Source organism: Podarcis erhardii (genome assembly GCF_964252035.2).
Source record: "Podarcis erhardii genome assembly, chromosome: 2".
Classification (NCBI taxonomy): Eukaryota; Metazoa; Chordata; class Lepidosauria; order Squamata; family Lacertidae; genus Podarcis; species Podarcis erhardii.
In genome coordinates, this window is record NC_138498.1 from 60,238,130 (window position 1) to 60,310,218 (window position 72,089).

At 42.6% G+C, this 72,089-nt stretch overlaps 1 protein-coding gene across 1 annotated transcript; it reads left to right on the forward strand.

Moving 5' to 3' along the window:
• The first annotated feature begins 9,637 nt into the window (after positions 1–9,637).
• Positions 9,638–50,214, forward strand: TGFBI (transforming growth factor beta induced). The gene is made up of 17 exons (XM_081850368.1): positions 9,638–9,831; positions 13,597–13,695; positions 27,108–27,172; positions 29,424–29,581; positions 31,471–31,635; positions 32,157–32,303; positions 32,453–32,594; positions 34,525–34,737; positions 35,754–35,891; positions 37,480–37,616; positions 38,203–38,339; positions 40,883–41,013; positions 44,293–44,417; positions 45,649–45,751; positions 46,968–47,047; positions 48,125–48,149; positions 49,970–50,214. Exons 1-17 carry the CDS (start codon positions 9,710–9,712, stop codon positions 50,008–50,010), a joined length of 2,028 nt encoding a protein of 675 aa, XP_081706494.1. The 5' UTR covers positions 9,638–9,709; the 3' UTR covers positions 50,011–50,214.
• Positions 50,215–72,089: the final 21,875 nt, after the last annotated feature.

Here is a 72,089-nt window from a genome sequence, read left to right on the forward strand (position 1 = left end):
CTCTGGTTCACCAGAAGCGGCTTAGTCATGCTGGCCACATGACCCGGAAGCTATACGCCGGTTCCCTTGGCCAATAAAGCGAGATGAGCACCGCAACCCCAGACTCGGTCATGACTGGACCTAATGGTCAGGGGTCCCTTTACCTTTACCTTTAACTCCCAGATGCCCCCAGCAGCAGATGCTGAAAGGCAATGGTGGCAATCCTTAGCCATTCTTCCTTAGCTCTCCAGCCATTCTCTTCAGTAGCCTTTGTTCGGGTTTAGCAAAGGGTGCTATCTCATCACTAGGGTGGAAATAAGACTGTCCAGTCAGGCTGTGAGGCACCATCATGCTCTTTGCCTCAGGCTTCAAAATGCCTTAGGCCAGCCCATGAAAGCATCATTACATAAAGAAAGAGAGACTCAATATTACTACCTGGTTAACCATTAAACCATTAAACAATGGATTGGTTACGAAAAATGTAGCACATTTTATAAAAACACAGCTGATTAAGAGAGCAGTGAAGGAATAGTTCTAATATTCTTTGTCTTCCCAGTTCTTTTATAAGGAACTTTTACAAACCTCCTAAACGGGCTTCTCTGTGATTTCTCTTCCTTATGAGCAGCATCTTTCCCCAATTATCTGCTTAACCATAATCTACAAAATCAGTCTTGTTAAATTAAACCATATGTTTTCTGAATTCAAAGATAGGACTTAGACTGCATGTGTCGACTGTACACACACACACACACACACACACACACACACACACACACAGGGTTCCTGTGGCTAGCTGAAGTTGTTCTCAATGTAAGGCCCAAGGGTGAAGAGAAGGAGATGGCTGGCTGCCATTTTTCCACTCTTGGAGCCTGGACCAACCTTAGAAAGTCTAACATGATGATGTAATGGAGCAAAGGAAAGAGCTCTGCATTAAACATCTCAGTGTCCAAAAAAATAATTAAATAAATAGACACTTGGCACCCCAAAGCTCAAACACATTGAGGTTAAAAAGGATCCAGACTTACACTATAAACACACCGTGAAGGAAGGTTGCTTGGAAATTAGTGCAATTTTTTCCTAACATATAGGTGCCAGAGACATGGCACTTGAGACAGTATGGGTGGGCCCCCAAAATCAAAATGGCACTGTTAAATGACACACACCCATTGCTAAGAACAGGGCAGGTGTCACCCCCTGGCATCCATGAGTCATTGGCAGGGTCAATCCTAATGCCTGTCCTCAGTCCCTAAGTAATAATAATAATAATAATAATAATAATAATAATAATAATAAGACCTAGCATTTTAAGTAGTGCTGGATAGACAGCTAGCTGGGTCGAGCTGACATTTTTAATTTTACATAGTGCTCCTGGTGTAGCATCACTCTGAGGCATTGTGGAATATGAGAATGGTAGCCAGGTCCAGCCATCCAGTGCTGCTTGGATAACTGCTACTGCCACCAGAAAATCCTGCTGGGACCCACTGATAGAGAGGAGCTAAAACCATAAAGCACTTTGCCCAGGAGCCTTGCAATCCGGATCCAGGCATGGCTCAGTGACAAAACGAGTGCCTCCTCCAAATTGTCATTATTTTGCAGGAGGGATTCAAGCCCATACCAGAACATTAAAGCGATCAAAATGTTCTGTCGCCCTAGTGTAACATATACACTTAAAAACAAAGTCTTTTGGTGGGTTTAGAAAAGGCATAGGCAAACTCGGCCGTCCAGATGTTTTGGGACTACAGTTCCCATAATCCCTGACCACTGGACCCGTTAGCTAGGGATCATGGGAGTTGTAGTCCCAAAACATCTGGACGGCCGAGTTTGCCTATTCCTGGTTTAGAAAGTGATGGGGGAATGCACTGAAAAGTGTAGAATGGCCAAATGGCCAATGAGAATATGTGCAGGTACCCTGTAAGGAAAGTAGTACAGATGCAGGATGAATTCTGAACTGCCCCAGAATCCAGTCAGAAGGAAAGCTTGATAAAGGCTGGACCACTGCATGAGTGTTGTGCAAGCAAATGGGGGCACATGCTGAACAAAAGGTTGTCTGGAAGACCCCTATGTCTTTCATTGCCAGATGGTGAGAGCAAACATCTAAAACAGTTGACAGCAAAGCAGTACTTTAAGACAGAAGTCCAGGGCCTGCTCAGCTGAATGAACAGGAGTTGGGAAGAGGGAATGCAACAGGGCTGGCTTACAGCATTAAATGAAGTAATGCATGCTATCATCTAACTCCTTCTACATCATACATTTAAAGCACATGACCAAAGAATCATGGGAACCGTAGCTTGTTAAGGGTGTTGAGAATTGTAGCTTCTTTGGGGGAAGCTATGACCTTTAAATGTGCTTTAAATGTGTGGTGTAGGGTGTGACCATTAAGACCATTATTAAATCCAGAATCTCGATTTACCTCACCGCACCACTGCATGTACATTGAAGAATAAATAATAGTTTAAAATGCATTGAGGACCTCTAAACCTTATGGAGGAGCAGGCATTTACAGCTGCAGCCCCACTCTTCTGCAACATCCAGTTCCAGCCTGAGGTAAGAAAAACTGTAGCCGAGGTCTGGGATGACAGACTCTGTAGAGACTCCAGAATGCTTGAATATGTGGACAGCTCTGTAGTGCATCTCTGCTGTAATGTAAAATTGTTCAGATGGTCTCCATAAAATCATTCTTGTCCAAGCTGTGATGAATATCATTTACTTCCCCCACTCCGGCCATCCATGCTAGTGAAAAAAATGAATTCAAATTTGAAAGCAAACCCTCCTAAAAGCGAGAGGCAAAATAGTGCAACACCGGGAAGCAGCCTTTTTTTGCTATACGTATTACAAAATGGCTAACAGCCAAACACCGTGGCCGATTACCGCATTAACATTAGGCACCCATAAAACATTGACATCAGTGGACGCAAAGCAGAAACATGTTATCTGTTTCAAACGTTGCCTGATCAGCTCCAGATATGGCTTCTTTCCAGGGCTGACCTAGAATGTTTCATAGCTAGTGCTGGAGATTATTATCATCTGGCGGCAGCTGAGGGTATCCATGTTGCCTTCCCCCGTCCCCCTTAAAATTTAGAAAGGTATATTAAAGAAGGGGGGGAATAGAAGAAAGCCACCAGTACTCTGAATTTGACATTTTTATGGTACATGACACCAGTCAAGCTTGCAAAAATCTATCATTTGCCGGATAATAAATGTTGGAAATGTAAAGAGACTGAAGGTACAGTCTTTCACCTTTGGTGGACGTGCCCAAGGATTAAGGCTTTTTGGGAGATGATTTATAATGAAATGAAAAAGGTATTTAAGTATACCTTCTTGAAGAAACCAGAGGCCTTTCTCCTGGGCATGGTCGCCCAATTGGTGCCAAAGAAGGATAGAACTTTCCTTATGTATGCTACAGCAGCAGCAAGAATACTCATCGCAAAGTATTGGAAGACACAAGATCTACCCACTCTGGAAGAATAGCAGATGAAAGTAATGGACTATATGGAACTGGCGGAAATGACTGGCAGAATCCGAGACCAGGGAGAAGAGTTGGTGGAGGAAGATTGGAAGAAATTTAAAGACTATTTACAGAAACACTGTAAAATTATTGAATGTTAATGATGTTGGAATGAAATGAAGTGGTCTTAGCAATAAGATAAAATAGGGATATGTAAAAAATGGATTGATATTAAATGAAAATTTGAAGTTATAAGATGGGAAGATAAAGACTTAAGAGTAAATAAAGAGGGTATGGATTTGCTGAACCAATTATTAACTGGAATACAAAAAAGGGAGGTGTGAGGAAGTCATGAAAATAAGTAAAAGAGTGGTAAGATAATAGAAAGAGGGATGTATTTTTAACTGTTTTTATTTTTTCTTTTCTTTTCTGGTTTTGCATCTTTTTGTATTTTTTTCACTATTTTTGTAACTTTTTCTGTGTTGAAAAGTTAATAAATATTACTTTAAAAAAAATGAATTTGACATTTTTACAGTGCTCATAGTAAGCTAGCTGCCTTGCAGAACTCAGAGGTGACAGGTCCACACCCATACAAAGACTAAGGACAGGGCCCAACGATGAGCATTCAGATAGTAAGTTACAATGCTCAGAGCACTACAGTCCCTCAGTAACCCTCACAACAATCCTCTTAGGCAAGGTTGAGGAGCTCATGGCTCTCCAGATGTTGTTGGGTTCCAGCTCCCATCACCTCTGGCTGCTGGCCATACTGGTTGGGACTGATGGGGCCACAGGGCCCTATCTTTGCTGTAAGATATGCCATATTGCAGGTAGGAGACTGAAGCTGGGAGGCAATGGGTTGTATCCAATGCTGTTGCTAGAGACATTCATTTACACAATGGACCTTCCCGCCTCCTCTCCTCTCCCCTGCAGTGCTGGGCTGGGGGTCCTCCCAGAACAGATTGTGGAGCACACAGGGAGAGCAAAGGAAGGGGAAGTCTTGTTGAGGCTGCCTTCAGTATTCTACCTCAGGACTTCCGGACCTCCATGATGACCATGGGGCTGTCTCAACACACAGGGCAGGGCAGGTTCTTGCTCTAGGTCAAAGAAGGGTTGTCTGGAAATAGGTGTGATGGATATCACAATGAATTTATGACACTGATCCCCCACTTGCAGGAGTAGTGGACCAATCTGGAAGGTCCACCACAGAGACAAATGGAATCCGATGGTTTCTTGAACTACCTAGGGGTACTTTTCAAATGGATAGAGCAGAGAACTCTGTTGAAGCATGTGTTGCAATGAGGAATAGTTAGGTATGGTAATCCCTGAGCATCTTGACATGTTACTTCCCTGAGCATCTTCTCCAGAGCCTATTCTGCACCTTGGTGTGCCACAGTTCTATATTCCCCAGGCTCATTGCCTGGATCATACAAGTGCCCATGTGACTCTCCTTTTGTATTGCTAAATCCTGTGCTGGTTGATTTGTGCCTACTTTCAATGTGCCCTTTTGAAATAAAGGGAGCAGGGAAGGAGGAGAGGAGCATGGAGAAAGTATGTGCTCACTCTCACAATTTACTGAACGTTCTTTAGCACTGACCGGTAACAAGCAACCAAAACCATACCTGTCTCATCACAACAGACCAGTCAGCCTTCACATCTAGGTAGATCTTCAGCTTCTGCCAGAACTTTGCCACCAGTTATTGTTTGGCCAGATAGTACACACACACATACACACACACAATCTTTTTGGGAGCTACGACCACCCACGTTGAAGCTGACATGCTAAGGAAACCTGCCCATGAATCATCTTAAACTAGCAACAGCTGCTCTTTCTTTCTTTTCACAATAAAAAGTTCAGCTTGAAAAGTCTAGCTGCATCTTTCCAGCTCATATGAGCCTGGCAGAACAGTCTTACCAAACTGTGTTCTCTATGGCATTGTAAGCGGTAAAGAAGAACTACCTGACTACGTCTAGCAGCACAACACACATCTCATCAGTGATGCAGGCTAAGGAGAAGTGAACATGCAGATGGAGCTACTTTAAACATTTTTAATGCAGGCGCTCCCTCAACTGAAGTTTTCAAGGGAAACAGTTTCAATGGAAAAGCCAATTATTCAGTGGGATAGAGAGAGCTGTTTTCTCCTTGGATTCAGCTGGGTGATCAGCTGTCACAACCCCACACCCAACAACACATAGACTTCCAGAAGTGCACTCTTCTTCCCCATCAGAATTATGACATTTTTGAATTGCAGCTGAAGAGATTGAGTCTACACTCCTTTGTGTGCTTGCTAGGAAGCAAGCCCTGTTGATCTGTGTCCAATTGCCATCAGCAGCTGGCAAGCGTGAAAGAGCCTTTTCTGGTGGCTTAACTTCCAAGGGCTTGATTGTGAACACACTTAAAAGCCTACCTGGTATGAGGAACCTGTGTTATTAGGGTTCCTGATTAAATAAATGTGTTTTGAAGGTCCCTTGAGATCTTTGATGTCAGACAGGAAGCTACCAAGGTAGCACATCAGCATCTGCCTTTGGAACTCCCTGACTGGAGAAGGTAGACTATCTCCCTTCTTGTCCTTTTGCCAGCAGGTGAAGACCTGCTTGGGGAGGACTGACTGCTTTTAATGAAAGGGCTGGTGCCATGGTGTTTTTACTGTAATCATCTGTATCTTTTTAATAGATCTTGGAGGGAAAGAGAAAGAGAGATTTTAAAATCTAATAGTAATAATAATAATAATAATAATAATAATAATAATAATAATAATAATTTATTTATACCCTGCCCATCTGGCTGGGCTTCCTCAGCCATTCTGGGCAGCTTCCCAAAAAATATTAAAATACTGTAATACATCAAACATTAAAAGCTTCCCTAAACAGGGCTGCCTTCAGATGTCTTCTATTAATGTTTAAGTGTTTTTAATGACTCCTCCTCCCTATGTTTTTAGCTGTTCTTATTTTTTCTGTAAACCATCCTGAGTCCCTCTCATGGGAAAAGGTAGGATATAAATAAATGAAAAGTTTTAGTATGGTCACTAATTTATGTTGGGTGGGATTTAGCTAAGTTGTTGCATGCGTGGCATGAGGTCCACTCACTCACCTTCCCTCCCTCTCCTCCCCCCCCCCACATGTCCCTGCATTGCTGCCTAAACCTGCTCCGGAAGGTTGAGGGGAAACCCCAGAACAGGTTTAGGAGCTGTAAGGTGCTATTTACATGGAATTTTTACTTGATGGGATAATCGCTTGTTGCTTTCTTACACTTGCTGGTGGTGGATTGTTGTTACATCAAAGGCATCGCACATGAAATCTGATTCTGAAGATTAGAATCCAAGTTCTCTATGTAGCTCATGGTTAAGAGATATCACATCAGAATTATCTGGTGCCCATGATGGAGAACACTTGGACGTGGTAACCCAGAGGCCAAAAATGTCTAAGAAAGCTCCATGATCCTGAAATGGGCAAGGTGTTACAAAACCTGGGTAAGCCCTAAGGACCATGCAGGTGTACCTCATCTGATGGCCAGAAATCACAGGGAGAAAACTTTCTTACCAGAAGTGAAAACTGAAACAAAAATAAGCATACTTTGTGGAGGATAAAAATAGAAGATAAAAATACTTTGTGGAAATCACTGTGATTGGACATACTTCATTACTCCTGGACACTCTTTATATGCATTCATGTTTTCTACTTTATTTTAGTGTTGTTTATTTCAAATTCAGTGGTGACTACTGCTCTGCTCTCCCCACTTGGAGAAACCCATGAAAAAGGTCCTAGTTATTCTCCCTAAATGGCTACCAACTGTGAGGCTGTCCTACGCAGTTCACATAACAAGAACAGCAGTATGCCTGAGCAAAATGTTCAGTCATTTGCTCTTCATATTTTGCTTACGAAAGGAAAAAAGAGGGAGTGCTTTCCAAATAATAAAGCTTTGTCATCACTAAAGGCTTCTTCTGTTTGGCCCCGTGATACCTTTGGGAGAAATTAGCTTCCTGACTTGTACTGGAACAGCTGCTATTTCTTGGCTGCTTCTTGGTTTGAAAATGTGTATAAAAGCATTTTTGTGTCTGCATGTGAATAGTCATTATTTCCAGCATATTCAAGAACTTGGGACAACGAAAAAGGTATTCCCAAATGATCATGCAGAAAACAATTGTTTGGTTTCATACTCCTAGAGACCAATTGCCAATTGCAACAGAAAATTTTTAAATGTTCGTCAATATTGCTCACCCACATTTCATTTACCTTCCCTTTGTCTTGAGGCAGGAATGGCCACTCCTCTTGAGATCTAGTATATCTACTGCTGCCTATGTTGAATTCCTCACTACCAAATATAAGTGGAGGCAGTAGAGGTGAATGTTCAGGAGCATAGCTCAGTCAGTAGAGCATGAGACTCTTAATCTCATGGTTGTGTGTTCGAGGCCCATGTTGGGCAAAGGGGTCTAGAGTAGATGACCCTCTACAATTCTAAATCAAGCTGCTTCGACAAGTAGGAAGCTGAACACTGCTTGACTAAAGTCTACTACTGAGGCTTTGGTGAAGTCAAAAACTGTTTGTAAGTTGTGTGTGTGTGTGTGTGTGTGTGTGTGTGTGTGTGTAGAATACCAGATCACCCTTATTGACATGCAGATGTACTGTTAGGCACAAAGCAAGCACTACAGAAATTATGAATGGTGCATGTGACTGTATCTTTTGCAAACTGTTTTCCAGTCTTTTATTGTGCTGATGGTCCCACAAGAACTTCATCATGAGACAGGTCTCACTCTCACTCTCACCTCCCATAGATGGAGAACTTAAGACTGAATTGCCCAAAAGAATGCCTGGTTCACAGGACAAGCCTAGCCTTGGTTTAGTGAGACTGCACAATTGTATAGACTCAGGACAAGGAAGCCAAAGCCTTGATTACACCTTGTGATTAGTGAAGAGAGAGCTGAACCATGAGTTCCTGTTTGCAAGAGTTGCAAGAGTTCAGCAGGACATTATGGGGCAAGCGCAGACTGGAAATGAAGCAGATGTCTACCTAAAAACTTTTGCAAGCACACAGCATTGAAGGTGGTATTGCATGGAGCCACTCAGATATCATCCTGAGCAGAAGTCATCATTAATAAATAGGACATGGGGAGGGAGGAGGGGCTCCCTGTCCTACTCTGGCTTCAAAAGCACCGTGGATTAGTAAACGGACCCCAACAATTTTTTTTTAAAAAAACCATTTGTTTGCTTTCTCAGATTAAAATTTTAGTCATAGATGGAATATAACATAAAAACAAGATTCCAAAGAATCTCTTGGACTTCCCTCCTCCCCTTTCTGGGTCCTAACGTTAATCATTTCCTCCTGCATCTTTTATGATAATCCATATTTTTTACATCTCCATTGTGTCCACAGTTCACCATTCAGCTACAAGTGATATTCCAAACCTACTAACGATGTTAACTGTTTACAATGGTTTTTAAGATAGGTTATAAATTTTCCCCATTCCCTTATTAAAATTTTGGTCTTCCTGATTTCTGTCTCTTCCGGTCATTTTAGCCATTTTGGCATAATCCATCAACTTGATCTGCCATTCTTCTCTGGTAGGGACTTTACCTTCTTTCCATCTCTGGGTCAATAACATCCGCGGTCCCATACAGAGTCTTTTCTGCTCCCTTGGGGTTTCGGAACCTAGAATTCTTAAAAGGAAGACTTCGGTTTTGTTTGTTTTAGGGGGACGGGACACCTTTTAAAGCACACACACACTCTTCAGACTGCCCCTAGTGTTCCCGCACAAGCCCTTGGCTGAATGGGAAGGGTCTCCTCCGTCTTTCATCCCAGGGGGACAAACGACGGCGCGGTTCCGACGCCTCCTCCCTGTGGAGGGCTTCCCGTGGGGCAGTCATTCCAAAGCCCCAAAGCAAAGCAAAAGTGTTCAGGGTCCGCTTCTTATCCGCAAACGGGTGCCGTTAACCCGAAGTGGAACAAATGGTGGCGGCAGGTAGCGGGTGTGCAAGGGAGGTAGCAAGGGACCGGAGATTTCTACCAGACCCCGGCAGGCCGAGCGGAAAACTTGCTCTGGAGCTTGAAGGAAGGCGGGAGGGGCCGGCCGAGAGAGCCGCGAGAGCAACTTCAGGTGACCCCACCCGCCTTTCCGCGCCCTGGCCTGCCGCCGCCCCACCCCCGAGCGCCGTCCCGCCGGAGGGGCCTGTCTCCGCCCCCTCGCTCCTCACGCCCTTATTTAACTCCGCCGCGCAAGAGGGGGAGCGGCTCACTTCGCCGTCCCGCCGCTCGCCTCCTCGCGCCGCAGCGGGTCTTCCCCCTCCGTCACGATGCGCTCGGGACTGCTGCTGCCTTTGGCCCTGGCTCTGTGGGCCAGCGTCTCTTGGGCTGCCACTCGGACCCCTTACCAGCAGATCTTGCATCACAGCCGGCTCCGGGGCAGGCATCAAGGGTAAGTCTCTGAGCTTAAATTTGGGGGGGGGGGAGGGAGCGATCTGGGGATCCACCCAACCCGCGGGACCCGGTGCCTCTTGCAGACTGGCGGCGACGCGCGTGTGCCTGGCTCGTGCGAAAGGCGGGAGACGGTTTCCACACGTTCGCCTCAGAACGGATGTGCGATGGTTTGGGGAACGCGAAGCAGCGGCCACATGATGTTGGGCCGAAGGTGTTTCGCTGCCGCCCTGCTGCCTCTCGAGTTTAGATTAATTTTTTAGATTTCAGTTTAGATTTTGGGTTCCACAGAAATGTCTCTTGGTCCAAAAACGCGCCTCCGGTTCCGGTGTAATTCCTTTAAGGGATGGTCGGAGGGGCAAGCATTTGGAAAAGGAAGAGAAAATCCCAATCCATGGATTAAAAAGCAAGTTTTAAACAGCTGGGGGACCCACTTAAATTATGGTCAATGGGGATCAAATGGCTTGTGGAGATGAGCTGTGTTTCCCAAAAGAGTGAGGCTCTTTCTCCTGCCAGTTATTTATTCTCTATTAGGTAGGTCTGAAAGAATAGGAGGCAAGATTGTATCTTTTTGTTTTTCCATTTACTGCACGGGATGGTTCAGGTAGTCTGTTTTCAAGTTACATAGAACTCTTCCTGCTTAGAGAAGAGTGCTGTAGGAATTGAAGGTTGGCTACCCTTGAGGCACAGCATACTGGCACTAACCCTACACCCACCTTTTATGGACTGGCTGCACATCTCACTCTCTCTCTCTTTAAGGAATGCATCCAATATTGTGTTCAGATGACTGAAAGTCAATCCAGTTCTTGCCAACATTTGCCTTACATTTAAATGGACAAAGGTTCAGTTAGCCAAGTGTTTGTCAAACTGTTCATTTGTGCTCACCTTTCCAAACTTGCCAAGCCAATTCTACAGACAAAGTGAAATAAGGCAGAACCATAAATGTGGTTGCTTCTCTCGTCCCCACCAAAAATAAAATAAAATTAAGGTGCTCAGTATCCAGGCCAGCTATGTTAGTTTGGCACCTGAAGCAGAAAACCCCACTAATTACTCTTTCCCCTTCCTAGCAGTAAAAATGCAAGCAATAATAAATTAAATGACACTCAAAATCAACTACCTGAGGTAGTCATCTCATTCTACTAACAGTAGAGCTGGTTAACATTTCTGTCCTAAATGGCATGAACACGTGTAAGCTCTTTAAGCACAGCTGTTGAAATAGCACATTTTAGGCTCATGCCACTGGTGAATTTAATAAGGCTGATGGCATTAAGGGGAACTTCAGGTGTACTGAAACCAAAGAAATGTGAATCAAGCCAAGCTGATACATGCAGGAATGGAAAACCTCCTGGAAGGCTTTGAGTATGAAGGAAACAAATCACTTTAGTCATTTGGGGGCAAATTCTAAAAGGCCTATTTGGGGACGCGGGTGGCGCTGTGGTCTAAACCACAGAGCCTAGGACTTGCCAATCAGAAGGTTGGCGGTTTGAATCCCCGTGACAGGGTGAGCTCCCGTTGTTCAGTCCCTGCTCCTGTTAACCTAGCAGTTCGAAAGCACGTCAAAGTGCAAGTAGATAAATAGGTACCACTCCAGCGGGAAGGTAAATGGCATTTCCATGCTTTGGTTAGCCAGAAGCGGCTTAGTCATGACCCGGAAGCTGTACGCCGGCTCCCTCGACCAGTAAAGCGAGATGAGCGTCACAACCCCAGAGTCGTCCACGACTGGACCTAACAGTCAGGGGTCCCTTTTAAAGTATTTATATAGCTTTTGCTACACTACAGATCCCATCCTCCATGACGGTTGGCTATGCTAGTTGTGGTTGATGGAGGCTGAAGTTCAAGATGTTTGGAGGGACAGATTGAGAAAGGCAGTACTACAATAGGAGCTGATAAGTCAGAGGGATCCGAGTGTTGATAGAATGCAGTTCTCTAGATGCTCTTTTCATTGGTGTGTAAACAGTCACAAGTGTGGTCTTTTTAGGGGCATTCAATTCGGAGAATTCTGGTGCAAGTTGGGAAGCAACAGGCAAGCACAGGCTTAGCTGTGAATGGGCTCTGGGGTTCCTTCTCTCGGGGACCTTTATATAGATTGTAATACTTATCCTGTCCCTCACACAAGACACTTCACTTACTACAGTAAGACTAAGTCATCTTGACGACTTCTATCTAAGCAGTGTGATTCATTATTAACCCATCAAGGATAATGCCCACTAGCATTTTTTAAAACAACAACAACACCCAGCCACCCACAAATTAACTTAAAAACAAGGAAACAACTGGATGAAATTAAATACACAACTATCAAGGGCAAGTAGTTCTGATAGCCAGAAATGCTCCTTCTATGTCATAGATCAGGTATTTGGAATTGACATTGCTCGTTTCCTGCCTTTCTTCCAAGGAGTTTAGGGGAGCATTTTATCCTCCTAACAGCTTGGTGGTGCAGGCTAGGCTGAGAGATAATGATTGCCCAAAGCCAACAAGTAAGCTTTGTAGCTAAGGGAAGATTTCAATATGGGCTTCCCACATCCTATCCCAGCACTGTATCATTGTTAACACAGGGACTAGATTCTGTATCTTGGTTAGATCCTGTGTTAACCACTGTTTTATCATCACCTTTCCTCACTCATAGTCACCCACACACTTACTCGGTAGTATAAGATTCATTTCACTTTGTTGTTGTCCCATCATGTTGTGGTGTTGTGTGTGAATATCCCAAACAGATGGGTGGAACTGGTCACTTGAATGCCGACTTTTTAATATGAAATACCAATGCAGTCAGCTCAGTCCACATCATTGCTTCATTTTTGCTCTTTCCTTCTTTCTCACACACGTCACTATGAGATTCCTATCACAGGGTGAAGGGGAAAGAAAAGCACTCCTCATGCAAGTAGCTCATCCTTCTATTGTTTTGCCCCCTGTGGTTACTTGAAGGAAAGGCCCTTTTCGCATTACTTGGTGTTTTTCATCGTTGTCATCGGTCAGCTTATTCACAAGCAATGCTAAGCCAAAACCATAGCTTGGTGCAAATGCGTGAGTGTGCAGGATCCCATAGAGAGCTGCTTTGCTCCTCTGGTCCTGCTGATGTAAAGCCATGGTGTGTTATCTGAGCCAAGGTTTATGGTTTGTCGCATTCCCCACAAACCATGGGCTGTTGCCAGGATTTGCCTTTGAGTTTACAATGGCCAAGATCTCCTCTCTGGGAACCTTCACACTTGTGCATTTGTGTCAAGCCGCACAGAAGCCTTCTCCACCCCCAGTCTGTCTCTGTCTCTGTGTGTAAACTGTTCCCCATGAGCGTCCTTCTATCCATGAGTGATGAACTTTGATGCAGGAAGGTAGCAGGCAGGCTCTCTTCCAAGCCCCTGTCAATCAGCTGTCCTCCATATCCTTTTCCTCATCAAAACTGAAGTAGAGTTAATTTAAATTGGATGAAAATTTCTTCCTAAGTTATAACTCACATTCGCTCACACACTCACTCAGGGGATCACTTGCCCTAGTGGAAATATACAAAGTTCGAATGCATTCAAAGGAAGGGTGCAATAGAGGTGGAGGAAATCTAACCTGGCTTAGTGAAGAGAAAGTTCTTTCACATTTCAGCTTCATTTATGATTTATATTCTGATCTCATGGAAATTTAAACTGTGGGGGTAATGATTCCTTCTTTATAAATATAATGCTTCTTTTAGGACTTATTATTTACAAGACGTCTTTCAATGCCAGGGTATGTATAGGGAACTCAATATATATATTTTTCTCTCCTTTACCTGTAGTCCCAATGTGTGTGCTGTGCTGAAGCTCATGGGAACAAACCAGAAATACTTGCCAAACTGCAGAATGTGGTACCATAGGAAAATCTGCGGCAAATCAACGTAAGTACTTGAGTGGTTTGAAGAAAATACAGTGCTGTGAAGCAGATGGATCTCTGTTGGTTTTGGGGTGCTGTGCGGCAGGTGTCCGGTGTTTCTTGTTACCACCAGGCCAAACATAGTTTGCCAGCTTCACAGCTGCCCTGTTTTCATAGTACCAGGCGTGCTGTAAAAGCAAGAGGTCTATCAAGCCCCTGAGAAGCACAAGTCACTTTGGGGTTTCCTTTCTCAGAAATCTGCAGCTAACCATAGTGTGCCATTTCCAACTCAGGTCTACAAACCAGATTTTGACTTTGGTTTGCTATCCTGCTTGCAGGATAAACCAAGATCGGAGGAAGTCAATCGCACGAATGGCAGCACATTATCCTAAATTCTACCTTTCCCCTTGGGAAGGGTCATTGCTCAGTAGTAAAATACATGCTTTGCATACAGGAGGTTCCAGGTTCAAATTCCAACTATCTGCCCCTAAGACTGAGAAAGCCCCCTGTCTAGGGAATTGAAGCCTGTCAATGTATACAGTATTGGATTAGAGTGGCCATGCTTCAAGTAAGTCAGTTTCCTAACACTGGTTTACTTCCAGTGTCATTTCTGATCCACCCTTATATAAGAACATAATCTGGATCAGGCCAGTGTCCCATCTAGTCCAGCATCTTGTTCTCACAGGAGACAACTAGATGCCTCTGAGAAATCCAAAAGCAGGACTTGAGCACAACAGCACTCTTATCTTCCTGTGGTTTCCAGCAACTGGTACTGCCTCTGGTGCCCCTAAATCATTGCTTTGCAAGTTTTAGGGACCTTCTTAAAACCTGCTTTGTGTCTTTAAATTGCTGCTCTGACCTGCATCTTCCTGAAAGATGGTGATTATGTGACTCCTTCTGGCAGAATAACAGAATTCCATATTTGCAAATCAATTTGTACGCCTGGTCATTCATCTCCTAAAATAAACAGTCCTTAGATAATGTTGTCTCAATAATGTTCTGTTGACATAAAAATATTTTCTGGGGAAAACATGCAGCCACATATGAGAAGCCTTTCTCAGAGTGTGGGCATCTACACTACTGAATGTGCAAGGGATCCATTTTTATGAAGTATTTTGAATTCCTGGAGCCTCTTGAGTCTGGAAAGAGCTAGTGAGAATGGGGAATGGATGTGGTTGTTGTCAGAGGCAAGTTAGTGGACTGGATAGATTACTGGGTGACCCAGTCTATTTCCTCTTAACTAAACTTGAGTGTCCTAGTAATTCATAGCACCTCCATGTAAATCAGACACAAGATTTATCATGATAATCCCTTTTCCTGGGATTATCCCTTTTACTGCATAGCACAGTGGTCTCTTCTCTTCTTTTGAATTTATTGATGGTAAACTGAGGGGTGCTTTCTGGGGAGATCATTTCCTTGTAGAGAAAATGATTCACACTGTCATGTATGAAAGATATTGCAAGCCTGTTTTGTCATAATTACATGGGTTTGTGTAGATCAAGCGTATGCAAAACTATCCGGCCTTTGTTTGCAGCCCCTTCAGTCGCACGAGGAAGACTTTCAAATCAGTCCAATGCCTGTCCCTGCAGATGTTAGCATTCAATAGACCTTGCATAAAGCACCCTAGGAAAGTGGCCTCAACACGTCCTCTTGGAAGGGGCAATCTGCACCTAATTATGAATGTGTGCAGTGCTGGCTGGCTGCCAGGTATGAGTTGAAGCCTGCTAGTCTTCCAGGAAAGGTGTAACCTCCACAGGGTCACACTAGCTCCAGGAAAAAATGAAATTTGGGGAGGGTGGGCGGAGGGCGAAATGAAACAGTCTTTTTAAAGTTCAAGGGAGACTCCAGACAGCTAAATTCACTTGAATGACTGTTACGTTTGTCAGCAGTAACAGTAAGTGTAATTTTCTAGATATGCTTAGACAAATGCAGGAATGACAGCAACAATTTTCCAGGGAAACAGAAGTGGGTCAGTGAAAGTTACGTGACCAAGTATCTCCATAGAGGTGGAAAATGACATTGTCTCACAGCATTTTAAAAACTCAGTATCATATGGTGAAAATTAAAGGCACAGAGTATTTCTCAGGGAAAGGGTGAAAACTCTATCCCTCACCCCACCCCACCCACTTTTTTTAACTAGGATTTTTACCCCAATGCAGACTTAGGACCAATTTGAACGTTACCATAACAGTGTGCTTGCTATTTCTGCATAGTTGGAAACAGGGCCAGCCTAAAATGGAGCAGAAAATATGGCTGCTCCCTCCACCAGTCAAGGTGCACAGTACCCAAGTCTGGTAAAATTATTTTGAAATCAAATTATGTTGATACAGGAAACCTCACAAGCACCTCTCTCCTTCCCTGGCAGTAAAAATACAAGAGCAATAAATTAAACTATCTATTTGCTGTCCTTCCATGAAACCTTCAAATCTTCTACTTGAGGTGCTTACCTCACTCTGTCATGTGGTTGGGCCAGTCCCAAAGTTCATTGCTGGTGTGGATATTTAGCTTGCAATCCAGCCAAACTTTGTGGATATTAAATATGCAATTCAGCCAACCACTGTGGAGAGCAGAATCCAGCAACTAGAGTAAGCAAGAAGGAAACATTCTCTGTGAACGGAAGTGGGAAGGCTATACTTTCAACCAATGGCATTAAAATTAAAAACGTAGAGCAATTTCAAGCAGGCCAGCCACCAACCTAGAGCTGGACTGAGGAATAGAAGAACAGTCAAACAGTATGTGAGTAGATACAGTGCTCAATCTAGCATAGCATTAGGTTTTCATAAGCTCTTCTGTTTCAGTGGGCTTAAGCAGACCTAACTTCTTGTTGGGTTTAGGCTGTAGGAAATGATTTCTTGACGGGATTGTCAAGCAGCACAAGGAACCAGATCTTTATGGTGCTCAAATAGAACTATACTGCTTACAAATGGAAAGTTGGAATATGTTTACACTTTTTAAAATTTTCGGGTGATACATAATAGCTCCCCCTCTTGTTCTCCCTACTGTCCTATTATCCATGTCTTGCAGTAATCATGACTATAAGTTGGTGCAACAGCAGATGGCAAAGGAGGTTGGGCAACATGCTGGATGGAGCGACCTGCAGTGGTTCCATCTCCCACTGTATTGAGACAAATGCAAGAACTCAGGGACATGACCTGGCAATGCTTTTCATAGGCCACTATTTCTTATGCAGCTGGGAACTCCCATCAACCCAAGATAGCAGCCGTATTACTGTTTACATGACCACTGATCCCATAATGATGAACATGTGAGTCAGCCATCCCTTATCTTGCCAGGGACTGTTTTGCTTCTCATATGTATAAACAAATCAGAAATTGGAGTGAGTTTGGGAACTTGATTAAAAAGTCCCTCTCTGAACTTTCCTTTGTTGACTGTTGAGTTGGAAATCCAAAAGGCATAATGTTATGCTTTCAGTGCTGTTTCTTGCAGATGGCCTTCAAAACATGAACTCTTTTACTAAGTGAGCTTTAGGAAGTAGCCCTGAAACTATTAATAAAAAAGGGTTATGGAATGCAACAGGTAGAAACAAGACAAAAGAAATCTGTTTTTGTGCAGAGTGTATGTTTTCCTTTCTCCCTCAAGCTTTGCCCTTCCCCAAGTTCCCTGCACCGTCAGTCTATCTTGCATTTTTGGTGTATCCCTGGTCCTTTAGTCAGCACAGTTTGTGGTTTCTCACTTCCTCTATTAAGCCAGATCGCAGATGGGATCATATGTCCATTTACAGCAAGAGCGAAGTGGGAGGGGGGGCTCTAATCTAATGGGTATATATGATATATGCATTATATATATGATATACCCATTAGCATGCAAATAGTCATGTAAACAGAACTTTAATATCAGCTGCCGTGTGTGTGTGTGTGTGTGTGTGTGTGTGTGTGTGAGAGAGAGAGAGAGAGAGAGAGAGAGAGAGAGAGAGAAATAGATAACTTAATTGTTCTTCAGCAGAATAAACTGGAGATTCTATACTGCGCTTCTTTGTTGATGGGAGAAGAGGAGAAAAAAGGATGGCTCTGACATGAGCCCTTTGCTTCCATTCAAATCCATAATGCAATTACTCTTTGATCCGAGAAGAATGTGGCTGTCCATACTGTGCAGCTGGAGGGTGTGTCTCCCATCATGTACATATTTTCCTTCAGCACGGATTAGCCAAACGTATTTGTGATGAGCCATTGGGCTAAAAGGGAATTTTATGATCATTCAGCAAAAATGTTGATACTAGAATCATAGCAGTAATTGTCTGTCTAGCAGGGACTTGTCCAAGCTTTGATGAATTAGTATATTTAGAGGAGAGTGCCACGATACGAGCAAACCATTTTAGGGGACATTGAGCTGGCTGTAATTTGGGGGATCAGTTGAGCATTTCCATTCTCCACAATACTGATATGCAGGGGGGTGCTACAAAGCATGCTAGTCCTGCACTCATCAGGACCAAATTAGGTTGCATACCCCACATAAAGAGGCTTCCTGCATTTATCCATATCCATATAGACCCACAGGATTCAGACCGCATTAGAGCATGCCTGAACAGGAATGTTTTAAAGCACCTTCAATGTGCCAGCAGGCTTGGGCAAATTTCTCAGGGCAGCCTTTCACGCTTTAACTGTGTTCTTTGGTACAGATACATGATCACAAAATGCATATGCTGTGAAGCATTACACATATATAAAGGCAACTGCTTTCTTTTTACAAGATATGGAAGGAGCAACTGAGAAATGACTAGGCTTCTGTTTCTGTGTATTTTTAAGGATTGTGATGATTTGTACATTCTTGTACTCACTCATCTGTACTGACATGCTGTTTACATATTTTGCACTTGGATAGAAAGAATAACCCACCCAACAAAACAAATAATAATACAACCCCAACAACAAAATTACATGGCAGAAAAGACCTTCTTCCTAGGTCCCTGCCAAGCTGATCTCCCTAGCGTAGGGGCCCTCTCCTATATCAGGGCTCATATGGGAAGAGATGCTCTTGAGACATTGCCAGTAGCATGTTGAGAGGTATATAGTGCACCTTCAGCTTGCTGATGTTCTCAGATGTACTTTAAAAGCAAACAAACCCCTGTATCTCATTCTCAGTTATTTGGGCCATCAAGTCAAGAATATCTGGAATAAGACGTAGTTCAACATTATATAGGAAGCTGCCCTATGCCATGTCAGACAAATAGTCCATCTAGGTCAGTATTGCTGACACTGACTGGCAGAGGCTTGCCAGGGTTTTAGACTGGGCATTCCCAGCCCTACCAGGACTTGACAGAAACTGAACCTGGGGCCTTCTGCATGTAAAGCAGATGCCCCACTGCTTAGTTACAGCCCTTCCTGAATATTTGGTTCAACTCTATAAAGAGTTCTGTCTATTGTTGTTGTTTTTTAAAAAATCTGTATTCCACCCTCCCCTTCTATTTTCAGACAAGAAGCTCATTTCAACACTTGTCTACTGTGGAGTCTCAATAGAGTCTAGCGGTTATGAATCACTGGCACAGACACAGCTAATGTAATTAGAAACATTTGCCTCAACAGGGTTGCCCTCTCTGTGTTTCCCTCTGGATGTCCTATTGCAGAATATTAATTTGGAAGACATTTAAAATGTCTGCAAAGAAGAGTTGCTGATGATAGGTGTTCTCTCCTTCATACGTGAGGGTGGGAACATCTGCCAGCCCAGAGAATATTAAGTTAGAGGTATAGAATGTGGGTTCAGATCCCTGCTCAGCCACAAAGCCACTTTGGTTAAGCCTATCTGGAAGAGCTGCCAAGATAAAAAAAACAAGTGGCACATTATGACATGCTGTGTGTGAGGTAGCACACAGCCAATTCTCACTCCTGTCACCAGGTGCTGTGGGGCTCCACCCCACACCAAGCAATGGCACCATGTGGCACTAGGGCTGTTGGTTGGAACTGTGGACGGTTGCAGCTGAGGCATTCACACAACAGAAACTTGGTGGCCCAAAGAGCCAGTCTCCTGCCCTTGCCTGATTGGTACAATTTTCCATGCCTTCTGCATTTATTCAGTGTGGGGAACTTCTCATTGAGGGAGATACCATTTTATCTTTCTGTCCTGCTGACATTAGCCTCCAGCCACTTGCTTGCCGGCCTCAAAGTATTTACCCTCTAGCTTTCATATCTGGTACATATAAAGCTCCCTGAATCATGCCTTGTCCATCAAGGTGAGCAACCAAATATGTTTAATTGCTGTTCCTACAGGTTTCCTGCAAAGCTATTTGATGCTCAACCACCATCTTTCTTTCTCTGGTCAATACCACTGGTCTTATTCTTTTGCACATCTAAAAGCCCACCCCACATCTCACTTGCATGAATTCTCCTACCCTGCCAGCCCATTTGATGATATTCACGATGGTCCGCAAAGCATTATAACCATCTCCATTCCTACCAGCCTTCTTGGATGTTACGTTCTGCAGAGGCGGCTTTCTTAGTAGTTCCACTACCCTTAGAATCCTATTCTAAAATGTATGCATAGTTGTATGTGTTGCGTGGCAAGGTCCCAAACCCTCCCGGGAAATTTAATAAAGACACATGAAACAGTATTTTAGGTTAATGGGTGAAAAAGGCCACAACTTTATTGGTTACAGAATGTGAGTGGTACTTTTTTTCATAACATTTGAAGAACTACAAAGCTAGAGTATTAACTGTGTTTTGATCCATATATTAAACTGGGAAGTGCAAATCAGAAGGGCTTGCTTAAAAACGTGGGCCATAAAATAAAAAAAATCCTTGGGCATCCCCAAAATCAGCTACTTTGAAATATGTAGTAGAAGTGAAGACTTCACCCTGCTGCCTTCATAAGGCGCAGGGCATTCTTTTGGATATTCAGCATTTTGAATGTGCTCTTATGTTGGAAGTAGATCTGATACAGAAGTTGGTTTGTATAATTGTCAGCCTATGTTTGGATAAGTTGTGGATAAATTGGCCTTAGAGCAGAGGCAGCTTATGTGACATCATGGTGTTTTATTAACTGTACAGTGAAAGCAGAGCTCTGTTTGGTTAATTATGTAACTTTCCAGAGTTGGATACTGCAGGGAAAAGGAAGATACCCCCCCTGCCCCCACTGATAGATTTATATGTGCCTTATGTTTTGTTTTGCCCGTTCCATAGCCAACCTGGAATTATTTGACAGCCTGTCCCACAAAAATGTAAACAAAAATAGCTTTGCCACTTGATAATTAGAAATGAGATTTCATAAAACTAGAAGTGGGTGGTTTGTCCCTTCTGTCATTAGGGCTACTTCAGACAAGCACCACTGATTACCTCCCCTTCTACAGCAATGCACTTTGGTTCTTGAACATGTACAAAAAATAATCTGCATAATTTTATTTCTGCTTTAGGCATCTTTATACTGCTGCTGTTTCCTGTAGCTCATGGGGCCACCACTGTGCTCACAGACAAGGCAGGTTCTTGTGTGGACTGCCATGCCTCCACTGGAGGAGTGCGAGAGTGGCTGCCATTATTTACATCCTTGCGGATGTGGCTCCATTGTTCACATCCCAGCCCAGTGGGAGCCCCGTGAGCTTGCAAGGCAACTAATGAACCAGCCCTGCAGCTGCTGCAGCCACAGACATTGTAGCTGCTGTCTCTATGCAAAGCACTTATCGTCATCAGCAAAGCTTCTTTATGTGATCATGTATTCAGGTATGTGGTTGCATGAAGAACACAATGGCTGCTTGTTTGTGTGGGAACCAGCCCTTGGAGTTTCATGATATTAGATCCTTTTTTAAACAAACAAACAAACAAACAAACAAACAAACAAACAAACAATGTGCTTCATTGCTGTTCTCCTGTTACTTTTGAATTTATATTCTTTTTTTAGCCACATGAAAGGATTTTTCCAGCCTTGGGGTGGGTGGCGATGATACTGTTTTTGAAATCAAAATATGTGGATTTTGTTACAACAAACTATTACTCATGGATCTTGACTAGGCCGATACGTTTAAGCTTATTTTTATTATTTCAAAATTTCACTTTAAATTAACTCTGAGATGCTAAGAATAACTGGGAGGGGAAGCAATGGCCAATACAAGCAAGGATTTTCCACACATTTTGAAGTCAGCGTCTGATTTACTAATGGAAAAAGATTTCCCTTAAAACCACCCACCAAATAAGGCAGGAAATGTGTGGTTAGAAGCCATTTGAGTATATAGGACAGACACTCATGGTGTAAGCAGGTACTGATAGGGGAGTTGTTGACTTAGTTATCTCAGTGGAGCCAAACATTCAAATTATCACTCATTGCTAATCAGACATCATAAGCACAGTATATAAATGTATCACTGTTCACAGAATATACTAGTGATTTGTGCAGATTGTTGATTCTGAACACTGGGTCCAGTGGTCCTCTAGGAACTGAATTTGGTGCTTTCATTTCATTTAATTGCTGGGAAAAAATGATGTTTCTATAACCTTAAGAAAGAAAAACCTACCTTTTCTAGCCTCTGTTAGTTTGTATGGAAGCAGAAGAGAGCAAAATCTGTTTAGAATATCCCAGAACAATTGGGTAAATAAAACATAACAATGTTTTTATAGAATGTGAAGAAAAGAGGCAAATAGTGTGCAGTAATTATGGGTAATTATCACCCTTACGTGCATTTTGCTTTGTGTACACACAGAACAATTGTGTGTCCAATCATGGGAGACAATTTGTATTCTTGTATTATTTGAAGTGTTCATTTGAGATGATTTACTTACTTCTGATGTGTATGGGCTTTGGAAGAGTGATGAGTGGCCAAATATGATTGTTATCATGATTGGTTATGTTGAGCGTGCTCCAACTATAGTTATACACTGCAAAACCCGCAAAAGGTGATTGATTTTATGATAAATTGGGGGGAGTGTTACTGTTGCTTAGCCTATGACTGAGAGAGGCAGGCTGACCAATTCAAAATAAATAGGGAGTAGAGAAGATCAAAAATATTGCTTTGTTTTTGTTAATGTTTTATTTAATGGTACATATTTCTGGGAGCCAGAAACCAGAAGGTCAGTGCTCAGTAACCAGCATATCAGGCTGAGAAAGGAGGCAGGAGCTAAACCCAAGGAAGGAGGGAAGGGAGTCAGAGGAGATAAGATTCTGACCCTATTGGTCTGGAAACCATCAAGCTATTACTCAAAAGCAACCTTGCTATGACCCAGGGAACTCAATGCAGCACAGAGTTGGGCTGAGCTGAGAGCACAATATAATCTACAAGAAAGGCTGATTGGAGCCCAAACTCACCACAACTTGAACTGGGAATGTCTGAACAGCTGATCTAAGTGCTTGCCTTGGCTGTGATGATGTGCTGCAGCAGACATAACCAACATCTGTATGGTCACAGGCTGCTCTGTTTGCAGATAAGTGTTTGGAGGCTGGAAGTACCGTATATTTTGCTGCACATACTGGCTTGACCATTGGGTCAGGGAGAAGCTCCTTTAAGAGATGGGCTGGAAGCAGCAAGAAGTGAAGGGGTGTGAGCAGCTGCAGAGAGAGGGAATGAGGTGGGACAGGCTGCAGGATCAACCCAAATGGAAGTCTCCTGCATTAAATCAACAAGGAAATGCTTGTCAACCAGGAGCAACTGAGGGGAGAGGCACCCCCAGAACTCTTGGCAGCAGTGATCAAGATTGGCTGATGAAGCATTGAATGAAACAGATTGGTTATCTGGAAACTCTGTTCCGGCCATATTTGGTGACAGATTATGTATATATCAAACTTTTCAATTTCTGTTCATTTGTATTAGTCTATAAATAGTGTTTAGTGCCATTGTTATTGGCCATTGTTCAGCTTGTCTATATTGCAACACAGGGGTCTGTTTATGGCATATTGCCATGGGGCAGGGTGTCAGCAAGGTTGGGGTGCTGCAGGCACTCCCACCAGTGTACCCAGACCACCCCAAACTCACTACCATCTGGGCCTGCCCTCATAGCATGATGATAAGCTGCTTGCCAGCACAGAGGTGGATCGGGATATGGAGCACACATTCACAGGCACAGCATTACTCAAACAAATATGTACACCTTAACCTTACATACCAGATTCAAAAGAGATGTGACATAACTGTAGCGGCTTATACATTATTGCTCTTAGTTCTTTCAGGCCTCTTGCCAGTTGCTTTGAAGCTGAGGTCACTTCCACCGCTCCCCCTACCCTCTGCAGGGTCTTCCCAAGCAGATCCATCCGCGTTTAGACTGCCCTCCTGAGTTTTGTGTACATTAGGTTCCTGGCCTATTAGCCGCACTTCATTAACCTCCCATCTCTCTATAAATAAGCCTTTGGGAAACGACGTCAGTTCTCGAGAATTCTTTAGGTTAAACTTTGGGTGGACTTGCCTTTAATCATTTCTTTGTGTTTATTCCAGTTTTGAACCAAAGTGCTGTCTAGACTTTGAGAGAATATACAATTGGCTCTTTTGTGTCCAAAAAGAACAATTAAGGAATACAAAGTATGTGTGTGTGGTTTTTTTCTGAAGAGAAAGTAGGGTAGATGAGATTGAAAAGTTGTACCAGTGGGGTGTTGAGATCTCTAGAAGTAAAAAAAAGCAATTTAGCCGTTTCCCACATGGAATATATAATGTCTAGACAATCAGTCTGGATTTTTTGGTGCAATTTTGCTTGGAAACTATGACACATAATTTATTTCCTTCTATAACTTATGTACAGGTATTTGCTACATGCTAAATCTTAATTACCTTGAAGAACTTTGTTTCATTCAATAGTTTCCCCTGTTCGTTTTTATAACATATGAAATAATTTTACCCTTGACCTCCCTCCCCAGAATATATATATAGAGAGAGGGGTGTGTGTGTGTTTTCTTGGGTATACTAACTTTCAACCAATTTTACAACTCTGGTCAGCAGTCAACACACTATTATTCTTTGCATTTTTGTCACTGGAATTAAATTGTCCAGTCTTTTCTAAATGTTGTAAAGCTAGAAATAATACAACCCTGGGGAAATCATGAACCTGCTTTGCTTATGAATATTAAAGCAGGTCTGTTGCTGCCTTTTTAAAAAATTGCATTAATGTAGGAAGCATTTTTTGTAAAGTGAAAAAAAAAAGTTGGTACATAAATTGTAGCTTAATTAAAGTGTGGTCTACTATGGTGACTTCATTTAATAGCATTCAAGAGCAGAGAAAGAGCAAGCCAAGAGCTATTAAATCTATCAGACAGTTCATTAGCGTGTGCAATTGACCAGCTTCTGTTTTTTCTCTAAAGCCTCTGAACACAACTAATTGGCTTAGCTGCTTGGTTTATATTGCAGAAGAGCATTTGCTGCTTTACTTATCTTTCTGCTCACAACATAATTGATGTGTCCCCTGTGCCCATCCAAATAAGTATGGAGGATAAATGAGGCCATCTACATCAAGGGAATAATTAATTCCTAATGTTTAAGGCTGAGAGCTATAATTTGATCCAAGAAAGCAAAAAGTGTGTCTCAAGGAGAGAAGTAGTATTCCAGAACTGGTGGGCCCATGAGAGAAAACACTAGGTTGCTTTGTTAAGATAATAAACATAATGGAATTACAATGTTATCCAAACAATGATTAAATGTGGTGTACAAGGCCAGTGGTTCCCAAAATATCTTAATCTGCTAACAAAACACAGCACTTGCAACTTCATTCCTTTTAAAGTGGACACAAAAGACTGTTACCAAACACTCTGCTTGTTCTTCAAGAGGCTCTGTACACCACAGAGTAATTGAAGTAACTGAAAGCCACAACCCCATACATTGATTCTTAGAAGTAAGCAACACTGAGTTCAGTAGAACGTAGTCACAAGTAAGCAAGTATAGAACTACAGCTTAACACTTTTAAGATTTAAGAAGTAGTAGTGGATTGCTGGAAGCTCCAAGGCATAGGTGAGGCACCTGTGGCCCTCCATATGTTGTTAAACTACAATCCCCATCAGCACCAGTCAGCATGACCAATAGTCAGGAATGGTGGGAATTGTAGTCCAGAGATATCCCTGCCATAAGGTTATCTCCCTCTTGGACTACTGAAATGCACTTATCTATGAGGATAAGACTGATACTATTACACTGGCTGTAGCAAATTTTCTCTTGGAGGGCTAAAGTTCCTCTGTTGGCCAGTAAGGCTACCCCTACAGCTTAATAACTGCTGATATATACCATCGCTGTACTGTTTATTTTGGGTCTATGGACTGCAATGAAGCCTATCTGTATGTGAATATAGATTGTCTCAGTTTCTGTGTTTATACACCCATGAAGGTGATGGATGGTTGGTGAAGGACCCTGTGTGAGAGGTAGGAAAGTGAAGATCTTCCAGGGTGGGAAACTGGGGGAAGAATGGGAAGCTCCCAGATGAGAGCTGGGAGGGTCCATCTCTTTCTGTGTGAGACAAGAATTAAAGTGATGACTCTGTACTTTCTTTTCTCTTTCTCTTTTTGTTTTTATTTAGATTTTTAAAATTGTATTGTATTATGAAAAGCCTTAATAAAATTTTATGGAGGGAAAGGGTTGTGTTTACCTGTTTTTATGGTGAGGAAGTGGTGTATGAATGGAAAATAGATGCATACCTCATAGGTCAGTGTTTCCCAACCTTGGGTCTCCAGCTGTTTTTGGACTACAACTCCCATCATTCCTTGCTAGCAAGACCAATGGTCAGGGATGATGGGAATTGTAGTCCAACAGCAGCTGGAGACCCAAGGTTGGGAAACACTGTCATAGGTTGTTGCTGTGATTGTGATGTCCCATTTTGGGTGTTGTCATGATGAGAATCGCAAGTAGAAAGGTAATTCCAGTTCAGGTAGGTGTGAGCATGATTACATCTCCAGCTGGGAAACTTGACTTGTATGAGCCATCCCTATAATTGCAGGCAAGCATTTGGACCACAATATAAAGTCTATATATGAACGGTAGTCAAATGCATAGAATGGGGGTACCTGTGCTACAATTGAAAAAGGCACAAAAGTCACAGTACTGCCTGATTAAACTCTGCTACTTAAGGTTGTGTGTCTGATTGCTGCCCCATGCTCCAAATAGCCTTCATGTGAACAACTAGCATGTCAGGGAGGATTACATCCCAGCCTTTTACTTCTAATTTTCTACACACACACACACACACACACACACACACACACACACTGCATCATTTAAGCATCATTTGTTATGATTTACTTTAAATTACAAACAACCACACCCATAAATCAGTAAAGAAACTATCAAAACAGAGCGAATGAAACACAGCATAAAAGGCTGAAAAACAGTCAACTTAAATGCTTCAGCAAATATTCATTGGCAGATTCATCACCTGATATGCTTGTGACAAACAGCTCACCATTCATGCAGATAATGTGATCTTCCATCTATAGTATGCTGTGGTATGGTCTTTTGGAGCTCTGTGCCATGCAACAAATTGAAATTGGCATGACAGCTAGCCATTGCTTTGACTATGCTCCATTTCTTTCTCGCTGCAGAATGATTACCTACGAATGTTGTCCAGGATATGAAGAAGTTCCAGGGGAAAAAGGCTGTCCAGCTGGTAAATCAGTTGAAGTACAAACTAATACCTTGTACAAATTTGGGATGATGTGGGAGCGTCAGTGCATACATTGATTCTGCCAGTGGGCCTCACAGGTAGCTTTCAGTGAGGAGGAGATGTCTTGCCCAGTATAGTTTCCAGACATTATGATGGGAGTAGCAGCAGGTCATTTAATCCCCAGGCTGCTTTACTCATTACATTTTGGGAGTACAGAACACAACCAGTAACCAACAAGGCAAATCCAGTGTTAGTCATATGCAGACGAGACCCATTGAATCAATGCACTTAAGTTACTTAGCACTGTTGATATAAATGAGTCAAGTAATATTGGATATCACTCTAGATGTAGTTCACTGATTAATGAATATGTGGTGAGCTACTACTCTTCCGGGCCCAAATTATATCTGGCCAACATCTTAAAATGAGCATGGTGCAGGCGACTTCCTGATATTCAACCCAAACCTTCCTTTTCCCCATCATTCCTGTCACCATTGGGGTTGCTGTTGATGTCTGCATGCAACCTATTCCCTCCATAGGCAAGCAGTCTTGGCAATTCTGCTCATATTTCTTTCCCTCCCCCCTAGAGTTCCCAGATCCATTATTCCCCATTTATTAGTGACTATTACTCATGATGGCTATCTGGAATGTAGGGTGGCATGATGACTACCTGAAATCAAGGGCAGCATGCCTCTGAACCTGAGTTACTTGGGGAAAGCAAGCGGGGTGGGGTGTTGCATTCTGCCCCTGCTTGTGGGCTTGCAAGAAGCAGCTGGTTGACCACTATTATTTTTTTTTGAAAAATTATATACCTCCCTTCATTTACAACATAAAACATAATGCACAATATATGCCAGTATATAATATCCATACAATACAAAACAGCCAAATAAATACATTTCATAATAAGAAGCAATATCATGGTACCTAATATAGAACAGGCATCATGGATACATATTAAGCAGCAATATCAAATTTGACACAGTATCTTACTTACTTACTTCACTGAACCTTTATACAAGTATAGGCCATCATAAAACATCCATATATAAAAAATTAAAATATATACAAATAAACAGCCATTTGAAATATGTAGTAGCTAGGATTTTCATGCTCTGCATCTTCCTTCCCATCCCGAAACACCCTCAGGGTGGGTAGAGTCCAGTTTGTCTGCCTCTGCAGCAGTAGCTGCTAATAAACAATGTCCCATGCACCAAATTAGCATTAAAAGTTAAGCAATCTTAGAGGGTAGCCTCAGTTATAAGGAGCAGGGAGTATGAGGTTTGAACTTCACCTCCCTTTTCTTTTCTTGATAACCTGGCTGCGAGTAAGTCTGTCATTGCTGCTAATATGTTTCCTTGACACTGCCCACAGAGAGCCCAGCTTTATCCTTTATTAGGAATAAAATGCTGGACCAGGTGGAGCCGTGGTTTGATGCAGCAAGGCAGTTGCTAAGTTCACTGTATTCTGCACAAACATATCTATTGTTGCCTCCTCCAGCTCCCATGCCTTCTGTCATGTCTGGAACATGCTGCACATTACTTTCTAGTACAGTGGTACCTCTGGATGTGAACGGGATCCGTTCCGGAGCCCCGTTTGCATCCTGAAGCAAACACAACCTGCGTCTGCGGGTCACGATTCGCTGCTTCTGCGCATGCGCATGACATCAATTTGAGTGTTTGCTCATGCGTGAGCCGTGAAACCCGGAAGTAATGCATTCTGTTACTTCCGGGTCGCCGAGGAGCGTAACCTGAAAACGCTCAACCTGAAGCATATTTAACCTGAGGTATGACTACATGTAACAGGACAGCCCTTTTTTCTTTTTTGCCAAGGAGGGTGTGACTTGCAGCGGAAAAACAGCAGGAGAGGATAAGGGTGCTTAACCCTTTATCCACACACAGACTGCCGGCAGCAAATTGTCCCTCCTAGTGACTTCCCTGCCACCAAATTGTTTCAAACATGCATTTTCTAAGGCAGATGCGAACATGCCCTTGAAAACGCATTGGTTACAAAGGGTGCTTAGGAGAGCAATTTCACATAGGAAGATAGTGGGTGGAGAAAGGGTGAAGTTCGCTTTCCCCCTGCTATTTCTCTAATCGCAAAGCAGCTTTTTCAGTTTTAAAAAATGGGTCATTGGGCAATTCTTACAAGCATTTCCATGTAATATGCATTTTTATGGTGAAGTAGTAAATGTTATGATTATGCTATTGCCTTGTCAAAGTGAAATGTCATCTGTATTATTATTTTTAAACAGCTTTGCCTCTTTCCAACCTGTACGAAACACTTGGAACTGTTGGGGCCTCAACCACACAGCTCTACTCTGCCAGCTCTAACTTGAGTGCTGAAATCACAGGCCCTGGAAGCTACACAATCTTTGCCCCGACCAATGAAGCCTGGGCATCCTTGCCTGCCGTAAGAATAAGTGTCACTTCAGTTTCTAAAACTTGAATGTGTTGAGGAAATCGTGAAAAATAGAGGTGGTCTATCCACAAAGTGGGTAGGACACAGTAAGAAGATTGGAATCATTATTTTAAATGAAGGAATCAGAATATTCAGACACCATGATTAAATATCATTATATGTATATTCACATTTAAACATTGTTATATATATTATTTCCTTGTTACCCTTTCTAATATGTTGTTTTGTTGTTCCGTAAACCACCGTGATATTTCTTTGAAATGAAAGGCAATATACAAATTATTTAAATAAAGGAACTATTGGGATCACACTTCCAGAGCTCAGGTCCTGCTTGATGGCTTCTCATAGGCATCCGGTTGGACACTGTGAAAGCAGGATGCTGCTCCACATGGGCCTTTGGCCAAATCCAGTGGGGCTCCTAGTTGCATGTCAAGACCCCGAGGCCTCCCCCTTATGTTGAATAAGAACACCTGGACACAGTATTTTGGGTTAATGGGCAGATAAAGGCCACAACTTTATTGCTTACAGAATGTGAGTGGTATTGGCTTAGACACTGGAATTGAACCGACTATATCTGACTCCTGCCCACCATGCAGGTAATCCAGTAAGGGTCAACCACCAATAAGGGGAGTCCTGTTGATGTACATCAACTAAGAACTCCCCCAGGGTCCCCAATGGGGTCATGGCATGGCCCTAGCCCCTACACGGGCTTTAGACAAGATCCACACCCCTGGATCCCTTTAACGGAACACCCTTAAAAATGGAGGGGCAGGTGATGGCCACACCTCCCCGCCCCCAAACCAGGTTTTACCAATGCCTAACCGCCAAACCTTACAAAAGTTGTGATGATTGCTATGAGGTAAGTGAAAACAGGAAGATCCCTGGCCGTACGGCTGCTTAAATTAGCCAAGTCACACCCACCCACCCACCCACCCCGCCAGCTGGCTAGGGCTGGGACGTGGCTAGAGACTCCCCAATGACCCGGGAGCTTGGCTCTGCCCCCGCTGTGTGCAGGAGGGCCTGCCCGCAACACTGCCCCACCAGTGGAGCAGCTTTCTAATCTTAGTTGCTCAAGCTCCCATTCTGTGTTCTTTAACCCTTACAACTTCCAAGAGCACTCCTGCTTATCTTTTATCCTGTTTCTTTTCCTGTGCCTCCCATAGCTATTCATAAGAGGGATGATTAGATTAAATTACTTCTCTTAAAGCAGAAAATACAAAAGGCTGCCAGTAGCTGAAAGCAGGATCTAGAACAACCTTTCTCAAACTTGGGTCCCCAGATGTTGCTGGAATACAGCTCCTATCATCCCTAGCTAGCAGGACCCGAGTGGTCAAGGATGTTGAGAGTTGTAGTTAACAGCATTTGGGGACCCAAGGTTGAGAAAAGACATTGTATCATTTTATTCACAGTGGGCTCAGTTCATTGGATGGGAGCTGGGTAGTGCAAGTAACACAATTGCTAGCTTGAGGATGCATTCTCCTTTCAGCTTGGGAGCTGTACACAAGAAGTTGCAGTCAAGGAATCTTCCCAGCAATTGTATATTGTTCCACTGACAGAGGAACAGGGCTACAGCTGTTAGCCCTCACTATAGGGGGGGGGGCAGTTGCAGTCCAAGCATATTTCCTTCCTGCTTGTGAGGTAGAAGCAGGTAGAAATAGTCAGGTACTATTAGTCAAGCATTGACATCTATGGCTTTGAGAGAATAAGCTCAGTCATAGAATCATAGAATTGGAAGGGACCCTGAGGATCATCTAGTCCAACCCCCTGCAATGTAGGAATACGCAGATGTCCCATACAGGGATCGAACCTGCAACCTTGGCATTATCAGCACCACACTCAAACCAACTGATGAGTATTTGGTCTCATTTGCTTTTTCTCAGGAAATGTTGGATTCTTTGGTGAGCAATGTTAACATTGAGCTGTTAAATGCTCTTCGCTACCATATGGTGAATAAAAAAGTTCTTACGGATGATCTGAAACATGGAACAACTCTCCCTTCAATGTACCAGAATATTGATGTACAGATCCATCATTATCCAAATGGAGTGAGTATTTGGTAAAACTGCAAGGAAAACTGAAACTACAAGGGCAATTGATATGTACCAAATATTCTTTAAAGAGCTCAGGATATTATTTTGCTTCTATTTTAGATGGCCAACTTAATTGTTCTGCCAGATGTATTAATATGAACCGGCTTTTCCCAATATAAGGGGTGGGTGATGTAACCAAAGGCTTGGGGCCATCCACCATTATGGCCTCATGTCCGGGAAATCAGTTGACACTTTTAAAAATACGAATAAATGAGTAACTTATTTATTGACTTAATAAAAGGATGAAACTGACTTTCAAACCACTAGGATCCTTCAAGGTGGCTCTCACAGATGCATACAGACAACCTTTAGAATTCTCCCTGTCCCTCTTAAGTACACATAGACTTAATGATAGAGAAAATGATACGTGGAATTCTTTAAACCAGCTATTGACATATTATTCCACTGGCATAATATAATATGTTAATCATATACTAGCTTTAGTTTTTTATTTGTCTGGTCCCTGTGTTCCCCAGATCGTGACAGTGAACTGTGCTAGGTTGTTGGAGGCTGACCATCACGCCACCAACGGAGTGGTCCACCTGATAGACAAAGTCATTTCCACAACAACAAACAGCATCCTTCAAATTGTTGAGCTTGAAGATACTCTTGAAACCCTAAGAGTAAGTCTATTTCAAATATATATCCCAATATATCCTTTGATGCCCATTTAGGGCGAAATCACTTCCTTGAAAACCTATTAACTTGTATCCCTGCTGGATTCCTTCCTTTCTAACATGCCTAATTCCGTTTCTTTTGTATTTATTCAAAGACTGCTGTGGCAGCTGCTGGTCTCGACAGTCTTTTGGAAAGTGAAGGCCAGTTTACATTGCTGGCTCCAACCAATGAAGCTTTTAAGAAGATCCCACCAGAAACCCTAACCAGGATCCTAGGAGACCCAGAAGCTCTGAAAGGTAAACAGCTGTGAAAATGTCTATTGTACATAGATATAATTTGTAAACCACTTTGACTTTTTTTCTACAGTCAAGTGGTAAACAGTGGACCCTCTGGATACAAACTTAATTCGTTATGGGGATCAGTACGTACCCCCAAAAGTCCACATCTAGAGGTGCTGCTTCTGTGCACGTGAGCGGTGCTATAGAGCGCTTCTGCACATGTGTGCGCGGCGAAACCCGGAAGTATACTGGATAAAACCCGGAAGGGTCCACTGGATAAATTTTATAAAAATAATTTTTTAGAAAAATCCTGAGTAGATGGGCACTGGAGGTAGGGGAACGTCTTAGACTATGTGTTTTGCCAGAAGTCTCCAGCTAGTATATGTGGTCTAATGTTAGTAATGAATCCGGGTCACATTTATTTCTGGAACTTTGCTATACTTTTTCTTGGTGTGTAATTCACTGATGATTTTATAACTTTGCCATATCTTGAAAGGCAAGGTTAAATGTTAATTTTTCAGGGGTAAGGGGTGGGGAGAAACTTATATTTCTGTAATGGTTCAAAGTGACATACCGCTGACCTCAAATCTTTTCTCTCTCTGATTTCCCTCCTTAAAGTTAGTAGCAGATGGACATTGTGGTGACCTCGACAGCTGCATTGCTGCTGCTTACTGGGAAAGGAGGAGGGGAGGGACAAGGTGCTGAAGTCCAACTGGTGCATGTGTACCAGCAGGAGCACCAGATAGGCTCTGCTGATGTGCTTACACTGTGCCAACCTCCCCACCATCTCCCCCTCTCCTTCCCAGTAAGCACCAGCGACTCAGCTGTCAGGAGCTCAAGTGAGCACCACCACTCGGCTTTTTAGGACAGCTGACAGAAAGGTCCTCTAAAGAAAGGCGGGTTTCAATCCCCATAGGCCAGTGCTCTGTTTTCATGACCCGCTGTGATGGTGGTGGCCTTTCTCTGCTTATTCTCCACCCTCTGGTTTTAAGGCAGGAATGTAGAGAGAAGGCTATGGAAAAAAGAAGCTGTATTTGTACTGAGTCAGAAGGCAGACAGGGAGCTCAGATGAATGGAGAACCAGATAAGGAATAACAAGCTCATCAGCACTTTCCATGGGGAACTAGATGAGCAATAGCAAGTTGGTCAGCACTTTGAGTGATGTGCTAGATGAGCATTAGCCTGGTTCTATGTAGCAATAGCAAGCTGGTTTTAAAAACACCAAACCAAGCTCAAGGCTACCCACTCGCCTCCTAAGCAGGACATTAAAGCACAAATAAACCAGGTCTTTGTTCCTTGAAATGGAGAACAATGCTCAACACTGGCACGTCTTGATCAACTGTGGTGGGGGAAAGAAAATTTTGGAAATTTATTTATTAAATCACGCTAGCCGCCCCATAACAATGCTCTGGGCATCTCACACAATGAAATCAAACAGTTTTAAGTTCAGCATAAAGCAGCAAAAGTCACAATGAACTAATTTTGAAAAACCATTACACAATTTAAAAATCAAAACCATACCTCCATTAAAAAGTGTGCATCTGCTTTTGCAGATGAGTGTCCCAAACTCATTTCTTGGCAAAGTGGAAATGTTTTTGGAAACCATCAAGGAAACTTTGTACATATCTCAAGAGTACAGATTCTCTGGCTAATTTAGGACATTACAATGATGCTAATTGGCTTCAAAGCTGTACTATTTACTTCCCTTGTCTCCAGCTTCTTGCAATTAGTGTGCATATGTACATACAACATGCATTTTGTTCTTTTGTGGGGGGCATGATCAGATTAAACGTGATACCTTGTTGTTTGGTTTAATTTTCATTCCATAGCCTATGACACACTGGTAGCAATTTTCAAGCCACTATATTTTAAAATTTAAAAATTTTAAAATTTTTAAAGAGATTTCCCCTCTTTTCAAATCTGCTTGGTATATTTTGTTTCCACGTAGACCTGCTGAGCAACCACATATTGAAAACAGCTATGTGTGCAGAAGCCATTATTGCTGGTTTATCAATGGAAACCCTGCAGGGGAACATGCTGGACGTAGGCTGCAATGGCGACGAACTGACTCTTAATGGAAGGCCCATCATTGCTAACAAAGATGTCATTGCGACCAATGGCGTGATACACTTTGTCAACGAATTACTCATCCCAGACTCTGGTAAACCTTTTTCTCATTATGATTTTGTCTCAGACAAGATGTGCTTGGTGAGCTTGCCAGTGTGAACAGTGCAGCTTAACTGCCAGGGCTGTTGTTTGGGGATGACCCCCAGGGCCTCAGTTCCAGGTCCTTTGTGTTCAGTGTTGGACATCCTGCCCATTTTTGTAGGTTTTTTATTTCCTTATAGCATGGCTGAGCACACTGCAGAGCAAAGTGCAGATGAGACACCAGCCAACTTGCCCAGAAGCATCTCTTCATATAAATTATACCCATTTTAAGTACCTTTTAATTATACCTTTTAAGCAACACCCCTGCTCATTGCCATCAGTTGTATTCTTTTATTCGAATATATGGAGAATGCACTACAACAACCTGACCCAGTTGTGACTGGCCTAATTCCATGTCAGTTCAGCTGATGTTCCATCTGAGTCACTTGTCTTCCACAGTGTAGCTTTCCCACTTCTAAAATGAGGTTATATATGAATGTATTTCACAGAAAGAAAAATATTAAAAATAAACTTAATGTCAACAAAATTAAGAATCGAAATGCCAAATATTTCTTGGTTTGTTTTTTTGATAGAGGAAGCACAGCATGAGCATTGAAATGGAGATGTAAAATGAACCATAAAGTATCATTTTTTAAAACACACATAATGAATCTGGCATAGAATACACATATTTTTGTTGCATATTTTAATTTAATTTAAAGCTCTGGTCCATGGGTAGGCAAACTAAGGCCCGGGGGCTGGATCTGGCCCAATCAGCGTGTTTTTACATGAGTAGAATGTGTCCTTTTATTTAAAATGCATCTCTGGGTTATTTTTGGGGCATAGGAATTCTTTCATTTTTTTCTTCAAAATATAGTCTGGTCCCCCACAAGGTCTGAGGAACAGTGGACCGGCCCCCTGCTGAAAAAGTTTGTTGACCCCTGCTCTGTTCCTTCATCAGTTACCCCTTCTGTGTAATAATTAATAATGTTGAGACTCATGTTAACATCTTTTCTTTTTAAATTGCAGCTAAAACTTTATTGGAGCTCGGTCAAGATTCCGACGTTTCAAAGGCTATGGACCTTTTTAGACGAGCTGGCCTCAGTTCGCATCTCACGGGAAATGAGCGGCTGACAGTTCTTGCCCCCATCAATTCTTTCTTCACAGGTAAGCTCTGGCACTCATCTGCACTCTAATCTGCTTAGTGGCAGAACCAGAAGCGTCAGTCAACTCAGGACAGAATCCATACTCTGGTGGGCACTGCTGGTTGTGTGTGACAGCCATGACTGAAAACGAGGAGAGATTATAATCCCCTCTGCATGCATGAGCTGTCCCTAAAGCTTCATTTTATTGTTGAAAGTCAATTTGAGCTTGTAAGGTTGCAAGTTAAGGTCACATCTCTTTCCTTTTTTGGGGGTGTTATTCTGGTTCTAATGCATGACTGTAAAAGCGAATGTAAAATGCAGTCGCTTTAATGCATGCAGGATATGCCCATCAAACACGGGACCAGCCAGCCCAGGTTACAGTGTGATACTGGCACTGTAAAGGCATGCTGCTTCTCCAAAGATCATCTTCATTTGCGCTGACTAGTTTCTGGGGAACTCACAATTCTGCCTGATCGAAAGAATCCACATTCATCTGAATGTATTCATATCAGTGGAATAATTCACATTGTTTCTACAGGGTCACCTATTAATTCATGTACAGTATAGGGGTAGCTGGTGTTGATTGAATGAACTTTACAGTGTGTGTGAAACCACTCTGAAATGATAGATATGGGGGTGGGTGGGAATCCTGCCTTTTGTCTTGTCAACATAACACCCAGTTCTTGTCACAGGAGCTCATTGTGTGTTTTGGCTTTGGGGAATGAAAGGGCGGTGTTCAGCAGAGGTGGGGAAACCAAGGCTCTCCCAATTTCATTGGACTACATTTCCTGTCATCTTTGACCATTTGTTATGCTTTCTGGGGCTGATGGGAGTCCAGCAATGTATGGAAGGACACAGGTTCCTCACTACAGATTTACACAGTGGTACCAGTTGCTCTGACAGTAACTCTCTACTTAGATGTTACCTTTAGATCCTGCTTTTCCTTTCAAGAACTCTGAGGCTGTCATGTGGACCTCAGGCTATCTCTCGCCCAAGGTGATTAAAAAAATGAGCTTGATCAACATTTGCTAGAACTTTATGACAAAGTGGTGCAAAAGTTTATGCTTCAATAACATTAAGTCTTTGAAGTGCCACAGAATTTTGTGTTGCTTTTGTTACAAAAGCTAAATGGCTATTTCTTTGGAATTGAAATACATTGGCACTAACATGGAGGGAGAAAGAGGCAATGGAGTATCCTTTGTCCTCACACTGTGGAACCATGAGCTACAAAGGAAACTGTGCATGCTGCACTGAAATATTGAAAGTGTTGACTCGAGCGGAATTTTCTCTTTTATAATAATAATCACTTTTATTATTTTTAGTTTCAGGAACTATCAAAGTGATGCACAAGGATGACACTGGTGTGAATCACAATTGTTCCCTCAGCAAGTTTTCTGTGTAGCCACATGGGTTGTAGATGCAAATTTTGTTTTTGCAGACACTGACTACATTTTAAAAGAAAGCAATTGCCAGCCCTTTTTTGCGGTGGGGGAGGGGTCGCGCAGGGGACTGACTTTGAAACTTGCATTTTGCAACAAAATTCTACACAACAGCATGCTTTAGATGCCTTGTTATAAAACTATGACTCTTGGCTTTCTTTTGTTCTGCAGATCAGACTCCTACACCAGGCAGGAACATGCTCCGGGATCACATTATTAAAGAGCAGCTTTCCTCTAAATACCTTTTCCATGGACAGAAACTAGAAACTCTGAGTGGCAAGCAACTGAGAGTATTTGTGTACCGCAACGTATGTTTGCCGTTTAATTACTCCTCCCAATTTGAGTTTTTACTTTTAAAACAGGGTTTGTTGCTCTGGGCTCCTTTGGGAGGAAGGGTAGGGAAATAGTAGTAGTAGTAGTAGTAGTAGTAGTAGTAGTAACAATCAGTTCAAATAAAATCCTTTCTCCAGGTACTCATACATAGCAGTTTAAATGGGGTTATTTCATTTCTGTCCTCACAGCGATCCTGTGTTTGACCTAAGATTATTCAGTGGGTTTCACAGTAGAACAAGGCCTGGTGATTCTGTATAGATGAACAAACTGGTTCCTTCCTTTTCTGCACTGGAAAGTTCTTTTCACACAACACTGAACTGATTCCACTGTAGTGTTACACTGAGCTGATTTGTGTGAATGCTCTGCCTTTTAAACCACTTGATCAGCAGGCAGTCGAGAGACTGTTACCCTTGTGGGAATGTCCGATTTACTAGTCAGTTGGTGTTCAAGTACTTCTAGGCCTCATGCCATAGACCAAGATGTGCAGGGTCTCTAGTGTGGAAACTTAAATCATTTTAAACTTCTGCAATGATTTTAATTAAAACCCAATCCATCCTGTAGACTCTCTGCATCGAAAATGCCTGCATTGCTGCCCACGACAAAAGAGGAAGATTTGGAACCTTGTTCAGTATGGAAAAGTTGGTGACTCCCCCTCTTGGCACCGTTATGGATGTGCTCAAAGCGGATGATCGTTTCAGGTGACATTTTTAGTTTGTATTGTTAGCTTGAGAACAGTGACGTGGGAGAAGTGGTTTTGCTTTAGTGAGAACTTGAGGCTGATTATTTCTGCATATTTAATCACATTTTGAATTTTAAAATCAATTATCTGATTTAAACCTTTTTTATATAAAAAAAGTACGGAAGACAGACATAGGAAACTGTCCTATACAGATTCAGACCATTAGTCCATCTAGGTCAATGTTGTATATACACTGTGTATTGTATTGTATTGTATTGTATTGTATTGTATTGTATTGTATTGTATTGTATTGTATTGTATTGTATTGTGTATACACTGGCTGGCAGAAGATCTCTGGTTTTTCAGACAGGAGTCTTTCCTGGACCTGCCTAGAGATGTTGGGGATTGATGCATGCAAAGCAGGTGCTATGCCACTGAGATACAGTGGTGCCTCGCAAGACGAAATTAATCCGTTCCGTGAGGCTCTTCGTATAGCGGTTTTTTCGTCTTGCGAAGCAAGCCCATTGACAGCTTAGCGGATTAGCGCTATTAGCGGTTTAGCAGCTTTTAGCGGATCCACTGATAAGCGGCTTATCAGCGGATCAGCTGATAAGCGGCTTAGGGCTTAGGAAAAGGGGGGGGGAGGAAAAAACCCCCGCAGGAACTCACAAGACATTTTCATCTTGCGAAGCAAGCCCAGAGGGAAATTCGTTTTGCGAAGCGCCTCCAAAACGGAAAACCCTTTCGTCTAGCGGGTTTTCCGTCTTGCGAGGCGTTCGTCTTGCGGGGCACCACTGTATAGTGTTTAACAACATGGCTTTTGACTCACAAATTAATAAATTGACACCATTATTATAATATTAAGGACATGATTTTTAAATTATTTTTATTTATAAAAATACTTATGTATCACTATTCATTAAAAAAACCAGAGCTGTTTACCACAATTAAACTGAAAACCATGTAAATATTTAAAATTGGAAATCAACTATTGCAAAAGGGGTATTTTATTAATGGCCAGCATAAATGTGGCAACACAGAAAAGTTTCTGGCTGGTGTTTAAAGGTTAAAACAGAAGGCACCTGTTGTACCGCCTCTGGATTTTATTATGTTTTTTTAAAAAATAAATGAATCAAAAGTCCTGATGGGCACACACAGTTGTGTAGTTCTCTATCTGTTACTTGGAAATTCTATTTGTGTCTCTCCAGTTCAAGCCTAACTCATACATTGGCAAAGCATTTAAAATTAATTTGAGGCTCTTGCTTGAAAGCTTTTCTCAATGGCATTGTAGACCTAACTTTTATTTGAATATTTAATCAAAATACATTATTGCCACAGTGATTTTTATTCTCCATGATTACAGAGGACGGGCAGAGCATTCCACCTTGGAGAGGGTTTGGATGAGGTGGAAGGCAGCTGTATCTGATTGTTGCCTCCACAGAGGTCTTTCCTTCACCCATCTAAAATGTGGAAAGGCAGGGAAAAATTCCTAAATACATCATTTTGGAGGCAAGGAGGGACAGACCTGGTGGGGACCAAGGATCTACTAGATCCTACGCAGCTTTAGTGAGCTGCGGATTGTGGCAGGAACTCCAATTCAAGCCCATTTGCTGCATCTACCCTGGTTTTGCCTCTCCTTTAAGGCTCAGCGCTACCCAGCCAGGGTTAGGATTGCCCACAAGTAATTCAACACAGACCAATGCTGCAATTTAATTAGATCCTAACTTCATTATAATTCTTTCTGTTAAGTGTTTGTACTTTATCTTTTCCTCTTTAATAATAAGTGCAGCAGGCCAGTAGGGCAGTATTAATTCCTTTTTGCAGATAAAGAGCTCATGATTAAAGACAGCAGTGGTCAAGGTTTCTCAGCTGATTGAACTGTGTCACCTGAATGCAAATAGCACCCAAGCCATGGGGAGGTTTTTGCTCTAATGCTGCAATGGGGAACTTTTTGCAAAGTAGCCAGATGCAAAAGTGGGAAGAGCGATGGTGCGAAGCTCACCTTGGTACAGTAGGTTATATTTCAGAAATGCAAAAGTCAGAGGTTTCAACAAACCGCACACATTCCTCTGTCCTCCTTCCAGGCAAGCAAGAAGTATTATCAGAGTTCAAGGACATATTCTGGCCAAAGAAAAGAACTCAGGAGGGTGTGGCCTGTGGCGGGGCCAAAGAGAGGCGCCTGGAAAGCCATCTTTGGCTCCTGGGCCTGAGCGCCTCACCCTGCACTGCTGCTCTAATGGGACATGTGACCTGCCAACACAAAGGTCTATAGCATCCTGTTTCCAGCAGTGTCCAGCCAGTTCCCTTTGGAAAGTCTTTGTTTAAGAGCTCCTTGCTCCTCCCCAATAATATATTGCAGGCACATCGGGGTTCCCTAAGCACAGCAATCTCTTCCGGCGAAAGGAACAGAGAAGCCCACTAGCTCGGGAGTTCTATGTACACGTTGGGACATATATGGAGCTCTATGCTGGACCTCTTTGTTATTTCAGCCGTGACATTTTAAACTGCTCTTTGAAAATGCTTGAGCGTTAAATGCGTATTTTCTCTGTGTATTTCCGACAGCACTCTAGTGGCTGCCATCCAGTCTGCAGGCCTCACAGAAACGCTGAACAGGCCAAGGTCCTTCACAGTGTTCGCACCAACAAACGAAGCTTTCCGAGCCATGCCGCAAGGGGAGCTGAACAAACTTATGGGTAAATGTCTATAGATCTGGTTGGCTGTGGTGTGCGATATTGAGATTACTTACACTGAGTTCCTTGGATAAGTGAGCTTTACAGCATTCTGTGCTATTACAATCTCAAATTCAGCTTCTCTTTTATTTGCTCATCCATGGGATGGAGACAATAGGTTACAAAAGTGGTGGCTCTGGTTTTCACTGATGTCACGAGGAATGATTTGTCCATGAGGTGACAGTGACTTACTATCTACACCCATGGTGAGACAGTTCAGGCCCTTCAAACTTGGTGGGTGGGTGGGTGCACTAGATCCCAACAATTTATCATAATGAAAAGAAATTATTTGCAGAGTTGCCACCCATTGTGCTGAACTTTCCTCCCCTGCTCATCAGACTGCTGCTATGAGGAAGGGGGGGGGTGTTCTGTTTTTCTATATGCTAGCATGTGTGATTGCAAGTTTAGTTGTGTGAGAGAGAAAGAGCTAGTCTCTGTTCTCTCTATGTGTATGATTATGTTTGTGTGAAGAAGTGGGTCTGTGAGAGAGAAGCAATGATAGTCTATCTGCCAGTCTCTCTGCCATGTGTGCAATTGTCTGTGTGTGGGGAAAAGACATAGACAGTCCAGACATCCCTTATGCCTCAGTCCTTAAAATTTCCTAGTACCGTATTTTTCGCTCTATAAGACGCACCAGACCACAAGACGCACCTAGTTTTTGGAGGAGGAAAACAAGAAAAAAAAATATTCTGAATCCCAGAAGCCAAAACAGCAAGAGGGATTGCTGTGCAGCGATCCCTCTCGCTGTTCTGGCTTTTGGGATAGATGCGCAGCCTGCATTCACTCCATAAGACGCACACACATTTCCCCTTACTTTTTGGGAGGGAAAAAGTGTGCCTTATAGAGCGAAAAATACGGTGCTTTTATGGAATATTGCAGGGTAGAAAAAATAAAGGAGTAGAAAAAAGGCAAAGAAAGAAGAGTATCAGTCAAGATTCAGGGTTAATAAGATGGACAAACAATAGTAGTGGTGTGGGCTGTGGTGCACGGGTATTTATATGCTACACCCTCTGTTAACAGTGGCACCCAAAGAGGTTAACAAACAACATCTAAAAAACTACTTCTAATATGTTCCTCAAGAGAGAGAGAGAAACCATGCCTGGGCTACTGAAGGACCTAAGTAAGAAAAATGTCATGTGTATGTCTAAAATAGTTGCCACGAATCATAGCAGGGAAGATGGAAATCACAGATGGCCATCAATAAATGTTGATGAATTTTAGCTGAGCTGGTAAGGACAGGGGTGAGATTTTCATAGGCCCCAGGCCCAGTGGGGGGAGGGGAAGCTTCAGCTTGGAAGCCCTATAAGGAAAGGGTATGTGAACTTGTTCAATTATCTTTCATGTAAATATTGAAACATTCTCTTGCCTGATGTGGCTTAGAAAAGAATATGAGCTGTTCTAGTGCAATGGCTTTTCTCAGTTCATGCCCATCCCATTTGTGACATCATAATGCAACATCTGCTGATGGAAGCTGGTTATCCTTTTAAGTTCGCAGAGCAGCAGTCTGCACATTTGCTCTATTGCTTAACGCACAAATAGTTGGTAACTGATTTGTAGCTACCGTAAGTAGCTGTGGAACTGAAACATCCCAGATGTGAACAGCCAAAATGTTCTGAGGCTTTGTAAGCAAAATATTTAGCTTACTCCTCTGAAAGCAGTGAATCACCATTGATGGGAATATATAGCAAAGAGCAACTTGCGTAAGAGGAAAAAGGGAAGAAGAGCTGTAATTTCTTGTTTGATCAGCTTTATCTCTTGGATGTGTTACTCGTAGCTGCAGCTGGATTTGGGACAATATACAACCTACTTCTATATTTGCTCCAAACAATTCAGTAGCAGGGGGTTCTAGTCTAGCCCCCTGCTACTGAATTGTTTGGAGCAAATATAGAAGTAGGTTGTATATGACTCCTGTGGTCTTTTCCAACTCTATGATTCTATGATGGCAGTATATATTATATAAATAGTATAATGTCTGACTGCATATCATTTCTGCATCTCAGAAATTTCAGTTTCACTCTGGAGCTGAGAAAACCTGGACGATCTGTCCAGAGTTAAGGCTCACACACAAAATCCTGAAATTCATTACCTCCAGTGTTATGCCTTTGCACATGCTTTGCAAAGTACTTATAGAAAAGTACTGAATTCAATACCAAACCAGTCCATAGATGCATGAGATATGAGAGTGAATTTTCAGCAATATAATTGCATTGCTTCCTTTGAAATTCCAGTGCTATCTTTTAAATGAGGAACTGCTGATTACTTTCTAGCCTAAAACTTTGCCAGAAAGTATACATATTTATCTCATCCAAGCTGTGATTCCAACTGAAACACAAAATCCGTTTTTCATAGTGAGGCCTTGAACCTTTCTTGAATGGATTTATCAATGTTGTGATAGAGAGCAAATTTAGATGGGTGTTTTGTGGATCATGATATTTTCTGTTTTACAAATGTGCCTTTGTTGGTAAAGGCACAGAGGAAAAGATCAGTAATGTGTAAAGGCTTATCAAAACAGCTTCAAACATTTTGGTTCAGTTTCACCTGTTTCCAAAAACAGCATTGGGGTTTTCTTTTCCAGTACGTCTTCTGCCACTTTTGGAAGCACTTGCCAGATATCAGATTTATAAGCTGCTATGATTCATTGCCAGTATATGTTGGCATCCTCTTCTGCTTATGGAATAAACAGATAGAGACAAAGGCATCATAAGCAATGAAGGCACCAGCTGCGGCAGCATAGCAGAAAAATATTGCAAGGAAATGATGTGATGTCAAATGAGCAGTTTTACTATTTAAAAAATCCACAGAGCACTACGGGAATCATAGGTGCTGTTAAAGGATAGTGGTTCCAAGTATTTTTAAAGTCCTGTGTTTCCCTCTCAAATTGCAGATCACTCAGATCACACATTCATGCATTTGAAGTCAAATAACTTCAATACATTCTATGTAATACAGTATAGCTTCCTCTGTCCTGCTGCACAAAACACTTCAGCTGCTCAGTACTTAAGAGTTTATTTGCTGGAAGGAATACTTGCCAGCATATATGAGAATCTGAATATGGGCACTCTAGAGATATATGGCTGCAGTCTGACTTCATGGAACAGCTGCATGCTGTTAGTGGAAGGCAGAATACTCCTGATACTGTCCTTCGTCTGTTTACCTCACTATGTGATACTTTGTTTTCTTTCCTAAATACCACGAAACAAGTAAAATGAGCTATAACATATCTTGGGTCTCTTTCACCCCCAGGTAATGCTAAAGAACTTGCCAGCATTCTGAAGTACCACATCGGGGATGAAATATTGGTTAGTGGAGCAGTTGGTGCCGTTGTAAGAATGAAGACCTTGCAGGGTGATAAACTGGAAGTCAGCACTGTAAGTTCAACTCTCCCCCCACCCCTTTAATCTCTTGTTGTAAATTACTGAGTTGTTTATCTGCAAATACCTTGAATTTCTGAAAAGTAGACAATGGCTTTATTGTTGCATGTCTCATTTCTGTACTTGTATAATATCCTCTTATTCTTCCTTCCCTGCATTTTCATAAGAAATCATGCAGGATAGTTATAAATACAAAGACATACTCCTAATGTTAACCAGTTAACAATGTTCACACAAAACTTTACCTCCCTGGGATTCCTTTGTGGGAGGCTGGGAGGGGAAAAGAAGATTAGAAGTGAGCCTCAATTTTGCATACTCTTTCTCCCTCCTCTCCTCACCATGGAGGAAATGTAGGCTTTATCTCACAATGACTGAGTTATCTCATGTTCAAATCTATCCCCTATCCATTCATTCACTTCTAGAAGTGAATAGAGTAGTGGAGATAGTTCAAGGTTTATCCTGACATATAATCTGAATAGGTACAGGGTTGTCATGGAAAGTTTAGAGGAAACTAGACAATTATGTTTATCATGTCTCTTAAACAAGAACAGGAACCTTCAGACTTCAAACCTGGACACAACTACGGTAAGTCCAGTGCCATCTGTGACAAAGCTACATAATGACACTATCCACAGAGGAACAGAGGCTGGAAGAGAAAGTCCAGTTGTGTGTGGTTAGCAACTACCAACAAAATACACACACTGTCTAGACACTTGCACTGTTACATAATAACATTATCTCATTTTAATAACCTTCTTTTCACTTGTCAAAAACACATGCAGTGCTGTTAGCAATCATGGCATGAACAGCTTCGCAATGAGCTTCTACTGATACCGTAATTGTGATAGTTTATGCAGCAGATTCCTTGATCCATGGCAGTGTTTTCGGGATTAAGCACAGCCTAGTGCCCCTCAAGACTTATGGTGGCCTGGCAGAGCAAGGGACAGCCTGCAGGAAAATAGGAGTCTGCTTGTGGCTGCCTGCAAGGGAGGCACCACAAAAAGCAATCTTACATTTGTTTAACGTAGTCTGCATCCACATTCTTACTTTGCTTAAGGTATATTAATTAGTTTGTTAAACCAAACTGCTTGGGTGCAGCAGATTTCAGTGCAATATGCTGCTTTAGGAGAAGATTAAAAAAAACCTTCTGCATATTTTCTCCTCTAGAATTATTTCTCCTAGCATATGTTTCTGATCACTTATCTCTGCTTCTTTTTTCTCTCTTAAGAAAAAACACATCGTAAACGTCAACAAGGAACCTGTGGCCGAAGCTGATATTATGGCCACTAATGGTGTGATTTATGCTGTGAATACTGTTTTACAACCACCAGGTAGGTCAAGTTAGGTTCAGGAATAAAAGATCTCCACCCCCTCCCTCGGGTTTGCTTCTCTTTCCTAAGGAGTTAAGGTCACATTATTATTACTGTGGAGCAGCAGCGAAATGCACATTTCCTGTGCAGCAGGAAACAAGTGGGTAATTCTCATCTTCCTGAGAAACATTATATTTTCAGTCTCCAAAGCACTCATTCACTTCAACAGGGCGCACATGAAACGTTAGGAAAACTGCATGTGCCATATACGTGATTGGAAACATTGGGAGGGAAGAAGGGAAAGTGATTTTGCAGGGCTGTGAATCATAATTTCCTTTGACAATTTAACAAAAAACATACTGGACACAATATTTTTGGGTGGGTGGGGGTCAGCTTACAAGCAGGCTGCTCCTGGTGAGCCAGCTCAAAGGGCTCCTTTGCTCCTTTGAGAACAAACAGGATGTTTGCCTGCCTACTCATCCGTGAGAATGATGGCAGTGGTGTTGATTTGAGCTCCAGGCCTCTTTACTTAATATGGAAGTGCTGAAGACAGCAGAGTTGGAAGAGAGCCCCCAGGATCATCTAGTCCAACGCCCTGCAATGCAGGAATATGTAGCTGTCGCATATGGGAATCAAACCTGCAACCTTGGCGTTATCAGCACCACACTCTTAACTACAACTTCTATCATCCCTAGCCATTTCCCATGCTTGCTGGGGCTGATGGGAGTTGTAGTTCTGCAAAATCTGGAAGGCTGAAGGTTCCCCACATCCCAACCTATGTTCTTAATTGTGTTCTACCCAAAAGTCTACCAGTTTTGGTGGATGGAGGGCAATGACAGGAGCAGTGGACAACTCCTAAAAATACAATGTACAACCCAGCTGTAGTATTTTCCCTTTCCTGAATATGGCAACAAAGCATTTCTCTTAAGGAAGTATCTTGGATAGTATGTGGAATTTTCTGGGTTTGTTCACAGAGCAGTAATGTTTGGTCGCTTGGACAGACTGACAGCAGAGTTTGAAGCACTGGTATAGAGTTGTTGCCATTGCATTTAGTTCGTTCCATAAATTTGTGTCCTGCCTCTTCATTTGATGCGTAAGGTAGCTCAAAAAACAAAACACCAACCCAAAATAAAAGCATTACAACAGAACGTTGTAATTTGGTGTTCTAAATTAATGGAAGCAGAAAACATCCACAATTGTATTTGAATGTTGTTTGAACGTTGTTTGTGTCTTTTAGCTTCCAGGCCTAATGAAAGAAGCGATGAGCCTGCAGATCCGGCACTGGAAATCTTCAAGCAAGCCTCTGCATTATCCAAGGTAAGCATAATGCTCAAGCAGCATATAGAGACATTTCTAATGTCCCTTTATTTGGACATGGACAACATAGATCATATCACTGGAACCTACATTCAGATTAAATTATTATAATTTATTTACTTGTTCCACTTTTAAACTGCCCTCCTCAATTAAGATCCTGGGGCAGTTTGTAAAATATCTAGTTGAAACTGTAATAAAACCACTGAACCTTTAACCACTAATTTTATAATCATCATCATCATATTCAGGCTCTCAAAAATCAACACTGCAGAGTGCAATGTAATCACAACAGACCTTGAATCCATCAATCTCTTGCAAAGGCCAGGGTAGACAGATGTGTCTTAAGCTGCTATCTTCCAGATCAGTTATATTCACATGCTGTGAAGAGGGCAGAGAGAGCGAGCCCATGTGAGTTAAGGACTTGGCCCACTGTCTTTATGTCACCACACATAGAGGTTTGCGACAGGAGGTACTCTCTGAACATATCCAAAAATGTGCTTGCTTAGAAAGATCTCCCACTGATTACAGTGAAATTTGCCTGTCTGCAGCCCCCTCCTAAAATCACAATCCTAAGTATGTAGTGAACCATACTGAACCAATGGAACTGGTATCCATGGATGAGATGTGAAATATTTTGTACCAGCTCCCTAAATCATGCTATGCAATCTCTCATCTGGCCATATTTTAATGGCCTCCAAAGTAATGGCTGTGGTGCAAATGGCCTCCCCCAGGCACAGCATGCTTCTCCCAGTTTTCTTTCCATCTTTGCAGAGGCTTACGGTGGTAGCAGCCGAGGGCTGAAATTAGACCTACAGCAGCTTTTCAAGTGGTGCAGGGGGAACCGCAGGGCACACAGCTGCTGTTCTGATACAAGCTCCCTTTGGATTAGCCCACTGGTCCCTGCCCCCACCCCCACAACACTGCTCTAATACAGGCAGGACCCATGCTTACTAAGGGAATGTTTTTGTTTGGCGTTTTCAATTGCACATCAATTTGCTATAAAATTATATAAATATTATTGATTTGTTTCATCTGTACAAATGTAAACGTTCTCTCTCTCTTTTCCCCCCCTTGCAGATTTCCCACAGGAATGTTCGATTAGGTAAGCAAAATTTACATGCCACGTAACTTAAATGGTTCCTCTGTGGTGTGGCAGCTACCAGGATTTGTAGGTGCGTCCCATGCCTCACCCTTGAGAACCATTTGTGTTCTCTCAGAACATGGGCATGTTTAATTCACTCACAGGGACCTCCATATAGTCCAGGCATCTTCACTTGATATCTTACAAGTGTTGTGTGGGTGCTTGCCAATGGAAACATTTTTAGCCACACTCTCAGTGGGGGTCATGTATACTCTGGACCCCCTCTGAATTTGCCTGCTGTTGTACCCTTCTGGGAAGCAATGCCATTCCCTCCTTTCTTAGTGAGGCTTTCCTTCTCTTTGTTTCTTGTAGGCTCTTCAAGGGCAATTTGCTAAGGCTGAGTTGAACTATCAGCTATGAAAAAAATGTTTGGGAGAACAAGGAATGTGAAATGCCCCAGTCAAAATACAAACATGTGTTGGAAATAGGGAGATATGCTCAGCCATATTTCCCTGTCTCCCACTGCTGCTTTCACTGAGACAGACCACTGGTCCATCTAGATCAATAGGGATGCAGGTGGCACTGTGGTCTAAACCACTGAGGCCCTTGGACTTGTTGATTGGAAGGTCGGCAGTTCGAATCCACGTGATGGTGGTGAGCTCCTGTTGTTCTGTCCCAGCTCCTGCCAACCTAGCAGTTCGAAAGCATGCCAGTGCAAGTCGATAAATAGATACTACTGCAGCAGGAAGGTAAATGGTGTTTCCGTGGACTCTGGTTTCCATCATGGTGTCCTGTTGCACCAGAAGCAGTTTTGTCATGTAGGAACATGACCCAGAAAGCTGTCTATGGACAAACAGTGGCTCCCTCGGCCTGAAGCGAGATGAGCACTACAGTCACCTTTGACTGGGCTTAACTGTCCAGGGGCCCTTTACCTTTTACCATCTAGGTCAGTACTGCCCACACAGAACAGCAGCCGCTCTCTAGGGTTTCAGTCAGGGTTTCTTCCCAGCCCTACCTGGAGATAGGGAACATTGCTTGGCTGCTTAGGCAATGTGAGGGACAGGTTTCCTTTCCCTTGCATAGTGGGCAAACAATCCCTCTCCTCTTGTCCTGCCTGGTCTAGACATGCAACAGAGTGAGGTGATAAAATCCTGAGGCAACAGAGTGGTCTATGTCATTGCAGCCTGCAGATGGCAGATTATATTTTTTGAACACTTCCCCACATTTTAAAATACACCTCCTTTTAAATAAAAACTAGGTTCTGGCTCAGTCTGTTCCCTGCTCTGCGACAAGGGAGGGCTTGCGGGGTGTGGTTTTAACAGAGGAACATATTTTATAAATGTAATTCCCCCACCTGGAATTTGAAGTAGTACTCTTCATTCTTCCATCTCAGGATGTTGCCACCAAATTCACAACAAATTATGCTGTGTATATAAACGTCTAGGAGACACCTAGACATCTCATACTATATCCCACTGTGAAGGGGATAGCATACTGTAATATATCGCCCAATTCTTGCAAATTGCCATGGTCATGCCAGAGCACTGTGGCATAGGCATCCAGCCTTGTTTAATGAAGCTTTGCAAATCCAGTGAAATTAAGTATGTGGGAATGTGTGCCTGATTGCAGTCAATGTTGAAAACAAACACTGTAGGCACATTCTAAAGCATCTTTCAAGCAATTCAGTTTTCATTTAGCTTTAGAGAGGAACAGAATAACGTAGTGGTAGTAAATGGTTTACTGATTTTAGTTTGAGAAGACCTTTGACTATCTTTTTGATGCAGCCATAGATGATTAATGCAGTTGTGCTTATGACAGCGTCTCCTCCTTTCCTTTTTCAGCTCCTGTGTATTCCAGATTGTTAGCCAGAATGAAACACTAAAGCAACAGCCATTCTGTATATGTAAAGCACAACCAAGGATTCAACTAGCTTTTGCCATTGGGTTGCTGAAAAGAAGGACTTTGTTTTCTACAAAACAACAACAACAACACCCACACATACACACATGCCACCATGTATTACACAAAGGTTATGTTTTTTTCAACTGAAATGAAGGAGAGAAAATAAAAGCCATATATATTTAAACCATTGTTTGATAAGCCTAATTTTGTTACAATTGGTAGCTGAGAATTCAGGGAGCCTCAGGTATGTGTGTCTACTCCAAAATTATTTAGGCCCAGCCTCCAGTTGTGCAAGAGCTAAAAATGACTTTGATTGCAAGACACGCTAAAATTGATCCCTCTCTGGTTAGTATTTAATAAAAATGTTTAAAGTTTGCATGCGCTGTCAAGAACTGCACACACTGGCTTATGCTCAGAATCCTATTGAATATCTGAGGCTTTGGCTTTAGAAAAGGGAGTTATTCAGAAATGCAGCCTGAATTAGACTCAGGTTGGCTTTCAATTGCTACAGTCTGTCTTCATGGTTTTGAGTGCAGGTATGTAGACCGATCCTGCACTTTTGCACACAGTCACTGCTAAAACCAAGATTTGTGAAGCTCATTTGTCCAAACTGGCCCTTCACATTCTTGAGGGTCAGTGAGATGAATGGTCCATTTTCTATAAGGTGCTAATAGTAGTATTTTCCTACTTAACACAGTTTTGTCGTGAAATATTTTAGAAGATAGCCACAGAAGCATTTATTATTCATTTCTACATGTATAGGGGTAGGTACAGATGGATCGTGAGTGGTCTCTGTACCCTGGTGCTTTTCTTTTTCTTTCTTTGAAAAAAACAGAGTTTTTAAGAGTCTTGCTTTAGAGTAATAATCCAACTTTGTGACTTTTCCACACTTTATGGTTTGAGGCTTGCAAGCTTACAGATAGGATATTCTGATTTGGTCTCTCATAGTTAATGGGGTTGGGTGGGGCTTTCAACTACATTTTGAAAATGAAGACAACAAGCTTCATAGCAATTACGTAAAATCTTAATATCGTTTTTCAGAGCACACAGCCTAGGCATGACTTAGACATAAATTTGTATGTGGATATTTTAAAGGATGTAAAAGTACAGCTTGTGCCTTCAGTTAAAACTGGCTATTTAGGTCACAATACAGGTGCTACAGAACTAGCTCCCTACATGCTGTGGAAGCTTTTTTATTCATCCACCCCTGATAGAGAACAAAACCTGTCAGAAATTCAGGAGATTTTCTTTAAAAAGGGGGGAGTTTCGATGTAACGTACACTTACAAAAAGCTGCCTGTGTGTGGACAAACTATCACACATTCTAACACGAGCTCTCAGAATTGCGGCCTGTAGTCTTAAGAGACTTTGCTAGGCACTCTCTGAACAATGCCAGTTGTGTACTTCAGCAAGAACATGTGGTTTTTATTTTCTTCCCTCCTGTGCTTTGAAAATGTTCCACACAATTCTGTGTCTTAGCTTTTTTTTTTAAGCCTCATTGATGATATTAGGGAATTTGCATGATATAAGCTATGGTTTGATCAGTGCTGTCAATTAGCTTTTGTTTACACATATGGTTCTAACTTTAATATCTTTTTTTCTTCCTGAGCCTGGCAATACATCCTCTCTGTAATGTGGTCATAGAGCAATCCCTCATCAAAACCTTCAAATAAACAATTCATTTGTGATAAAACTTGGGTTTTCTTTTAAAAATATAAATTGACTGTGTCAGTAATATTACAAGTGACATCAGCATACTTTGTTTAGGGGGAGTTTTACCTCAGATAGCTTTTAAGAAATCCCATGAGTACCACCCCAAAATACTGCAAAGTCTTTCTGCAGATTTTACACATTGTGAAGCATTTCTTTCAGTCATTTACCTCAGAGTATTACCTCACACTATCCTGGCAGTGAGGAAGTAGGACACTGCCATCTCAGTTTGCACATGGTAACTTATTTGTTTGACAGTATCTCCATCTGAAAATCGCAGCCATTTCTCTTTTTAGAGAGAAGGTTCAAAAAGCAACTTTCCTTGATATGGCAAGTTTTGATACAAAGCAGTCATTTTCATATGTGGACACTTTCAAGCATTCAGATTCAGATATGGGATGGCACAGAGGCCTGGCAGAATTGGCAGGGCCGGGGCGGGGGGAGAAATTGAAAGTGTTGCATAAATATTTTACAATATTCTTTGTTTAATTTTTTGGACATATTCAGGAGATAGCTTAAAGACACCATTCACCCACTATTTATTTATTTGGAACTATTTGGACTAATTATTTATAACTCAAAACAACTACAAAAATGTGATTAAGAAAGTTTTTTTCAAAGATAAATAAAAATAAAGTAGCACATGGTTGGCAAAGCCAGGCTTTCAGCAATTATCAAGAGCTTTGTGAACATGAATCACAGTTGGAGAACAAGTATTTTGATCCCAGTGTTTTGTTATCTGTGCATCAAACTATTCTGTTGATTGCATAGGTGCCATATTCATGATTATGCTATGGTAATGCTACCAGCTGGCACCATTAAGAGCTCATTTGCCAGGTACCCCAGTAAATGCCTACCTCTCCCAATGACACTTAGCTCAAAGGACTTTTGTGCATTTGTAGTCCTTCCAAGAACTCTGTAAAGTAGGGCATTATTAACATCCCTGCAAAGCCAGGGCACTATCAATTAGAAATCCTTGCAATAACCCTGAGAAGTAGGGCACTATTAATCAATACCAGCTTACCCAAGATTGCCCAGCCAGTCAGTCAATGCTTCAGCAAAAGTTTGATTCTCTTCCTTGCCTAATTCATCAGTCATTATGGTGTAGTACCACCTTTAGATTCCCACATTTAATGATGGCGCTGGATTTCTCAGTGACACATGTCCCTTCTTACGTAGAATTTATTGACAGAACCTGTGGCTTTTGAGATGCTGTTCGACTCCACTGACTATGCTCCTGGAGTAGATGGGAGTCAAAGTCCAGCAACATCTGAAGGGCCACAGGTCCCTCACCCCATTTTAAAGCATTCTGGTGTGCACAAGAATCGGAATCAAAGGAAAACTATCAGAATCCTATATAGAACCAAACGGGAGTCTGCAAGCCACATCCCAATGCCTCCCATGGACCTTGCCATTGCTCATGCTGAGCCCTGGAATCTTGCCCTTTTCCATACCCAGCGAAACAATTTGCTACGACACAGTTTGACTTAGTATTACGCATCCCATTCAAGGGACTCCCATGCTATTTTTCAATACCAGATGCAGGTTTGTCCAATCACACAAGCATAAGAACAGCATGCTGGACCAGGGCAATTGCTAGTCCAGCATCCTATTCTCACAGCGGCCAAACAGATACTTGTGGGAAACCTGTAAGCAGGACCTGAGCAAAAACACACTCCCCTCCTGTGGTTTCCAGCAACTGGTATTCAGGAGCCTTGTTACCTCTGGCTGAAGAGGCAGAACATAGTTCTTGATAGCCTTCTCCTCCACAAATTTGTCTAATCCTCTTTTAAATCAACAACAGTTGAACAGGATCAAGTGGTGATGCCTTCCAAGAATTTCCATTTCTGGGGTGGTGAAGGTGACTTTTAAATTGTGGTCTTACTCAATGGGAAGGGAAACCCTTGCCCCCTACCATAAACTAGGAGAGGAGGGAGTGTCACAGAGTAGGCCAGGCTGTTGTTTTTCTTCCACAGGGGAATATTCACATATAAATGACCTCATCTGAAGCCTGTGTGGCACTACTTGGTTCTTCTCACTGTATAAGCAGACCTAATGTTTACACAGGAGAAGTTGAAGCATTTCCTTCGAGAGAATACTTCTGACCTCTTAGAGCTACTTCTTTTCCTCATACCCCCAGGAATGGGGATAATAGCATGTGCAATACTGTGGTTTGGAACAAAAAGCAATGGTGCACTGAAGCACAGCACTATTAAGTGCTAGAGGGATTCCGATAAACAATGGGCGTGAAAGAAAATGCTTCAATGGCTTAAAATAAGAACTGAGTGCTTCCGAAGAAAAACAAGCAGGCCAAATTCTCATAGGAGAAATATACATTTAAGAGCAGAAGAACTATGCCAGAACAGCATAGTTTGACAGAGAGGGCTGCTCTCCAAAAGGAGAATTCTCAAAGTCTGCAATGTTCTGTGTTCTGGATTAGGGGTGAATGGAGACAAGGTCCAGCCAGACTTCACAAACAAAAATCAAGCACAGCAAAACCAAGTTCACAGATGTTCTAAAGGCAAACAAGGAAATGAAAGAGGAACTTTTGGAAAAGGAAGGATTATTCACATATTTCAAAACTAGTCTTAAACATCTATTGTACTGCCAGCTCAGGAGAAGGCAACCTTAAATTATTACGGTGAAATTTCAAATCCTATTTGGTTCTAAGCAAATGTGTCACAAATCTGAAACTCATTTTTACTCACCTGCAATAAACTGAAAAGACAATCCTATGTATGTCTAGGTAAAGGGACCCCTGACTGTTAGGTCCAGTCGCGGATGACTCTGGGGTTGCGGCGCTCATCTTGCTTTATTGACCGAGGGAGCTGGTGTACAGCTTCTGGGTCATGTGGCCAGCATGACTAAGCCACTTCTGGCGAACCAGAGCAGTGCACGGAAATGTCGTTTACCTTCCCACTGGAGCGGTACCTATTTATCTACTTGCACTTGACGTGCTTTCGAACTGCTAGGTGGGCAGGAGCTGGGACCAAGCAACAGGAACTCACCCCATCGCAGGGATTCGAACTGCAAATTCCACTAAGTTCAATAGGACTTACTCCGAGGTATAGGATTACAGCCTAACCTGTCAGGTCTATTCAGAGTGCCACTATTATGTCTGTGGCTCATTGCCTACGTATATTAACAAAATCCATTATGGGACCTGGCAGTTTTGTATCAGCATCACATTTGTGACTTGTGTCCATCTGGCACACTGGAAGAACTCTGTTTTTTACTTCCATTTTGTATCCATGCTTATGAGCTTCCTTACTCTATGAGGCATCAGCAGCCGATAGCATCTCCACTTTTTGTTCATGTAGAATTTGTTATGATCAAATTCATGGCTCATAAAATTCATGCTCCCTAAAATGGCAAAACCCTCTGGGTCAGCACTGTTGCCTTTTTAACTATACGTCTTACCACTCCTCTTAACCCTGATGTGTGAGGGTATTCATCTTACCACTTGGGAGGATGATACAAGGGGTAACATCCACTCCCATCTGCAGCAGTATGGAAGCAGATCCTCTCCCTTGCTAAAGGGTGGACATGACCCATGTGACCCAACCTATCCACTGACATTCACCTGAGTGGTTACATCATTTGTATGGTAGAGTAGCAGTCTTCTTCTTCTTTGGCAATCACTCATAGCTGAGTAAGAGTAGCAGTCACATCCTTTTAGCACCACCACATAGATAATGCTATCTATGGTGCTAGTAGTCCACCTAGATACACAGTTTTGAAAATCTCAAATTGTGCAATTTTGCAATTTTTTTTTTAAAAAAACCCAAAACAAGTGTAAATAAATTGTGGAAATCATTTGGCCATGTGGAGTGCTTCCACATGACATTGTTTACATAGCAGAGGGGAGCAAAGAAACATGGTAAAAACTGGTGGCACCTAAGAATGAACCATATGTTAATGTACCACAGAGTAGGACTGGACTGCCCTTCTGACCTCCATCTGGTTGAGTCACAGCAGCATATTGGGATCCAGGGGTGCAGTGGTGGTGAGATTGTTGTGGTACAAACACACCCGTGCCCTGCACTGGCTTTGCCATGGCTCTGCCCTTCTCCTCCTCCTCTCCTCTCATCTCTGTTTAGCATTTGCCTTTCTTTATGTGATGGACTCTCCACCAACATTCATTATAAGCCGTCTGTCGAAAACCGGGAGGAAGCTCCATTTGTTTAAAACATTGACCAACAGGGGGGGAAATGTAATTCACTCAGATCAAAACAGCTTCTGCTATTGTGTTCTCTATGAGAGGATTCCAGAGATTTATTGAGGATCATTCCTTGCCAAGTTCAGCACTACCCCAGGCTCCATGCCTGTGAAATACTTTGTTCTTGGCACAGGCTCCTCCATCCAAAAAAAAAAAGAAGAAAAAAAAAGCTGGAAACCTTTATGCTCTCAAGAGGAGCACAAAATGTCAACTGTAGCTAAAGCGTCTTCAGTGAAGCAATCTCCCACCCAGTTTTTCCTAACAAGAGACTAGATTTGTCCAGAGACATTTGTGAGTCTGGGCTACTGACTCCTAACTGCACCTAAACAGAACCATTCATAACTTGCACCCTGAGCAGTAGCTCCAAGCCTGACTCTCTGAACCAGGTGAAGAGAGGTCAGCAAGCAGTGGCAGAGCAAGCTGATTGGGCGCCTGGGACCAGCCGGGCAGGATGCTCCATGGGGCCTCTGAGGAGTCTGTCTGCCTCCTCTCACTCAGACGCCCTACAGCTGAAGGAGAGGTGGCAAGCGGACCGTTTGGGGCAGTGAGGAGCCTGCGAGTGCCCAAGCCACCGCATCAGTCCCAGGGGAGATGCGTGGCTTGGGCACACTGCAGGCCCCTCGGTGAGTGCCGCCCAGCATTTTGTCACTCCCTCAGTGGTGACACATGGTGCGGACCCCCCCCCCGCCCCCTTCCTCCGCCTCTGTCAGTGGGACCAGCTGCCCCAGAGGCAGAGATGCTGGATACTCAGACCTCAACATCACGCTTAAGGCATATTCTGGAGCCCATTAGCTGGATGCATCAACACTTGAACCTCCCCTTCTGCAGAACTGGCCTCTTGTACACATTCTAATACCTGTCTATTAATGCAGATAATAAGCCTGCAGGGAACTAACAAGAGAGGAGATGCCTTGATAATCCCCCAACATCTTGGCTTCACCCATGTTTCTCTCCACACACCCCATGCCACTCTCTTATAAGCTCGTTTGCTGTTTTGTAGCTCTTTCGATTAGCCTCCTGCCAGCATCCCCAGGGGTTCTGCTGCTCTGTAAATGGAAATTTAGCAAAATCCATGAATGCTGACCCACTCCTACCTATTTTCTTCCACAATTCCTCTCCATTGCAGCTTTTATTTTTTCAGATTTTTTGTGTTTTTCTTTGGTACTAATATAATGTCAACAAAGCAAAATTCAATAAATTATTATTATCATTCTTGTTTAAAGCAACCCTAGATCAGGAATGGCCCTTCAGATGTTGTTGAACTCCAACTCCCATCAGCCCCAGCCACCTTGGTCATTAAGTTCCTCATCTCTGATTTGGATATTCCTGGGAACTGGAATTATTCTGAGTGTCACTCATTGCAGGAGACTGTGGGGTGCTGCCTTATCATCTCTGAAACATTATAATTGGCATGGTTTAAATGCTGAATTGAACGTTCATATTTCAAAGTGTTAAAAATTAAAATAAGTTCAGAGAAGTGAGAATTTTGAAGAAGAATGTTGTGGTTCACATATTGTTTTGGAAAGGTGTGAATTAGGTATGTTTGCCTTTAAAGGCAAACTGAAGTGAATTTCTCCATCAGCGACATTATGTGCCCACTGATATATCTAATGTATATGTTTTAATACGCGATTTTCAGCCAGTACACCAGGATCTAATGGTGGATCATCAGTTATCAGAATATTGTTACCAGGGGTAAGGATGAGGGGTCGGGGTGGGGGCAATATGTACGACCTCTAGGCTACTGAATGGGATAGTTGAAAGGGCTATCAAAAGGAAACATTTCCAACAATGAGCTTTCTTAGCAACCCCCCCCCCAAAAAAAAATATCTAGAAACAACCATCTTTAAAACAGCATTAAATGAACTCTTTTTATTACAGATGATCTCCTCCCTTAAACTTTTCACTGCTGTTCTGCAAATGAATTTAACTACAGGGGAAAAAACTAGCACAGTGTCCTGTTCCAAGAGAAATTCCATACATAGGGGACTTCGATTGTAAAGTGTGCGTTTTCTCAGCCGTGTGGAAAAAGTGGAACATTGTTTTCCTAGTTTACAAAGAGGGCTTGGAGTTGATTTGACCCATGGGCTGATGTTTGGGTGGTCGGCCGAAGGAAATCGCGCAGCAACCTCTCTAGCAGATGCACTATTGACATGTGCGTGCATCTCATTAGGAGCCTTCTCAACACTTTGTTGTTAAATGTGTAACAGTGGGAGCATTCATTTGTATTCGGAGGCCACCCAGGGTAAAATAGTCAGCAGTAGGAAAAAGAAAAGGAAGGGCCACGACAGAGGCACAACTCCCGAGATCTTTCAAACAGACAATGAGAAAGGCAAAGGTGAAACCACCCACATGCTATTACAGTGGTACCTCTGGTTACGAATTTAATTCGTTCTGGAGGTCCGTTCTTAATCTGAAACTATTCTTAACCTGAGGTACCACTTTTGCTAACGGTGCCTCCTGCTGCAGCCGCCATGCAATTTCTGTTCTCATCCTGAGGTAAAGTTCTTAACCCGAGGTACTATTTCAGGAGTCTGTAACCTGAAGTCTTTGTAACCCGAGGTACCACTGTACTGAGAAACATTATATCACATATATCACATGCACAGACAAGCAACAGTCATTATTATGTAGTTGCTATAAATGACCAATCATATCATCGTATAAATGACTGGAGGCGTGCACCTTTTAGGTCGGACAGCAAAGTGGGGATGGCAGTGTGAAAATGGGAGAATGCTAAGAAGAAGGCTGAACCAACCATATAGCGTTTCAGTTCATGCAAACAATGAGCACTGTGGTGTTTAGCCGTCACAGAGTCTCTAGCCTCTTTGTCCCATTTTCCATGGGGAATGTGGGAATGTTCAGGGATGCAGGAGAGGATATATTGCCTGATTATATCCTTATCCAACTTGTGTTAACAAGTTCCCAAATATCAGCAGAGTAAAACATTCCCCTTTATTTTAAGTTTGCAACGGCAGCGTGTGCTCAGGCTCACTTAAGCCTCTATAATAATCACTCTGGTAATTTCCCCTTATTCCCTCTTAAAATAGAAGACACAACACAGTCCTTTACAAGAGTATAAAAAGAGTTTATTCACATTCTGTTCACAATCAGATCCCAGAAGGCAGACTTAAACTTAGTGAAGTAATATACATTTGGATTCTATCTTATAAGAAGATAATCCCTTTCTCCTCTCTTGGCTGGGAGCCAAGAGGGCATCTTTCACTCAGGAGAGATGTTGCTTGTTCGAAGATGAAGATGGCAGAGAGAGATGGCTGCCTCTGCCCTGTGCTTTTATCATTACCTGCACAGGTGAGGCCACATCCACCTCTAGTCACATGTGGAGGAAGTCTGTCCCAGCCCAGAGGGAAACAGGAAGTTTACCTGCTGGCTGGACAAACATCCCTCCCCATGTCTAAACATGTACACTCTAGGAATGTTGTGATTGACTGCTCTTGTGTTTTACATACCACAGAAAATGGCTTGCAGAATAAATTCCTAGAGAGAAAATAAGTATGAAGTCACTTTCAGTACTGTTGGTTGAAAGGCAGGACACAAAAAGGGGACATAAATAACTGGCATGAGATTGTGTTGGTTTTAAATAATATTGTAAGATGCTATTTGATCAAGGGGTGGGGCGATATGGGTGATGTGCTGGTAGGTCTCTGGATGATTCGCACTGGATCAGGAAGGATTTTTGTTTTACAATAGCTGCAACAAAATTGCTTCCTGCGGCCTTAAATTATACTGTTGAGATGAAGGGATAACCAGGAGTGGGGTTTTGTGTGGAAAGATGGTGAGTTCTGTTCAGTTCCATTAAAGATTCCAGAGTCCAAATTAGACAGGACTAGTTAAATTTCTCGGTACATTTAATGCGCACATTTCCACCCCTGCTGTGTTTCGAATGACAATAGCTGGTCTGAATCTGCTATTTAGGTTGGGATGAAATCTCCCTCCATGTCATTTAGAGGGATTCGAAGTCACATCTAGCTTGGGCCTAAGGGAAGATTGTGAAATAAAGTCTGTGGTTTTCTGTAGAAGTTGATTCATCCCCTGCTTGTAACAAGGGGTCATTCCCACAGTCACTGTGCTTAGGGGTGCTGAGCTCAGTGGCTAGACATATCTGTAAACACCAAAGCTACAATCCTTGTTTTATTGCTCATTGAGACTCAGGTTACAAATTCAGCAGAACTGGAAAGCTTTTCCTGGATTGTGCTATAGCCAGCTGCAAGTAAAAGTTGGTGGTAGTGGTGCCTGAACCCATGCAAGACCTTCTCCATAGGGTGGGGCATATGAAACTCCAGCTTCTTGCACGTCACACGTGTGACATCATGCACATGACACTGCCCCCCCTCCAACTGCCTTCACAAACTGGTGCCTCTGTGGCCAGGAGTATGAGGTTTGTGGGGGGTGGGACTCCTTCATCTCCTCACCTCCCATTAAAGCCATTGCAAGGGGCAATAGAGTAAGCAGCTCTCTTTTCCAGGCCAATTTCCTCCCCCACTGCAAAACCACCCTAAGATTAAAAAAGAAAGAAAGAAATAGGATGCTGAATTATGCACACAATTGACAGCACACTGTGAGCTGAACTTGAAGTAAAGGAAACAAATATGGAAAATCAACATCAGAGTTCCTGGCGTGACTATAGTTCTCTTTATTGTAGCTGGATAGATTGGAATTGTTAGTCACCACACAGCATTTATATTAGGTGCTATATTCCCTTGGCAGCAGCAGAGTAAACTGATGATGAACTGGTTGTGTTCCCTCAAATTTCCTTACGCTAATGAGAGCCTCTTAGCATTGTCTTGGATTTTCTTTTATCATAATGACATTTTCCATGATTTGTGAGATGTTTCCAAGATGAACAATTCAGCAACTTAGAAAGCAGCTGGCAGGAACTCCTGCTCCCACCCACCTGCCTGGGAATAGGATTGGCTTTTCCCTTTCAGGAAATAGATGGATGGCTGGTGCCTCTACACAGCCCTGGAGCATGGCTTGAACCACATGGGATGCCCTAGCCAATGACAAGGATCCATTTCTCCTACTTCTGAGCTTCCTGGTCCGTGAGCTTTTTGCCACTGCAAAACCATATTTTGGCCCTGGGACATAGCTTGAAGACTGGCTAAATTCAAAATATATTGACAAAGCATTTGAGAAGTACCCTTTGGATTCATCTTACAAACAACCCCTCCTACACAACTGCCTGGATATCTATTTTCAGAATGGACAGTAGCATTTTATTGTACAGACATGCATTTCTTTAAGACACCGTTGCTGAAAGATATATTGTGCAGAACACTTAGTGCCTGCAAAATATTATGAGTCTCCAGTTGGATCAGGAGATTTTCCAAAACAAAGAACACATTGCTAATAACAAAGAGCAGTGAAAAATAAAACAGAAAATTTTTAGTGCCTTTAAAAAACAGGTTGATGTATTTGTTTGGAACAGAGGCATGTTTAAATAACACCTAAAGGCATAAGGCTAGGTTAAATGGCTTAGATATGGAATTGCACCAGCATATTTGTGGGTTTCACCTTTGGGGATATGACAGGAAGATGATCCTTGGAAATGACAGAAGCTTAAGTTATTGCTAAAGGTTCCACAAATTATAGAAGTTACTGCAGCCCTGTCTTGGGCCTGTCTCGCTCTGACCAAGCATACCTCTCTTTTGCAGTAGCCAACTGTTGATGAAGTACCAGAATGGCTGTTTTGTTAAGCAATTGCCTGATGATGTTGTCTTTTCCCTGAAGGCCATCTTGTCCTCCTGGGAGCATGTCCCTTCATGAGCCTGCCTTTCCCAATCCATAAAGCCCAATGTGAATAGCCTCTAGTGTTTAACTGAAACTGTTATATTGCCAAATAGTTTAGACCTTTCAGTCACTACCCAAGATTCCCTGAGATCCAAATACATGGAGCTGTGTCTATGTCATAGAGTCAGACCCATTGAAAATAATGAATTTAAATCTCATGTCCATGGATTTCAGTGGGTCTACTCAGATAGATCCAACCCACTGCTCTTCCACTGTGCTTTCAGCACTGCTGGGCACAGGAATCACCTCAGTATCTTCAGGTGGGAGACAAAGACAGGAAACAGGATCAGTTGGGAAATCTGAAACATTTCAGACTGGAAAATGCATGGCCTTGTGTAAAGAGCTGCCCCCTTTTGCCATGTTCTTTCTGTGCAATCCAGATCCAGTTAGTTTGATATCTACCCGAGACTAGACATTTGAAAACTACCCTGCAGTTTAAAGCTAGGAACAACAGTATAATGGTGACGATATGCTTCTAGGATGCAACAATATTTAGAGGGCATTTGAGTCACAGCCTTGTACAAATCGCTATGGTCCAACAAGCGACGATTCCCCAGGTTGGATACAGTGCCAAGGAAGAGATTGTGGTATGTTGCTCCTATTCACACTGAGGGAGGAGCAAAATGGTAAACCATTAAGCATAACGTGCAGATTCAACCTATGTGTTTTCATATTGTCATTTACTTAAGCCACAGGAGTAATTCTATTGCCTTCATTCGTAAAGGCCTGGCAAGCAAATTCTGATGTCCCCCTTATGGGTATTGATCTATGTCTCATGTGCTCTGCGCCTTTATAAGTTAGCACTTTTTTCTTTTCTTTTTTACAGTGGAAGAGTTATTTTAAATAAATACATTTCTCCTAAACTCAAATGATTGATGCACTTGGGACCTCGCAAAGTTTATTGTTGCAGCAGAAAGTCAGAGTGGAAAGTTTATTCACAGCCCCTGCTACCCTCCTGCATGGAATCTTGATGGTTAGAAGTGAAGAGTAACAGATCAGATTAGTTGCTGCCTGGTGATTTATTAATGAGGAGTGCATGATGAATGGAAGCCAGGATTTATACCTAGTATAAGAGCAACAAGCAATATTTATAACGGCTTATGGCAGATTCCATCTCTGCGTCAGGCCGGATGCTGATGATGTCTTTCACAAATCATGTGTCTGCTGTACAGAATCATGTGAGCTTAACGTTATAAAATTTGTAACCATCAAAACAATGTGAACTGGGTTTTTTTAAATTTAAAAATCTAACCTCCCCAACTTATTGATAAATCACTTTATGAGTTCTTTGAACTGAATGCTTTTCTAGCAACCTCAAAGTCATGAGCAAGCACCAAAACAGCAATTGTACTTTTAGCACCAGGTGTGGGTGGTGGCAAAACTCTGAATATGGCCTTGAGCAATTTCTTTTGGCAAAGCTTCTCTTTCTGCATAATATACAGACTTTAGCAGTTGCATCTTAACTTAAATTCTGTCAATTTCAAGCTCTTTCCACCCCCTACTCTGCCGCAATCACATCCTGAAAACTACTTTGAAAGTTGGCGAACACGTAGGCCTTAGATGCTGCATTCAAAATTTGATTAGATGGTAACGTTTGATTGAATCTGGCAGGTGTTCTGAAGTTTTGTTCTGAAGTAACAGTGTGCAGAAAAAGAATTTTTGAAAATCATTCCAGATTTCTGGATGCCACTGTTTCATGATATGCTCAGTGCTTGTTTTGTTTCCATCCACCTACTTGCTGATTTTATGGGTTGTTGTTGGCATCCGTTTGTCTTGAGAGACAATGGAGTGTGCCTTCAGGGGTGAAGTCAAACCATTGGAGAATCACAGTGCCTGCAGAGACCAGTAACTTGCAGCTGCTGCTTCCTGTGTTGTTTTTGCTGCATTAGCAGCACAAAAGTGACCTCCCTGGGGCACAAACCTGGACAGTGTGTATGGAGGTCCTGGGCTGCCCAGACAACAAGACACCCTTCTTGGCCTCTCTGATGTGGTCCAAAGGAAAGCAGAGCAATACATTTGGCACCAGCTTGGCTGCAGGAGCTGCCAGAAGGAGGTGTAGAAGACACCATTCAACAGTCTTAGGGACCCCACTTCCGGTTTGTGTAGGGTTTACTCCTTAGCCTTTTCTTCTCCTGAAGGTGTCCCACAAGACAGTGGTTGACTTACTATGTTTCTTTCAACAGCCTTGGAAGGCATACCAATATTGCCATCTCAGTATTACGAAAGTCAGTGTGTTGCAAGAGGGAAAATGTTAGGTGTGACCTTGGTTCAAATCCTCCCTCGGCCATGAAGCTCCTGGTGTGACCCTGGGACAATCACTATCTATAACCTAACTCATTCACAGGTTTGCTGTGAGGATAGAATTAGGGTCGCTAATATAAACAATGGATAGGGCTCAGTGGCTGCAACTTTCATGACCTATCTTTCTGTTCCCCTCCTAAATTCTTCAGTCAAAAAACCTCTCCAGAGGGTCAGTGGGCATCATGAGCGGCATGGATCTGCAGTATCAAGGGGGAACTGGGCTTCCACAGAGCAGCACTCAGTTGGCACAAGATCCCTTCACTGGATCTCAGGCTACTCCTTTCTCACAATGCAGGTCCACTTGGACAGCTGCTGCATGCGATGCTGCATGGTGCAGTGGGAGAGTTGAAGCCAAGAGATAGGAGCTGTTTGAAGTCTTTCTCGTGACAGGCAAGAGCAAGTCTAATGCCAACCAGGGGGTGGGTTTATCTCTCCACACAGTGTGATGGTCAGCAGTGTCTCCCCTACTCCAAATCTTCTGGATCATGCACAAAAGGAATTGGTAATACTCAAGCACATAATGGATTGCTGCAGGAATTCTGAATCCTGCCTGAGGTTTTGGCAGAATGAAACCATTTTGGAGAGGAGTATAATGTTTCTGCTCATACATCCTTTCTCTTCTGCTGCTCACAGTCCACCATTTCTACCAATCTACTGCCTCAGAAACGAGTCTCAAGAGACTGAGTCACACAGCGGGAAGGCCCCCCCCCCAACTAACTATTGCTGCTGTCAGGGAGTCAGTAGGTGACCTTAGACAAGCCACCGTCTCTTGGCTTCAGCTCTCCCTCTGTGCCATGTAGCATCGCATGCATGGTGCCAGAACTGAGTTCTAGCAAGTTCCCACTGAAAAAGAAGCCCTGTGACCTTCAGAGACTGGGGTGTGGATCCCCACTCAGCCACGAAGCTCACCCATCACACCAACACTTTGGACCAGCCACTATCTCTCAGCCTAACCTACGTCACAAAGGTAGCTTTGATGATAAAATGAGGAGGAGAGAACCATTGCAACAACTTGAGTGCTTTAGAGGAAAAGGTAGTATATAAATGTATGAACAAATGTATTTTTTGAGTGGATCGGGGTCATGGTGGGCCTGTTCCAGAAATGCTGCTTATTTTAAAATGATTCATTTGCCATGCTTCTAATTGAAACTGCTATCAGGTTCCTGAGGGGAAAGCCTTGATCCCCCTGCCACACTTACATTATTTTATTTAAATGTATTCTAAATTAGATACCTTGTAAACATAGAGCCTAGGGTTTGCCGATCAGAAGGTCGGCAGTTCGAATCTCTGCGACAGGGTGAGCTCCCGTTGCTCGGTCTCTGCTCCTGCCAACCTAGCAGTTCGAAAGCACAAAGTGGAGGTAGATAAATAGGTACCACTGCAGCAGGAAGGTAAACAGTGTTTCTGTGCGCTGCTCTGGTTCGCCAGAAGTGGCTTAGTCATGCTGGCCACATGACCCGGAATCTGTACGCCGGCTCCCTCAGCCAATACAGCTAGATTTGCGCCGCAACCCCAGAGTCGTTCGCAACTGGACTTCATTGTCAGGGGTCCCTTTACATTTACCTAAACATAGAAGAAGAGATATGATCTAGCTATAAACTTTAAATTACTCAGTTTAAAGAATATACCTTATTGTATGAAGCCCAAGAACCACCAGTTAATTGGCTGGCTGTAATATTTATTATAAGTGGCTTTTTGCTTCCTCCACCCACCCCATGGCAGATTAGATCTGAGGCTCCTAGCAATTTCATAAATAATTTCCCCTCGTTTACTGCAAATCAAATATTTCATTCTCTTGTGGATTTTCCTTTTCAGGCAATTCCCATCTGCAGAGTGTTTTAAATGTGGTTGCTATTCCTTGGATCTGTTATTTCCTCAACAAGGAATGTTTCACATTAAGCCAGAAAAATGAAAAAAGAGAGAGACTCAGTTGAGCACTGTAGTTGTAAAACTGACAAAGCCACCATCCAGAAGCTGTCAACTCCATCTCACCCCTTCATTTTGGGAGCCATGTCCATTATTTTTACTCGAGAAACAAATAGAAGCTGTTGTTTCAGTGATGTCGCTTGACATTCAGTCAGTTCCGAGAAACCATTTTTCCACTGTAAGCTAGCTCACAAAATGCCAGTAGCTCCTGTTTTCTTTTCTTTTATCACTGGAAGAAAGCCATGTGTGGTGAGAGAACTGGAAATCAAGGCTTTCTGAGTTCTAGACTAGCTCCAGCATGAACTCTGGGTGCCTTTATGCCTTTATTTTTGCAAAATGATCGTTTTGCAAAAATAAAGGCATCATATTTGTGCCCTAGATTTGCATTCTGCCATTCCTTCAAGAATGGTGCACAACAGTGGTGTAGCATGGGTTGCCAGCATCTAGGGTCGCGTGGGGTGGGGGTGAGATAGAGGGAAACGGATACGCACGAGTATTCAACTGCCTAATGGCATCCGCGTCACCCAGGAGATTGCAGCTGCAGCGATAAGCAAAGAAGAGTCATTCCGTTGTCAGGAGAGGTCACTTCCTGGTTCACATGGAGAAGCTGTTTTCACTGAGGCCCAGCAATGAAAGCACACAGCTGTATTGAGGCAGCACCAGGTGTTGAAATGTTGAACCCCTAAAATTTTTGCACCCAGGGCAACCGCCCCTGTGCCCCTGCCAGGCTACACCAGTGGTACACAGTAGGTTAATGCATTTTATCGTCACAACAACTCTGTGAGGTAGGTCAGGTTACAAGAGGATGATTGGCTCAAAGTCACTCACTAAGCTCCATGGCTTAGCTGGGAGTTCAGTCCCATTTCTCCTTGGATCAAGTATTTGTCCACATCGTCTGCATGGCCTTTCAGTACTGAAATGGCAGTGTTTCTGAAGTACTCCTCTGTGTGTGCACAACAGTTTATTGAGTGAAATTGCACAGAAAATGAAAGCAGTAATAAAGGATCCATTGCAAAGGCAACTCAGGCAGGGGGCATTAGTTGTCCTGTCTTCTGTAGGCCTCCGACATCTAATGTTTTTCTTCTTTGTAGTAATGGCTCTTCCCTCCCTAGCTGGGAAATTATAACTGGTTCAGCAGCAGTGCCATATTCCTTCCACAGCTGAATGCCTTGATAGCCCTTGAGCTGAAGGAAGGAACTAGTACAACCACATAAAGCTCTTTGCCTTCTACTTCCCAGCAGGCATTAGTTCAATGAGAGAGCTGAGTTCATATGGGATAGGGGAAATGATGATTAGCCTATGTGGGCTGTCAATATTGTATTAGATAACTCTATGCATTCTGTGACATCTAAATGAATAATCCTCTAGTAATGTTGGCAGTTGATGACTTCACAGGGCCTGAGCACTTAGGCCGAAAAAATTAATGGAAGCGTGTTAATTTTGCACATGGAATCACTCTGGCTGTGTTGCCAATATGTCCATATTCTTTGCTCTATGTCTTGTGTTCAGAGGGCTTCAGCATCCAGTATACAACTTGCAATACGCCACATTTTATTAAAGGCCTCCTATCTGTTTAAATTTCCTCTGTGATGGGAAAATCACACTGACATTAGGAAAATCTGTTTAGTCTCCAGCGGAATTATTGCTGCTTCAGCTCTGATGCCATAGTGAAATCTGGCCTTCATTTGGAATGTGGCTTATAGAACAAAAATAACATTGACTCAAAGTGAATGATAAGAAAGCTTTTAGCTTTCTTCAGTTTCAAACAAATGAGAATAGAGGAAAAATTACTCGTGATGGAAAATTATACCTATTTACAAACACCATCAACTATTATCAGAAAAAGGGCATTTATAAATAAATCAGGGATAACCTCAGACCCTACATTTACCGACAAAGAAGTTTCAGGATTTAAATGTTTTGAGTAAGTCAAAAATGTGTTTTAATTAAGTAATCTGCAAATTTCCCTGAACTAGTTAAGCCAGAGCATTTTGATCTTTAGGTCTTTAGCGGCATTTCTTGCCTAAGGTCAAGGGGAGCTGAGCCAGATCAGATATGAGTAGCTCAGAGCATTTTCACACAATGAGGTGTTAAAATGAGGCCTTGGAAGTCCTTCCCACTGACTGTGCCATGTGAAAAGGTTGTTAATGTTGGATAGAGTTTGGGAGACCCATCGGTCATGCTTTGTGGCAAAGGTAGGGTTCAACATTATGGAGCAATTTAAGCAAACCTCAGTTGAAACCTGCCATGTGAAAACACCCTGGGGTGTCTCCAACTAGGTTCTACTCAGAGTAGACCCACTGAAATTAATGGACCTAAATTTCTCATGTCCATTCATTTTAATGGACTTGCTCTGACTATGACTAAAGTTGGATGCACCCACTTCTGTCAGACTAGCTCTGTTTTTTAGCCTCTCCAGTAGTGACACAAGCCTTATCCCGAAGTCCTGAAAAGTAGTAGAATAAATATGAGAAGAGTAATCAGGATCATTCACATTGCCCAACCACCACTCTAAACATCCATGGGATGATGCACACAGATTGCATGTGTGTGCAATTTGTAGATGCTGCCACGAAACCATTGAAATGCAGATTTATTGACTGCATGGCAAGCTTATGCAAGCACAAGTTGTATGTGTATATGCGCTCTGCAGAAGGCAAAAGCAGAGGGTGAAATCCAAATCTGGCACACATGGATTCTACCTCTATATAAACTCTAGGTATGGGGAGGAATTTGATTCAGTTGACATTTAAATGCAAACCTACCTAATTTGCACTTTCTGAAACAACACACCAACTGAAACATAGCCATCCTTGGAAATTTGCACTTCTCTGAATTTTGCAGCGTACTTCTCCATGCACAAAATTGCATATCCTTAGGTAAAGTGCATTAAAATAATACATTCATGAAACTGGCATACAAAATTGCATTATATTAGGGAAAATAGGCTTTGTGAAAATGTGTATCAGGAGAAATTTGTACTAAAAAGCCAGCGGGTCTTCATTTTTTACCATTATTTAGCAAAATGTATATACTGCCTGACTCTAAATAGAACCTCTAAGTGGTTCATGAGTATTTTTTTTTTAAAATCACAAACAGATGTGGAAATCTGAAAATGAGAAATGTGGAGAACAGGAGAATGAGAAATGGAGAGAAAATGAAACAGACAGATTTGCACCCATCACACCAACACACAAAAGGAGGGAGAGTAGGGGGTTCATTCTGTCTGCCATCTTGTGCCTTCCTCACAGTAGTGCTAGCATTTGTGTGAGTTCCATCTCACACATGCCATGTAGTTGCTTCCCAAGTTAATAACATCTTGAGTTATAGTCTTGCAGTCCATCAAAAGATTCTCAGTATCTCTTGCCTGAGGAAACTGAGAGATGTTTGTTTCTCCTCTAACATCTATGTTTACAGGGCTGGTTTTGAGGGTAGGCAGTTTGTTCCCAAGACAATTATCTTAAACTGGTAATTGCTTCATTTTCCTAAACTAGTAATTTTGTCTTGTTTCTCCTCTCAGATTTACACCAATTGCGGAGGTGTCTTTTCAGCCACACTTCCTTCTTCATGAAGTCATTCATGTATTGACATCAGTCTTCCCTCCCATCTTTTTTACTAAAATATACCCTAAGGCAGGGGTAGAACCTTTGGGCCTCTAGATGTTCTTGGATGCCAACTCTCATCAGCACCAGCTAACATGGCAATGATAAAGGATGAAAAGAGCAAAAGTCCAGCAACATCAGGAGGGTTGCAGGTTGCCCAGTCCTATCCTGAAAGCTGCATAATACCCATCTGGATTTTGCAGACCCAGAAACACAATTCAGCTTGGCTCATAAAATCTGAGGAAAGCTGAAGTTAAGGTGGTCCAAGGGAGTTTTTCAGAAGCTTACTTGATAGGGTGACCTAAAGAACAGCCAAGGAGGTTAGGTCTTCGGTAACTTCAACAGTTGGGTATAAGAGGGATTTGGACAAATATAGCTGGGTCATGAAAAGATGAAAAGATGCACTTGCATAACAGTTATTGTTACAGTCAACTTGCTTTTCCCATCTCATCATCCTGTCTTTTCAGATGGCTTGATGTTGAAAATAAAGGTGATTTAGAAGCCACAGATGGGGAGTCTGTTATAAACAGAGGGAGCCATAGAGATTCTGGTACAAAGATGGAAAAAGAAGAATATGGGATCTGATAGCAAATGTATCTTTGAGAGTTTGTTCAACTAAACTCTGCATCTGTAGCCTTGATTTTCGACATAGTCCTACCATAGTTTAAAAACATTAAACTATGACATCTTGGGACTTTGCTGGGAGGGGAGAGATAAATTGTCAGCTTCTCATTGATTACTGCTGTACGAGACAAAATAGCCTGCTTCCTGTAAAGTCAGATACCTGGGAAACCAAGCACAGCACACTCTTCATCAGTACTCCTTGGCTGCTAGGGCTCCTTTTCACCTGCTGTGTCTTAATAGCCTGGTTTAACTCCATGAGTTAACCATGCCACAGGAAAGCTCTGAAGAGGTTGAGAGGAGTCTGCAGGTTTTGACCTCTCTCTTCACAGCAGAGCCAGAAAATAAACAGAGAGGCCAACCCAGTTTGCTTTAGGAGGTGGAAGTGGGGTCCCCTATGTCAGGAAGCCAAAAAACACTGTTTTAAGTGCCAGAGTTGGCCAATCGGGAGATAGTGTACCCTGACTTAGTGAGTATGCCTGAGACAAGCCTCTCTTCATTTAGACATGTGTGTGTCCCTGCTCACCCCATTGTACTGCGCAATGAGATCTATGGTAATAACAGTGCCAGTCATGGTGTCAGGATACGCGAGGTGCAGAATGTACTATGGTGTCTTGTTAGTGTAAAACAAGCTCTGCAAATAGCAAGCTGTCATTGCTACTCTGCAAAGTGCAATGGAGGAGCCTGAGAGCATGGAGATTGCTGCCAGCCAAGCTGAACCACTGTGCAGCCATGTGCACAGCAGCCCTTGTCCAGACAGCAATGTACACGCAAGAAAGAACCACACACCCAAACTGAGCAGTGTATCTAAAATTGTCGTAGCTTACACAATTTTGTATGTTGGAGTTTTGCGGAAAAGAAAAGGAAACACAAAAAGGTTTGATCCTAAACTTAAAGGTAAAAGACCGCTGACAGTTAAGTCCAGCCATTAAGTCCAGCCGCGAACGACTCTGGCGTTGCGGCGCTCATCTCGCTTTACTGGCTGAGGGAGCCGACATTTGTCCGCAGACAGTTTTTCAAGGTCATGTGGCCAGCATGACTAAGCCGCTTCTGGCGAACCAGAGCAGCACACAGAAACACCATTTACCTTCCCGCCAGAGCGGTACCTATTTATCTGCTTGCACTTGGATGTGCTTTCGAACTGCTAGGTTGGCAGGAGCTGGGACCGAGCAACGGGAGCTCACCCCGTCACGGGGATTCGAACCGCCAACCTTCCAATCAGCAAGCCCTAGGCTCAGTGGTTTAGACCACAGCCAGTGCCACCCGCATCCCAATCCTAAACTTACTGTGACGTTAAAATCAAAACCAAGTCACCATTTGGTCTACACACCCATCACACGCCCAGCTACCTACATCCTGAATGATCAAATCACGCACATAGGACCTCTCACACGCCAGAGGAATATCCTTGGCAAGAAATGAAAACTGCTTGTATCCAAAGGAAAGGGTTCTTTTTAAGAGGACCCCAGAGTGACATCCTGACATATCTGATCTGGTGTGAGGGACTACAGGAGGCAGATTTAATCAGAAGAATTCATATGCTCTCACAGGCACACTTTCAAGTACCCACATTGGTGTTTTTTTAAAGATCCCAGCCTAGTTATTTTTTAGGGAAAGAGAAAAAAAGATCAGATTGAACATGAAGCCATCCAAAAGAAATAACACAACCAGGCATATATTTTTTTTAGTAAAGAAATATTTAGAATTCTATTACATACCAATGATACCAATATAAAGTTAAGCACTTTTCAAACCCATTTATTTCAATGGGCGAAAGTTCTGTTACAGTACAGTGGTACCTCAGGTTACATACGCTTCAGGTTACATACGCTTCAGGTTACAGACTCCGCTAACCCAGAAATAGTGCTTC

Bases quoted from the DNA above. Each gene is read 5' to 3' on its own strand.
- TGFBI (XM_081850368.1), top strand. From the start codon at position 9,710: ATGCGCTCGGGACTGCTGCTGCCTTTGGCCCTGGCTCTGTGGGCCAGC. The intron at 37,617-38,202 runs GTATGTTTGCCG...TCCATCCTGTAG, and splicing joins GAGTATTTGTGTACCGCAAC to ACTCTCTGCATCGAAAATGC. The intron at 38,340-40,882 runs GTGACATTTTTA...TATTTCCGACAG, and splicing joins AAAGCGGATGATCGTTTCAG to CACTCTAGTGGCTGCCATCC.